This window comes from Candoia aspera, chromosome 6, assembly GCF_035149785.1.
Source record: "Candoia aspera isolate rCanAsp1 chromosome 6, rCanAsp1.hap2, whole genome shotgun sequence".
Taxonomy (NCBI): Eukaryota; Metazoa; Chordata; class Lepidosauria; order Squamata; family Boidae; genus Candoia; species Candoia aspera.
In genome coordinates this window covers 189,617-244,365 of record NC_086158.1, presented here as the reverse complement: position 1 = coordinate 244,365, position 54,749 = coordinate 189,617, and the positions used below count along the sequence as shown (strand labels likewise).

The 54,749-nt window shown below is 54.8% G+C and overlaps 3 protein-coding genes across 4 annotated transcripts; 1 reads left to right on the top strand and 2 right to left on the bottom strand.

Annotated features, from left to right (window-relative positions):
- Positions 1 to 3,516: 3,516 nt before the first annotated feature.
- On the bottom strand, positions 3,517 to 14,439 carry LOC134499785 (very long-chain specific acyl-CoA dehydrogenase, mitochondrial-like). Its single transcript, XM_063306618.1, has 19 exons — positions 14,334 to 14,439; positions 12,913 to 13,031; positions 12,207 to 12,314; positions 11,474 to 11,546; positions 11,036 to 11,268; positions 10,553 to 10,697; positions 10,079 to 10,208; positions 9,841 to 9,966; positions 9,360 to 9,558; positions 9,146 to 9,250; positions 8,841 to 8,927; positions 8,435 to 8,497; positions 8,222 to 8,323; positions 7,539 to 7,636; positions 7,301 to 7,373; positions 6,731 to 6,803; positions 5,023 to 5,095; positions 4,846 to 4,921; positions 3,517 to 3,727 (listed from the first exon to the last, which is right to left on the bottom strand). The coding sequence occupies exons 1-19, from the start codon at positions 14,437 to 14,439 to the stop codon at positions 3,590 to 3,592; spliced, it is 2,127 nt and encodes a 708-aa protein (XP_063162688.1). The 3' UTR covers positions 3,517 to 3,589.
- Positions 14,440 to 21,427: 6,988 nt separating this feature from the next.
- Positions 21,428 to 35,618, bottom strand: LOC134499782 (D-beta-hydroxybutyrate dehydrogenase, mitochondrial-like). Its single transcript, XM_063306615.1, has 5 exons — positions 35,487 to 35,618; positions 26,242 to 26,352; positions 25,605 to 25,746; positions 23,231 to 23,383; positions 21,428 to 22,340 (listed from the first exon to the last, which is right to left on the bottom strand). The coding sequence occupies exons 1-5, from the start codon at positions 35,616 to 35,618 to the stop codon at positions 21,871 to 21,873; spliced, it is 1,008 nt and encodes a 335-aa protein (XP_063162685.1). The 3' UTR covers positions 21,428 to 21,870.
- A 1,876-nt stretch (positions 35,619 to 37,494) lies between these two features.
- BDH1 (3-hydroxybutyrate dehydrogenase 1) lies at positions 37,495 to 47,900 on the top strand. 2 transcript variants are annotated; one of them, XM_063306212.1, is made up of 6 exons: positions 37,495 to 37,619; positions 39,806 to 39,878; positions 40,491 to 40,601; positions 42,663 to 42,804; positions 45,912 to 46,064; positions 46,325 to 47,900. In XM_063306212.1, exons 1-6 carry the CDS (start codon positions 37,522 to 37,524, stop codon positions 46,792 to 46,794), a joined length of 1,047 nt encoding a protein of 348 aa, XP_063162282.1. In that variant the 5' UTR covers positions 37,495 to 37,521; the 3' UTR covers positions 46,795 to 47,900. The 2 variants fall into 2 exon arrangements, with proteins under 2 accessions (XP_063162282.1, XP_063162284.1); XM_063306214.1 differs by lacking the exon at positions 40,491 to 40,601.
- Positions 47,901 to 54,749: the final 6,849 nt, after the last annotated feature.

Here is a 54,749-nt window from a genome sequence, read left to right as displayed (position 1 = left end):
GGTACAGGCAGTGATGAGCATAGTGCGGCATGCCCATATAATACCTCTGCTCTAGTTCAGTACACTTCTGGGTGTGATTCAAGATGCTGGTTTTGACCTATAAAGCCCTACATGGTATAGGGCCAGGTTATCCAAGCCACCATCTATCTCCCACAATTAAGCAAATCACCCGTGGTCATTAAGCAAGACATCACATGACCGCAACTTGTGATTTTACTGCTGGCTTTTCCATTGACTCTGCTTGTCAGTGAAGCCATTAGTGGACAGCTAGGACCACTGAATGGAGCAGAGCTTAATACAGCGAAAAGACGTGCACAGAAAAAGAATATTATCTAAAATAGTATTAATTAGCACGTTAGAAAAATATAGGTTGTTGATCTTACACACTTAACCTACCGAAGCATAAAGAATTACACACTTAGACAAAGTAGGTTCAAAAATAAGCAAAAAAAAAAAGTCTTACTCATTTATTTGGTCCAGTTACATCCATTCAGGAAAAATGATTCTTGTTCTTATTTCTTCCCCTAAACTTAATTAACCCTCAGCCCTCATTGCTGCTGAAGGCTGTATGCAGAAAGGGGGACCCTCCTGACCCTAGGCCCATGCATGGCCCCCAGATGGAAGGAGCAGCAGCAGCAGCAGCATGCTTCCTTCCCAGATGACGGAAGGAGGTAGGACTGAGGAATGTGGGAGGGGCAACAAACAGCTTCCTCCAGAAGCACGCAGAGAATTGCTTCCTAGAACCAACTCATCCGCATGCTAATGAGGCAGGCTGATTTGCTGGGGCCTCCAACAGTCAGAAACCGGCTCCGAAGCACACAAACAGAGATCATGTGACTGCAGGGTACTTTGACATTCATGAACACCTGCCAGTTGCCAAGTGTCCAAATCCTGATCATGTGACTGCAGGGATGCTGCAATGGTCATAAGCACAAGGACCAGTTGTAAAGTTAATTTTTCAGCACTGTCGTAACTTCGAACAGTCGCTAAACAGGGCAGTCATGAAGCAGGGACTGCCTGTATCTTATCTGATGGCTTTCTCCAATTTCATGAGGAATTACTGAACACTCTTTTTGAGTATGATTTTTGATTGACTTAATTGTCACTCTAACCAGCCCCATTTAATCAGCTTACTGATCAGCATGTTGTAAGGTATTTTGGCAAATGCTTTGCTATATACAATGTCCAGAGCACTTGCACAATGTCACGTTAAGTTACCCAGTTGAAAAAAATGAGGTTTTATTTCGCTATTTCTTAATTTCATCAGATTTGTTATAGCTGCCCACTCCAGTGGACTTTGGGTGGCTTACGAAATTTAATACTATATTAAAACAATTAAAAACAAAACAGCACAGACTGAAAGCAACCATTAAAACAAAGCCTGACAGCCTCCCCTAAAACACACGAGCCCCAGGCCTGGGACCAGAGCCAGGCCTTAAGGGCTTTCCAGAACCCAGGAGTGAGAGCACTGTCCAAATCTCGAGGGGATGCTGTTCTGGAGCCGGGGGGGGGGGGGGGCTGTAGCGGAGAAGGCGCGCTTCCTCAGTTCCACAGGATGGCAACATTTAATGGAAGGAACCCGGACAGGCAGAAATGATGGAAGACTGACCGGGTTTGTTCCTGCCAGATCTTTGCTGGTACTTGCTGCCTTTTTAAAAGGTCCTTACAGACCCTTATGTTTAGGATGTTCCAAGAATCAGGATCCTCTGCTACAGGATGAGGGTACCCTTTCGAGGATCCTACTTTCCTGAAGGCTCCCAATGGGAGAAGAGTCACTCCCGAGGACCTGCATCAGTCACTGCAGTGGACCTCCTTGCATCCTGACTGCACGCAATGAGAGAGGGTCAAGTGGAAATCTGCTGAATTCTCTTCTCTGTTCCAGAGACAAGTCCATCTCCTGGGTGAGGCCATATTAAGAACCCTTTTGTCTAGGGTTCCTTCATCCTCTCCTCAACTCTCCTTTAATGCGGTGACTGAGGGCAGAACTACCTGTTACACCCACCTAAAGAGTGGCTGCAAACACAGTCTGTGGGTTGCATGTAGCTTCTCACTTTGCAAAGCCTCCCTCTGAGATTCTGGCTCTGCCCAGGCTTGAGATCAAACGTCCATCTGATATACCCAACTGCACTGTACCCAACTGAGCTGGCTGGAGCAAATTCAGCCTGCAGGCAGCTAATGGCCTCCAAAGCCTTACTGGGCCTCTCCCAGCCTGGCAGCTTCTCCCTGCTTTGGGGAGTTGCTGGAGGCTGCTAGACTGGAGGAACCAGCCTCTTCTACCCCAATTCCAGCGCTCCCTGTTGGTTCCTGCCATCCATTGTTGGATGGCAATGAAGCCCAGCCAGCCATTGTTAGGCTGCTAGTGAAAGGGGGGAACTGCTACTCAGAGTAGGCAAGGAGAAGGGCTAAGCTGCTTTAAAGGGATCCAAGTCTCCAAGGCCTGAAGGAGGCAGCAGCTTGGAGGGACTCCCTGGGGAGGAGCTCAGGGCTCTGCCCTGTCCAGTGTGGAACTGGAGTGTTGGAAGGGGCCATGGAGGTCATCTCAGTGCAAGTGACCGTCTGTCTGCAGATCTCTGGCAAAGGAGAAATCACCACTTACCCCTACACTGAGAAAATGGGTACGGTATAAACATTAAAAAGTACTTATCCCAATATAGCTCTTGGTTGTTTTATTCCCTAACAAAATACTTTTTCCCTATCTCAGAACAGAATGAGATCCTTAGTAGACTGTGCTCAGAGTCTCAATCCCAAACAGCTATTAGAACAAGAGGGAGGCCACAGGCAGGCAGGGCAGGCAGGGCAGGCAGGGCAGACATTGCATGGGTGGGTGGGTAGGAGAGACCTGGAGCCCATTGTGTGGCTTGGCAAATGCCAATAGATCCTGGAGTCTGCTTCGTGGCTTTGCAAGGGTGGACAGCCATGCGTGGTCAGATCCCTGTGACACTCTATGGGACCAGAAGTTGAACTTCAAAGACGCAGGATAGGAAGAGCACGGATGCTTCTGGGTATTGGAGAAGACTCCTGAGAAGACCATGGACAGCCAAGAAAACAAACCGATGGATCATCGAACAAGTCTACCCAGAATTCACCCTTGAGGCACAAATGCCCAGGCTGAAATTATTCTGTTTTGGAAACATTATGCAAAGACCCAGCTCTCTGGAGGAGGATCTAATGCTCAGGACGGTGGAAGGAAAGAGCAGAAGCGGATGGCCAGAAGCAAGGTGGAGGGACTCAGTTACGGTGGCAGTGGGGGCGCTGTTGGAAGGACCAAGCTGGAGATAGATGCTCTGGAGGAGGTCTATCTCAACTTGAGGCACATAATCAAAAAAACATCTGGCCAAAGCTCTGGGCCTTCCCTGCAGCCTGCGCTGCTTTGCCAATCAAGGCGGGGCTGGGACTTCTTTGGTGGCCAGATTGGTCCTTGCAGGAAAGTGAGGGAACTGGCTTCATGCATCTTGAATGCCAGTCGGTCAGTTCTCCAGATTTGAAGAGTACACAACTACAAAAAACTCCAGCAAATCATGTGAAGGCGACTTTAGTAGAAAGCTAGTATAGCCATTTATCTGGCTCCAGGCAAAACACAATTCCCGTTTTAAAAGCCCAGTGGATGGGTGGCCACGGTGCTCTTGTCCCGCACCAAGGTGTCTGAGATCAGCTTCATGCTGGTGAAGACCTCTTCCCAACTGGCAGATTTGGCTTCCCGCAGAGATGCGCGCACTCGCTGGAATGCCTGCATGGAGAGGCCAACCTGGGTCAGTCACCCCAAGCAGGGGAGGAAGCCTCCACCAAGAGAAGACGCTCTGCAGTGTTTTTATGGGGCCTCCTTGCCAGCAACCAGATGTTTATGAACATGACCCCTTCAGTAACAGGAAGGAGGAGACAACTGGGGATCTCTGGCAATGCCAGGAGCTGCTCCACAACTGCTTCTCTGTGGTGCAACGCTCCTTGAGTCTTGGGGAGTAAGTCTACCCGGGAAGAGACACGCCTCAGTAATATGGTGGGGCTGTGGCAGCTGGTGCTCATCTGCCTTGCAGCTGTTCAGGTCCTCCCTCAGTGGCTGGCTGGAAGCCGTTGAGCTGGAGGGGTTGCACAGCGCCTGCCCTGGGGAGCCACCCGTGTTCCTTGGGCCATGGGGAACTGCGCCAAGAGGCAGGGGCAAGGGCGACAGCCAGGTGTGGGCGAGGCGCCCTCGGGCCCAGAAGCTCTTCTTCTCCTAGTCTTCCCAGTTCTGAGTCCTGACCTGGATGTGGACACCCTCCTGCAAGCCTCCCAGACTGCCGGCGGCCACCCATCCAAAGAGGACCTCTTGGTCCCAGCCTTGCTCCCCAAAAGGGCGTGGCCCCTCCCAGCCACCAGTCTGCGCTTCTGTCCCTGCGAAGGGGTCAGGAGAGGGAGGGTGTCTGGGTATCCGCTGGCTTAGTGCGTCCTCGGGCCAGTCAAAGAAGTTGTGATCCATCCGACAGGGGCAGGGGTGCTCCTTCAAGCCCAGCCCATGGCAAGAGTCACAGTTGTGGCTTTGGCACTGAACTGGGCTCCAGGAAGGCCCACAGGAGAGGCCGGAGGAGGCTACGGCCACTGCCAGGGGCTTTGCTGGAGGCCCAATCCCCCACAACTGCCACTGGCGGGGGAGCAGGGGCTGTTGTGCTGCATCGTGCCTGTGCTCCGTGGCTTGGGTGGAGATGGACAACAGCGGCTCTGAGTGGGAGGCGGAGGAAGGTGGAAGATCAGAGCCCAGCAGGCTTGGAGAAGGGCCCAAACAGTCTGGGGCAAGATGGGGAAGGAGCCAGCCGGGAAAGCGGCTCTGGCCGAGAACGAGTGGAGCGTGGGAGTGGCCCCTCTCCGTCCTACCTGCTGGCACCACGTCTGGCACAGGAGCTTCTCGTGTTGAGCAGTGGGCTGTCCCAGGGAGAGTGCGCGGCTGGCCCTGGAAGAGCAAGATGGGGCTCATGCGAGCGTGGAAGGCATCCACTAGAAAGGTTGAATGGGCATCCTGTGTCCTGTCCCATCCCACCTCCTCCCTCCTACCTGGACAAAGCCACGGCCATGGCGTAGGTGTCGATGGCTGCATCTGCCACACGCCTCAGGTGGAACTGCTTGTCTGGGGAGAATCCGGGAAGGGCGAGTCAGGCGCATCAGCGGCTCTCCCACGGCACCCCACACGTTTCTGGCTCTGCTTCCTCAGCAGCAGCAGCAGCAGCACCCACTTTTGCTCTGGGCTGCCAAGGTCCTGCAGAACAGCCCGTTCTGGGCTACTCAACCATCGTGCCTTCCCCCACCCCCATTTCCACATTGGTAACCACTATCTGGCTTGGCCAGGGCAGTGAATTCAGCCACCTGGAAGAATTGGGCTCACTTCTGGGAAACCACGGCAGGTGGATGCCGGTTGCATGCTGAGCTGCACCCTTGTGGGCACACCAAGGGTCCCCCTGCCATTCTGAGGCTGGGCTCAGTCAAAAGGCTCTGGGGGCAAGGGTGGCTGCATGACCGCAGCAGGAGACAGTACCCCAGAGTAGCCGTCATCAGGCGGAGGGTCCTGCAGACAGGCCATGAGGGCAGCTGCTTCTCAGACATTCACGTGGGCATGGAGACACCCACACCAACCCGGCTTCCTCCTCGGGGGCAGGTGGTCCGTTAAGCCACAGATGGGGTCAGCAGTTGGGTTACAGGAGGACTCAACTGGAATTACACATTGTGCTAAGCCATGGTGTGCCTCACCACGCTATTGACTAAACCAAGTTGGCCAGGCTCTGACACATTAAGCAGAAGTTGCGGTTTGTAGGGCATGATGGCTGCACTAATGCAACCTGATAAGCCATCAGGAGTTGTTGCCTTTGGCTTAGTGTGGTGCACGAATCAGGACAGGGGCAAAAAGGAGATGCAAAGAGCAGATCGGGAAGGAGCTGGCCAGGACTGCAGTGGGAAGGCCCCGCTGAACTAAACCCGGGCAGCTCTGGGAACCAGGAGGAAGGCCCCTGCCCACATCCCCACCGTATCACGTGATCTCCCTCCCTCCTGTGCTGGGGCTGCTGGAGCAGGACAGCCATGTTAGTCTACGGTGGCAAAAAATCAGGAGGAGCCTGGGAGCACCTTTTCTGTCCAGCCCACTTTATTCCAAGGCGGAAGCTTTGTGAGCTGCAGTTCACTTCATCAGATGCAATGGGGCAGCTCAGCCAGTGTAGGATTAAAGTGGGGTGAAGCTGGGGTGGGGGGGCAGTCAGGGAAGACAGGTTGGTGAGGTACAGGCAGTGAGATGCCAGACAGATTACCAGCACCTTAACCTGAACAAAAGGGTTTGGGCAATCTCAGAAGCTCACCAAGTGTCTAACAAATACAATGAGTTTTTAACACACTACAATGGTTAATTCTGTTCCCTTCCCCACTCCCCAACCCCTCAAATCCTACACCGGACTAGCCCCTCCATGCCCCTGAGGAAGGTAGCTGCAGCCCAGGAGAACTTCTGCCTTGGAACAGATTGCCCCTCAGAGGGGTGCCTCCACTTCAGTGCTGGGGCTTCCTGGTGCTGGGAGAGGGGGGCAGGCTGGCTTCCCCACGCCGGTGCTTCCCCCAGGCCAGCAGTTGCCTTCCCAGCTTCGGCCACCGGCAGGCTGCGCTCCCTTCGAGCGGGCTTTGCCTTGCCACCAGGAAACCGGCTGGGGAATGATCCAGAAGACCAGATGTCCTTACGATGAGTGCCAGGGTCCCCAGCAGCCCACCTCTCCCACCAGGCCTGTACCGGTCACTGCTGCGCCGTACTTCAGGAGCAGACTTTCGATGGCTTCTCCAAACATCTCGACAGCCTGGGTGACCTTGCGGAGAAGGAGCAGAGAGAGAGAGGCTGACCTGGCTCATCTCCCTGGAGCTGGCCGAAGGTGGCCCCGAGGGACCCCCCTGGCAAGGGCTGCAGCCTCCCTCGCTTCTTGCACATGAGTGGCTGGGGCCTGAGGCAGGGGTAGCTGTGGGGACAGGGCTTGGGCATCGCCTGCTTTCAGAGGAGGAGAGGGGAGGGAAGCCAACTTCGCAATGTGACTGCTCCCCTGCGGAACGGCCAGGAGCAGTGCCTGAAGGAGGAGGGGCTGCTTCTGGGAGACCCTTGGTGCAACTTCCCTTTTAACTCTGGTTCTCAGAAAGAGAGTTTGGGGAGAAAAGGCTTGAAGAAAAGCTCCAGGAGGGGCGCTGGGGTTCCTCTGTACACATCTAGGGGCAATTCAGAAAGCAAAGCTTCTTCAAAAGGCTGCTCGGCTGCCAACCTGCAGGGGCCCTCAGAGGAGTCTCCCTGCCCTGCTCGCCCTTGGTGGGGTCTCACCAGAGCAGCACAGTCGTCCAGCTCCGGGTGCACAAGGCCCTGCAGCGTCTGGCCACTGGGGATCCCGACTTTGCTGCGGGGGAAAAAGACATCAGGGGACAGAGCAGCAGCAGGACATCAGAAGTCCTGTGCGTTAGAAAAGAGGGGGGTCCTGGGCCAGGGGCCAGCAGCTCATGGGGGGTGTCCCCAAAGGGCCTCCGCAGCTCTGGATTTCCTTCCCCCAGGGAGCGCGCCTCACCGTTTCATTCGCATCACCATCTCCTTGCGGATGGTCCCAATGTTCCCCAGGGGGTCAGAAAGGTCCTTCTGCAGGCTCCTCAGGGTCCCACTGGCATACTGAGGGCAGAGAGGAGTTTCTGTCCCAGGGCAGCCTCCCAAGGGGGCTGGAATTGCCCCTCTGCACTTTCAGAGCACCGGGCATGGGAGGGGGCTCTGCTCCAGGGGGCGGGAGCTGTGGCCCAGTGGGGGGGGCAAGAATGTGCTTTGGCCTGGGCCCCCGGGCACGAGAGCCGCTCTGCCAGGGCTCCAGGGGCCAGCCGCTGCTCGACACCTCACCTGAGACAGGAGTGCCCAGGCAGGCAGCTGCGCAGGCTGAAGCGGCAAAGGAGCGGAAAGGGGTTTGCTGCTCAGGCAGCGGTGACAGCAAACAGCAGCTTCCAAAGAGAGCCGGGTTGACTCCTGAGGGCCCCCTCCTGTTACAGCCCGCCTGCCAGGAGCCACCCAGAAGTGGCTTCTCCCAAGCGGGGGGTGGGTGGGAATCCCAGCGCTTCAGGCCCCAATTGCCCCGGACCGGCTGCCCCGGGAGGAGCTCTGCTGTGATGCCAGAGGGGGCAGGATGGCCACTCAGCTAAGTGGGGAGCAGCTGAGGTCCCCTGGGAGCAGCCACCTCTCCGCCTGGCCTCCGAAGGTGGCTTGACTTGCCTCAATGCCTGACAGTGCCACGAACAACCGGAGGATGTCGTTGGTGCCCTCAAAAATGCGGAAGATCCTCAAGTCGCGCAGGACCTTCTCCACTCCTGTCTCCTGCCCAGGGAAACCAGCCAGCCTGCACGTGGTCCTGCTGGGCCAGAGCCAGCCTGGGAGGAGCCAGCCCTCTTCCTGACCTGGGAGACCCCATCCAGCCCAGGGACTTACCTTCATGTACCCCATCCCACCCAGTATCTGGATGCCCTCATCCGTCACAGTCCAGGCTGCCTCCTGGGGACACAAACGGTGAGGCTAACTGCCCAGCCATGCAGGCCAACCCCACCTGTGGCCAAGCAGTGCCCCCAGCTCAGGGTCCAAGGAGGCCCTGGGGGGCTGGAGCTGATGGCCAGCAGACCAGCGAAGGGACCTGCTTAGAGCCACGCCACCATGAGCCAGCCAGGGTGCCCCTTAGCCTGGAGGGGGCTAGTCCTTGGGCAGCAGGGTGCCAATGGCCAACTTGCCTAGCCCCACACCCCTCCACCCATTGAGGACCAAAGGTGAATCTCCATGGCTGCTCACCCTCCTGGAAACCCAGGCTCCAGCTGGCCTTCCTGCCCCCCACAGAGCCACTTACAGAAGCAAAGATCTTGCTGATGGCGGCCTCCAGCTTGTAGTCGGGCACCTTCATGTCCATGTTGGCGCTCAGCACGTAGGCCATAGCCTGCAAGGGGTAGGGGCACTGCTCGCCAGCTTCATACCATGGCCCTGCCCTCTGAAGCTGTGCCCCTCTCAAGAGGTGGGGGGGCTGCAGCAGCCGCTTGAAGCCCATCTTACAGGGGACCTGATGCTGACGAAGGACCAGGGGGAGCGCAGGAGCAAGTGGGGAGCCAGGGGTCACAGCAGTGCAGGAGGCAGAGTGGAGCTGACAGGCTGCCTCACCTCAGTCACGTACAGCAACATCGCCATGTGTGCCAGTTTCTCCTGAATGGCGCCAAATTGGCTGATGGCTCTCCCAAACTGCTGCCTGTTTGCTGCGTGGTCCACCTGCGGATGCCCAGAGTGAGGAATCCCTGGAGGGAGGGTGGGAGGGGGCCCCCTTTGCCTAGGCGAGGCACCACATCCCATGGGCATACTGGCCTCCCTGCCAGCGTACCGCCTTGAGGAGGACTCCACGCATGGTGCCGGCCAGCGCCGAAGCCATGCCAAAGCGGCCGTTGTTCAGGATGTGCATGGCCACATGGAAGCCTTTGCCGAGCCCCCCCAGCAGGTTCTCCACTGGCACCTTCACGTCCTCAAAGTAGACCTCTGCTGTGTTGGAGCACTTGATCCCCATCTTCTGCTCCGGAGGGCCACTGCAGGGCACAGGGACAGAGCTCGTGAGACCGCAGCTGCAACCTCCACCGCTGCTGCCAGAGCCAGTCCAGGACCAGCTTAGCTGGGGTACCCTCCCCCTCTCCCTCTCACGGGCACCTGACTGGCAAAGGTGGCAGCCTTCTCCAACATCGGAGGGGACGGCATGGCTGCCCAATGATGAGCATTGGAACGGAGATGGGGAGGAAGGAAGCCTGCTTGCCCAGGGAGTTCGCTCAGGGCTTTGCAGATTCCTTCTCTCCCCCAGGCCCCCCTCAAGTCACCTGCTGACACCCCCAAAGGCTCGCTCCACTATGAAGGCCGAGATCTTGTCATTTTCCTCGCCTGTGGTGACGTTCTTGATGCGAGTCTTGGCAAACACGGTGAAAATCTCAGCTGTGCCACCGTTGCTGGAAGGGAGACGAGGCAGATGAGGCTGGCTGCTGGATGGAGCCCAGCAACCAACTCAGCTTGGTAGCCCTCCTGCTGGCCTCTTCTGCTCTCCGTCTCTATCTCCCTCACCTGATCCAGATCTTGCTCCCATTGAGGGTGTAGAAGCGCCCGCAGGGACTGAGCTCTGCCGCCGTCTTGATGGAGGCCGCGTCTGAGCCACTCGACGGTTCGGTCAGGCAGAAGGCCGCATATACTTCACCTTGAACAAGAGAAGGAATCCCTGGTCTTGCTGGGGGATGGGGGCGCCTTGCCTAGTGCCCCCACCACTTCCTCCAAGGACCCCTCACAACCCTCCTGACCTTCAGAAATGATGCCAGTAGGCTAGTTCTTGCCTCCATGAATTTTTTTTTTGGGGGGGTGGGGGTGGCAAGAGTCCAGACCTAACGGATATTCACACATATGCCAGGTACAGCTTTCCCACCGCCTGGGTCTGAACTGTGTTGCCTTCGCTAAAGAGACACTTCCCCATCCTGTCCCCAAGTATCCCCTCCCCCAGTATTTGGGCCACTGGGGGGGTGTTGGGGGATCACTCACTGAGCCTACCAGATGCCAGCTTGGGGAGGTATTTCTCCTTTTGGCTCTTGGTTCCGAAGAGAAGGATGCCCTTGAAGCCAATAGACTGGTGGGCGCCAAGGGTGATGCCTACGCCTAGATCGTGCATCCCAACCACTTCCACCATGCGAGCATACTGCAACAGAGGAGGACACACACCATCAGGGAGGCTACAAGCAGCCTATCAGCCAGCCCCCACCCCCCACCCCAGATGGTCCTTCTGGTCTCCCAAAGTAGGAACAAGGCAGGATGGCACTGACTGGTCTTCCCACCCCAAGAAGGTGGACTGACTGCTCCTCCCTAGGATATTGGCCAAGGACACAGGAGCAGACAAAGAGGAGGCATCCTGCCACTGCCTCTGGACTGCCCCTTTGCCACTTCCATATCTGGTATTGGTGGAGATGCCCCAACCCTCAACAGTAGCTCTGGCCATATGGCTGGGGACAAGGGCCCAGTAGTCTCCAAGAGTCTCACCTGGGTGTTGGTCAGCCCGATGCCCCCCAGCTCCTCAGGCACCTGCAGCCCAAAGCAGCCCATCGACTTGAGCCCCTCTATGGTGTCCTGCTCAATGCTACCCAGTTCTTCGTTTGCAGCTGCGTCGTTGACTTCCTGCCCAGCATTCAAGCACAAACAGAGCGAGCACAGCCCTCCTGCCAGACTCTTTCTCGGGTGGGTCCGGTAGGAGGGAAACCTTTGCTGGGGCTTACCTCAAAGAAACGGACACAGGGATCCACCATGGCCTGCAAGGACTGGACCTCCTGCGGCGAGAGAGCTGAGGGCAACAGAGAAGCTGCCAGGACAGGAGGTTCACTGCCAGCCTCGGGCACCCAGAGGCTGGTCAGCTGCTCCTTCTGGCAGGGCTGGGTGCTCAGCACCCCTTTAAGCTCATCCTCTGAGCCCTGGCCCACCTACCTGAGGGGAAAGGAAGGAGGTTTGCAGGAGCCAGGTGTCCGTTGAATATGTTTTCCACAAACGATGTTGATTCCTGGAGGAAAAGAGGGAGATGGGCGGTAACAGAAATTTGAAAGAAAGGAAGGAAGGAAGGAAGGAAGGAAGGAAGGAAGGAAGCAAGCAAGCAAGCAAGCAAGCAAGCAAGCAAGCAAGCAAGCAAGCAAGCAAGCAAGCAAGCAAGCAAGCAAGCTTTTGTTCAGCCTGGCCTGCAGAAGGCAGTCCCCACTCCCTTTTTGTCTCCCACACACACACAAACATACACAGACACTTCTCTCTGGCTAGTGGGGAGCACGTGGCAAGGGCCCTCCTGCCAGAGCATTTGGCCTGTTCCTTCATGGACCAACTGGGAGCTGGTGGTTGTTGCCTGAATCCTCCCCTTGATTTGGTGTCATCTGCCAGCACTGTCCATGCTGGGAAAGTGGAGATGCTGGCAGGTTCCTGACCAAGCAGAGTCCTGAAGTTCTCACATCCTGCACTGCTACCAGGGGCCAGAAACACTTCACCCCCTTCTCCCAAGACAGAGCTTGCAGCTGCTTGCTTCCAACCTCTTTTCAGGTGGCATCTCCATGGTGCCCCTAGGCTAGAGGGCACAGAAGGTACCTCCTCAATTCCTCCATCCTGGCCTCCAGGGACCAAGGTGGACAGAGTCAGTTCTAGAGGAGATGTGGTAATCTTTCTGGCCAGTCCTCCTTACCTTCTTGGTTCGTCTGGAATATTTTACTTTCTGGTCAGTCACAAAATAGGAAGGAGACAGCAGCCTGCGAAAGGAGGTGCTATCAGTCTTGGAGGGCAGGAATGGGCTCTGCCACAAATAAGCCAATCACAGGTGTTGTGTGAACCAGGGCCCTTGTGTGTTTTGCAGTTTGTAGCCTTATAATATATTTCAGGGCAGAAGTTGCTGAGTTGTGACTGCTTCTCTAGACCCAGCTGTGTCTCCCTCACACATGAACATCACTACTGTTCTGGGCACTGCCTTCCCATGGTCCGTCTCGCCCAGCCTGGCCAGCCTTCAGGTGCAGTTCCCTCCTGGCCAGCTCTTTTATTCCCTGACTGGCAGGGCCTTGGGCGTCCCTCCAAGTGGCAAGGGCACACTCCTCCCCAGCTGCCCGTGTGAACCCAAAGGCTAGCCCATCGAAGCTGCTCCAGGACACAGAGGCTCCGATAGGTTTGCTGACATCGGTGCAGCAGCCTCACCCAGAACAAGGCTGCTTTGCTGGGATGTGTCTTCCCCCCTCTTCTGCTACCTGTACCAAACAGAGCTGCAGCGGGAGGGACCTTGTAGGAGGAGAGCCGTGTTAGTCAATGGGGCAAAGAATCGGGCATTAGTTAGCACCCTTCTGACTAATGAACATGCTAAATGCATCTGGCAATCGTGTCTTGGATTACTGAGCCAGAAATACCTGAGCTTGGACTTGGACAGTGACTGGCTCCACAGCTGCCTCCACCAGTCCACAGTCGTCCTGCTCCACATCAGCTGCATCATTCTTTCTACCGCTCTCGGAGAAGCCCAGGCAGGACGCTCACTGTGGGGGAAAGAATCCCAGGCGAGCCATGTCTCGTCTGCAAACCAACCTTCAGCCTCCCCTCTCTGTTATCTTCTGCAGCCCTTAAGGGGCAGCTGAGGTGACGTGACCCCTTGCCTGCCCTCTGTCTCCAACAGCAGGCCCTCACTGCGGGGGAAGGACAGCCTCCTATGAGAAGGGGACGCCACCCATCAGCCCTTCAGGGTAGACCAGATCAGGAAACTGACTCCACAGGACAATTCTATTAGAACGATACTCTATTGAGAGGATCTGCCCGTGTTTCCCATCCCTCCCTCTTATACCCCAGGGACTGGTGGGGGTGGGGTGGGGTTAGTCTGAGTCTCTCTGTGACACTCTGCAGCCTCGCTGTACAGAACATGTGGTGTTTCCCCAACAGCCTCTGGATGCCTTCTCTAAGGTCATCACCCTGGCTCCCCAGAGCAACCCTGCCTGGACTTACTCACAAGGCACCGTAGCACCGTTTGGCTCCAACGTGCGCTGTGGAACTAGGCTGCCTTCTGCAATATGACATCATTACCCCCAGATGAAGCTTTGTGACATCCCTTGGCACTTCAGGGTGAAGTTCTGTGACCTCATCCCGTGGTGTGGAATTTCCCTGGTCTGGAATGAATTTTTTTTAAAGAAGAAACATACCAGTTGGCTCACATATCTCTGAAAGTAGTTGTTGGAGGCCCTGAAGGGGAAAGGAGGTGAGGCAGCAAGGTGGACACCAGGGGCTGTGCCCCGCGTACCTCATCCTCTCTCCTGCGCTCAGCCTGGCCTACTTCTGCAATCCACTTCTTAGCCACTTCTCAAGTAAAAGAATAAACCATTCAGAATACTAGAAGCAGCTCCAATACAAAAGCAACTTTTAACAACAGCAAATGCTATTACCCCTTATAAATAAAGTCCAGGAAGAATGGAGAGATGTTTGGTACTTGCCAGAGTAGAAGGGCAGCTAGAAACAAAGAAATAGAGAAATAAGGAACCTGACTTGCAAGGAGACCTTATGAGGTAGGCGAGACAGAGGATGGAGAGCGTTGGTTGAGCACCCTGTTGCGTATGCTTCCAATAATAGTTATCTTGCTGGCAGCACAGCAAACAGATTAGATCTCCCAGCCCATAATAGTTCCATCTTGACTGGATTATCTGGATTACCCTCCCTCTCCCCTATGTGGTGCCCAGTTCATGAGTTCCAGACCCTCCTTCTGAATGTTGGGTGGGGGAGAGCAGACCAGCAACCTACTGGTGACCGCAGCCCAGACTTTCAAGGGGTGGACACGAACAAAGCTACCCACAGTCCAAAGGCTCAAGTCCCTCTGAGCCACTTTCTGAAACCACTGGTGTCACTGTAGCAGCAGGCTCTCCAACCGAACCGAGCCAGGCTCTGCTGGAGGAGACCATCGTTGGTGGCATCAAAATCACAGAGAGGTCCAGTAGAAATAAGAGGGCTGTATCCTCGACTATCCCAGGTGAGTCATCCACTAGGATGACCAAGCCTGTTTCTGCCCCCAGATCAGAGTCAAATTTGGATCAGAGTTAATTAAAATCATTATATTCTTCCAAGAAAAGCCAGATTTCGAGGGGCCCCTGCCAGATCCAGAACTTTGCTTCGGAATGGAAGGTCAGACATAGAACAATAGTTACCAGAGTCTTCTGAGTCGAGATTTGGTTTGATTGATGATTGATTTCTGATTAGGGTTTCCCTCTTGCCAGAAATGTAGCAATTTCATCCAAGCATTTGTGAGGCGGAAGCGGCTATTCACCGAGGCCAACTGGAGTCGAATGTCCTCCTGATGAGCTGAATGACTCTGTGGCCCCAGCTGCCTGAATAGTCCCAGGGTATCTAGAAGGCCCCAAACAGGCAGACATCATGCCAGCAGAGGGCTGGTCTCTTCCAGACTTCCAAGCTGGTGATGGTGCCAGCAGAAATTGATCTACCCAGGCACCCCAGAAGGGCACAGTTGTGGGACTTCTGAGAAGAGCAACCAGCTTTTCCAGGAGAGCCTCAAGGGCTTTGACCTGCCAGATGCCAGCCAAGAATTGTCCTGAGTAGAAGAGAAAAGGCTGGATATCCTTCCTTCCCAAAGGAAATCCATGTCTGGGTGCACCAAACATTCTTCAATTCCAGTTTAGTTGGCTTTAGGGCCTGAGGAGTTGCTCCATTGCTGCCACTGATTAAGAATAGGAGCCAGAATTCCTTGCTAGTCAACTGCAGATCACCCAGAGATGTAACCATAGGTTCTGATCTACCTTCTGCCAGCTCAGATAATGTCCTACTTGTGGCAAGGAGTTTCATTATGTGACCTCTTCTTTACCTTGGATAACCCCAAGTTGAGGCATTATGAACAAGGTCATGTCTCCACTTCCCCAATACCCTTCCAGATCATCCAAAATGTATAACATCTTCATATTCCTTCTTACTTGCCTTTTTTTAGAGGCAAAACCCTTCCACGTGGCAGCCACTCCTTGCATCGAGCTGACGGGGCCCCAAGATCACGCTGACATTCTTTTCCCACATCTATCCCACTGCTGGCATGGGGAGATGGGGGCCAGAGCGGAGGATGCCCTGCAACTTGAATTATGGCCTTGGCAGTTTGATCTTCATTTTCCCTCCAAATTATCCTCAACTCTGTTGGAAGTCCTGGCAAATCCAGCATGCCTCATTAGCATGTGAATTAGCATGTAAATTAAGTTGTCCCACAATGCAACTCCGAGGAAGCTGTTTGTTGCCACTCCCACTTCCTCTTTCTCTCTTTCCCCTTCTTCCACCCAGGGAGAAGCAAGCATGCTGCTCTGCTCTCCGTTCATCAGGGCCATGTGCTTGGGCCTTGATGAAGGATTCTGCCCCTTTCTTCCACACAACTGTTGGCAGCTGTAGGGCTGAGAGTTTAGGGCAAAACTAAGTATTTAGAAAGCAAAGAAGAACAAAGGAACTTCATCTTTTCCACCAAGATGGATGTAACAGAAGCAACAATAAAGTAAGAAAATCTTTTACTTATCTTAACCTAATCTGTCTAAGCATGTGATTCTTTATGCTTGGGAGGGCTGAATGTGTAAGATCAATAACCTGTATTTCTCTGGCATGCTCATTGAAGCTATTTTAAAGATAATCTTTTTCTGTGTTAGCTTCTTAGCTGTGTTACAAGCTCTGCTCCATTTCAGTGGTTCTAGCAGGCCACTAAATTGGCTTCAAACTCAGAATGTGCCTTTTCCCCAAAAATGGCCTGCTGGGTCAACATTTCAGGGTGTTACCACAGCAACCCCGCCAAGGTGATGGGAGGATGCTTTCTCCCCAGCTTCACCTTGTCCTCGCCTGCAGCATGTTTCATCTGCTCTTATAAGATACAGCTTGGAGACCTTCTTTGGCACTCATTCTTGTGGTTTTACCATCCTATGTAATAGCAGATTTAGTTATGTCACTTTCCACATCTGGCTGCAGACCATTCATGAACAAGGCATCAGTCCTCGTACAAACCTTTTGAAACCCATCTCTTTCCCTTTCCGTTATGAGAATTGCCGTTAAAAAGTTCTTATGATAGAAGGAAATGTGGAGAGTCTGATAGTGCGGCGTTACATGGGACTGTTATTGTCCCATGTAACGCCGCACCACCCAATGTACCAAGAAACTCCACCTCAACTTAGGAAATGGCCCTCGAGTGGCTCCCCCTTGGGCCATTCTACCATTCTGCTCCAGCATCAGTCAGGCCATAGACACCTCCATTGGCCCTGAATGGATTTTAAAAAACTGGGGGCTTTTACTTAAAAACATCAAAGGGAAGGCCCTGAGAAACAAAATGCCAGCCTCCTGCATTGTCTGGGCTGATGACAGCACCTTGGAGCCTCATGGAGTCCCCCGCTTAAAAAGTAGACCTGGTGGGCTGCAACAACCCATCCCTGGTTTGGAGGCAAGTTCATCCGGTCACAGAAAGGCTCCGGTGGTGGGAGCTTCGGGGGACCAAAGGAGGCAGTCTCTTGCCTTCTGGGAAACAAGGAGGTGGTGGACTGGCCATGCCCAACATAGCCTCCATTTTGTGAACTGGTAACCTCCCCAGTGGCAGACATTTTCTAAGAACAGCCCTAACATGCATTCAAAATTACAAATGGTTGGGGATCCCTTTTTTAGAATAATTGCCAAAGGAAATAATTTTTTCTGAGTTTCCCTATTTTTTGTTTTGACTCTCTAAAACTCTGAAATCTTCCTATTACTAATTGTATACCAGTTATCTGGAGTAATTTCCTGATTTCTTTCGCACTCTTTTGCTGTCTTCAGACAAGCCACCATACAGAATAAGGTACTTAAGTCATGTTATTCCCTTTGAACATGAAACAGAAATGTAATTTCAACTGACTGGTATTTATTTATTTTCACATTTCTATCACCACAGTCCAAAGAAACTTGGTGGCTTACATAGTCTATAGAAACCAGGGAAAACATCCATGGTAAAACATTCATAAAAAGCACCACCCAAACGTAAAAATACAAACAATAAAAACAGAAGTTAAGGATGGCTTAATATAGTTAGGGGAAGCTTCTTTGAAAAGACTCCATCTTTAAAAGCTCTGCTTCCTTGAATGCTTTGGCTGGAAGGTTCAGATGAGGGCCAATCGACCTGCTCCAGTAGGATGTCTCTTTCTAAACCTTGCTTTCATATTTCTTTGATTTTGGCTGGCTTCCTGCAACACACTTAACTTGGTGTAGAATTAGCTGGTTTTCTGGATTTGCACAATACACTGAACTCTAGCCAGACAGGCTGGGTTTGCACAATATGCAGAGGGCCTTTCCCCACTATCAAGTTAAAATGTCATCCACCCGTCCTTAAGGAGGCAGGGAGCCACACCAGCATTAAAAGTGCTGCTGTCCTTGCCCATTCCTCTCCTGCCTCTGCTTTGGCTTGTTGCAAATGGTGCTGCTGGGACCTCGCAGGGCAGGGCTGGTTAAGCAAGAGACCTGGTGAAAAAAATACACAAATATTGCATCCTCCCCCCTCCCCCGCCTGCATGGTGGTTTTTGATCTGTATTTTTCTCTAGGTCAATGTTTTTAACATTCTTGTAAGCCTCCCCGAGGTGCAGAGGGTGGTCTGAGAAATCCAATTAATAAAATGCTGAACAAATGAATGTATTAACATCAGCAGCCGATGGGAAACCACCTGCCAAGGGGGGGTGAACGTGGGCAGATGGCTGACCCCCCTTCCTGTGCCTCGGAGCCGGGCCCCTCAAGGCAAGGGCAGCGACCCAGGCAGCTGGCTCTGCTCGCTGGGGCCCAGCAGCGGCTCTTCCTCCTCCCCACCCACCCCCCAGGGCCGCCACGCAGCTGCTGGGAAGCTCTGAAAGAGCACCAGACCCGGGTGCAAAGCGGGCAGGCGGAGCCGTGAGCAAAGCAGAATCTGGTCACGCTGCCCGAAACCAACTCCGAAGCCCGAGCAGTGGGCGGGGGGCAGGCCGTGGGAGCCGCTCTCCCTGCTGCAGAGAGAAAGGCGGGAGGTGGGAGGACCGGTGAGGAGGGACTGCCCCCCGTCCCCCCTCACCCGGCTCTCGCGGACCCTAACCCTAACCCTTCAGGCACCCGGTGGAACAGAGAGGGAGGCTGACAGGCCGAGACCAGCCTGAGCCGCGGGGGCAGGAAAGGGGTCCCAGGCCCAAGCCCTGGCCTGCCCCGCCCCACCGAAAGAGGCTTCAGAGAGGCGAGCCCTCTCGTTCCAGGCTCTCCTCCACAGCCGACCCTCCACGCTCTTCTTTTATCCTAAAGCCTTTGCCTCTGGGAGCTTCAGTGCTGCAGCTTCCACCACCTCTGCCTCGCAGATTTGAGGACCCACTACTTTGCCACTGAACAGGACGGTGTGTGACTAGACTGCCAGGAGGAGCAAGCAATGCCTTACTGTCCCTGAGCTATAATGGGTGTGTTGTAGGAATAACCTGGTTCCCTCTGCATCCAGGTAACACGTAGCCTGGCCACGAATGAATGTTGAATTCCAGCTCCCCCAGATTGCTTTATAAGTCTCTGGTAGAGCAACCCCCGTTAAATAAACCTAAATAAATGGTGAATCTTAACTCAATTTTGTCTCCCCTCCACCCAGCTTGGGTCTTGTCCAGGCAATCTGACTCTTCCCCAGGAGCCTTTAGCAGTCCTTCTCTACCTGCGCAGCGCCCATCATCCACTGTCCTTGGAGGGGCCTGATTGCCTTTTCCTGGCCTCCCCACAAATTAACTCAGCCTTTTCCAGTTCTGATGCCTCTCCTGCTATCCATCCCCAAAATCAGTGTAAAAGCCAGAGTGGAGCTGGCTGATGGATGCCAGGAACACTGGGTTGGGGCAGAAATAAACGAGAACCATGACTGTTGATCAACTCCTTTAATGCACAAAGGTCTAGAACAAAACCAAAGTGGGTTTGACAGATGGCTGTACCCACCAGTCCAGCCATCGACCAACATTCATCTTCTGCCCCTCCCATCTTGAGGAGGTTGATGGCTGGTGACACTTGGGAGGATGGGAGGGCAACGAAGCCAGGGAAATTCACCAGTCTGCCCTTCATACTCCCTGCCTGTGGCAAAGAAGACCACTGCTATTTGGCACCCTCTTTCCCGTGGCAGGGTAGGGATGGGCACTAAGCAGCAAATGTTCTGCCAAGATAGATCAAGGCCTGGGGGAGCACTTTAACCAGGGTGTGAAAAAGAGCCCTGTGTCAAGGCTAGGAACTGGCAGTCGCAGACTGAAACTGGTTGGGTTCTGCTTTGAGGTCCTGGTGAAGTCTTGGGCAAAAGCGGCAGCTGCAGAGAGCGGGGCGGGGCAGGGTGTGGCTGGGAGACTGCCCTCCAACCCCATCCTTTCTAAAATAGTTCCTGTCAACAAGTAGGGACTTCATGTAAACTGCACTGCGACTTCTAGGCCTGCCTTAGGCACAAGGCTGGGAGAGGGACTTTAGGCCAGCCCCTTCCTCACAACTTCAGGAAGGAGGAGGTGAGGGCAAACCTCTTCTGAAAACCTTGCCAAGAAAACTGCAGGGGCTGGTCCAGGCAGCTCTCTGGGCTGGGGAAGTGGGCCCCTTTCTAGGCTGGGTCTGCACACACCTGGCTGACAACCGCCGCTGGTCCCGCTTGCCTGTGCACACTTTCACACAAAAAATGGCCTCCCTGCCCGCCGGCTGCCTCCGGAAGTGGCATCTTGAGATGCAGCCCTGGGCGCCCCCAACCAGCACCGCCTGTCTGTCTGGGCCTAGTGGGAGGATCTGCAAGGCTTTTAGGTCAGACCAGGCCTGGGAGGTTCCCCAGGACCACTGCCTGGGAGAGGCCCCTCCCCTCCGCCTCCCCATGCAAGATGGCAGGTGGGGGCACTGCCACGGGTGACCTGTTTCTGTGCCTGAAGGAGGCAGACTTTGGCCTTGGGGGATTTATGGCTGTCCCTTGGCAGCAACCTTGCCAGGGTCTCCTAGCAACGGCAGGGCTGGGGGGGTGCTTCGTGGGGGATGCAGACCCCAGGGCAGCCTTTGTGGAGGGGAGGGGCGGGGCCTTGTCCGCCCCAGCTCGGTCCCGCTTCCCTTTGGTTCACTGGAGCCCATGCCCCCCCGAGCTTGCCAGGGAAGCCCAGTCTGGGCGTGACTTTGGTGGCCGTGGAACTTTGCGAGGACTGACCGCACGTGCTGAGAGAGTCACACCGGACACAGGGGTTATGAGGATTCCACACAGGGAGTGATACTGAGCTATGAGGCGGCATTCACACAACACGCTTCACCAGTTACTGGAGGAACCCTTCTTCCATACCCAGCCAAGGTGCTCCGTCGATGCTGAGCCCACAATGGTGCCTGGACTCTTCTAACCATTAGACTGCTCTGGTTGCCACCTGCAGCAGCGAGACTCACCAGGTGGATGGCTGCCTGGTGGGAGGTCTTGGGAGGCCTCCCCCTGGTGAAAATGGGCAGTTGGGTTTCATCCTAAAGCAGGTTTGGGCCTTTCTCAGATCTCATCTTTGCCCAGCAGGCTTGGCCAGGCCAATGTGCCAAGCTCAGGTAGTGTCAATCCTGGTTAGTTCATGGTTTAGCGTATTGTGTGAACCAAGGAACTGAGTTAATCAGCAACCTTGTGGGGACGCAGCCAGAATGTGGAGTACAGACTCGCTCACATTTTTCACCCGTGACAGAGAATCTCTAATCAGCAACGCGTCTGTCTGACATAAGGGAACTTTAGAAAGGGAAGAGGCATCAGAGCATGGGCAGAGCGCTCCCTGATCCAAGAAAGCTGTTGAAATAGGTGCTGTGTTGGAGTTGGAGCAAGCCAAACACTCTTTTTGGGAGAGATGGGCGGTGATAGAAATTTGAAAAATAAAATTTGAAAAATAAATCAATAAAATAAAGCCAAATGTAATTGAATCTAAAAATTTAATTCAATAAGTCAGTTGAAATTAAGTACAGTTTGGACCGCATACGAAACCCTCATCCATTCTACAAGGTATATTGTCTGCATGTGACTCGGATCCCACCAAGGCTTTCCACACAGGGCCTCTCCCGGCCTGTGGACTCCACACTGTTAGGCTAGGTGGTCTTTGAGTTTCAAGGAGCACCAGGCAGGTAAGGGTTGGCACCATCTTCCAACGTGCGGGGTTCCCCCCTCCCATCTAAGCGTCGTGCCCAATGGAGAGTTCTGGGAAAGTCAAAACTCGCAACCATTTTGTGAACCCTTCAGCTGTGCTAATAAAGGCATTGTCTCAGTAGATTTTGGATTTTTCCTCACATGGCTAACTCAGCTATTATTGCTCTTGATTCCACCTGGATGTGACTTTTCTCCCCTGGGGGAGACAGCAAGTGAAAGCTGGCCGTCTTCTCCAGCCTGCCCAGAGGCCACCTAACGGACGTAGAGCCAGTCGGCCAGGGCGGTGGGCAGGTGGGTCACGGCCTGCAGACGGAGCCACCAGGAGGACTCCATGGGGGTGTAGCGGGTGTAGGGGTACCTGGCGGTGAGCGCCTCAGTCAGGTCATCTAGAACCAGGGACATATCCTGCAGGCCGCTGTGGGCGAAGCCCTTCATCCGGCAGACCTTTGCCTGGAAGTCAGCCTCTCCATAATCGGCCCGGGTGGTCTCGCTGGCCCCGTGCCACATGTGCCCAGCCTCAGCTTCGATGCCCTCCGGGGTCAGGATCCCCGTGGCTGCAATGAAGTTGCTCGGCTCAATGGCCACCACCGTGACACCCCAGCGATACATCTCCTGCCGCAGGCAGTCCGTGAAGGCCTCCACCCCAAACTTGGAGATGCAGTAGGAAGAGCGCAGTGGGCTGGCCATCCGGCCCAGCATGCTGCTCACATTAACGATCCGCCCTGGAGGGGAGCAGAGACCAAGAGCTGCTCTAGAAAGGATGCTGACTTAGCTGAAAAAGGGGCCCACCGGGCAGCAGCAGGGAGGGGAGGAGCTGGAACTGGCCACGGCCACCCCAGGTGCAGCCCTGCCCTCTTCTGGAAGGGCCTGCCCTCCGGGAGAACTCTCCAAAGCAGTGTTTCTCAATCTTGGCTACTTTAAGATGGGTGGACTTCAACTCCCAGCATGTAGAGTCGAGAGGGTGCCAGTGGGAAGGGGACCCTAAGGAGAGCAATTGGTGGGGCCTCTGGAGCAGTGTTTCTCAACCACGGCCACTTCAAGGGGGTAGACTTCAACTCCCAGAATTCCCCAGCCAGCAAAGCTCGACTCTACATGCTGGGTGAGGAGCCAGGCAGCCATGGCCCTACCACATCCAGAGCTCCGCCTGGGACCTGAGCTGGGCAGCTTCTCGGTCGCTAAAGTCCCTTCTTAGATATTATTATTCCAGAATGGGAGATCTGCATGGGGCTGACTTCCTGGCAGAGGCCGCACATCTCTGCAGGCCCCTGCTTCCCCCTCCCTCCTCCTTCATGCCTGGAGATCTTAAATTTCTTCTGCCCAACCCATTCTTGCAAAAGGCATTCCAGATACACATCTGATGAATGCCAGCGTTACACAGGGGAAGCAACAGTTGGAAACGTGCTGTGTAATTTTGCTGCTGGCCTCTCAGCATTGGCAGTCTGTCTGCACATGTGAACAGAGGACACCCAACCGGCCCCTGCTGGGCACCCAGGTGCAGGCAGAACTCTGCTGCCCATCCACTCCACGTTCCCTTCTGTGCAAGATCTTTTGCTGAGAGGCCTCCTGAAGTGCATCCTGGTGGCCCCCAGCCCCCATAGGCCCTCTTTCATACCTCTGGCTCTGCGGATCAGGGGCAGAAAAGCCTTTGTTACACGGATGGTCCCCCATAAGTTGATGTCAGCCACCCTCTTGTACTTCTCCATGCTGGTGAATTCCACGTCCCCAAAGGAGGCGATTCCAGCATTATTCACCAAGCCCCACAGACCTGCCAAAGGAGAGAGTGACCCATTCTGAGGATCCACTGGGGCTGAGCAGCCTCCTCCCAAGGGGCCCACATCTTGCCCACCCCCCACCCCCCTGAATGGGCCTGTTCAGGAAGGCAAGAGACCCACCTTCATGGGCAGCCAACTGGCATCTCTTCTCCATGGGCACAATGGAGCTCCTGGGAGAAGATCCATGGAGGGGAAGGCATAACGTCCAAGGAAGTGTTAGGACTTCCCTCCCCAGTACTTTCCAGAGATACCAAGTGTGCTCTGTTCACATACTTGGATGCCACTCAATGAGCTGAGTTCACACAACATGCAAAGAGCTCTTCTGTTGCTTTATTCTGAATTCATGTGCAGAAAATTGGGCAGACTCAACTGAACTTCCACAGCAACAAATGAGGGTGGGGAGAAGTGCTTAAGATTCAAGGTGGGGCAAGCGAAAGAACATCAGTGGTTCCCCGTTGAATTAACCCTGCCACTCTGCAGGAAAGGTCCCCACCAAGCGCTGTCCCTCACATGGGTGAGGCTGGTGCTGGGGGAGGGGGGGGTGACATCGAAATTGCTTCTGATTTTGCACGTTCTGCACAGGGGTTTTGGTCAGGAGTTTAGTACTCTGAAATAGCACTACATCAGTGTTGAGAAATAGCCCAAAAAACAACTGGGAGAACTGGGGGGGGCGCCTTAGAAAAGTGAAATAGGCAGTTCCCCCTCCCCATCAGCTGTTTTTTGAGTGGTACATCAGTGCTCGGAACAACATTTTGAGAGGGGGAGATACAAAAAGGGGAGGATTCAGAAGGAAACAGAATCTGTGGTCGTTCCTAGTGCCCGGCTGTGGTCCTTCTCCCTCCCATCAATTAAAGTTCTCTTGATGCCACATGGAACATTTCTGAGAGCCCCCGAACGGCAGGGAAGAGAAGCGGCATCTCTGGAGGTCAGTAGCAGCCCACCCGAGGACGGGGAAGGTTATCTGCAGCCCCTCCTGTCAGCCGACTCGGTTAGGGTGGGGCAAGAAGCCGACAGCAGCACGCCCCCCTGCCCCCCAGGCTGAGGGCCGAAGAGGAGGCTGGTCCGGCTTTCAAGGGGAGCTCCTCTGCTCTTTCCCAAGGGGTCTAGCCTTCGGGGAAGGGAGCCGGGAGTTGCAGGGCAGCAGTACTGCTCTGCAGAAGCCCAGCATCCGGCATCCGCTACGGCCAAGCCCCAAAGGCCATGGACAGCCACCTGGGCAGGGCACGTGCCCATGGCAGCTTCCAGCCAGGCAGGCCCCATGCCTGGCTCTGTTCCCATCCCACAATCAGGGAAAGAGGCTGGATCCTGCTGGGCGAGAAGGGGAGAGGGGAGCATCCACGTCAGCTGCTGTGGGCCAGGCTGAAGGCAGCGCCGGTTACAGTCCTCTTGAAACAGTGAGTGGGACGTGAGGAGGAGGCAGGAGCAGAAGCTGCAGCCCAGACCACAGCCAGATAAAAGAAACCTGAGCCCAAACCAGGGATGTAATTGGAGGAAGTGTCTTTGAAGGGACCCTCCCTATTCTCTGGAAGCCAGGGTGGGGGGAGCATATTCAGACTCGCAAGAACCTGTTACCGCGACCTTACAGTGAAGGTACTCATTGTACTCCTGTACAACATGTTTGTTTGTTTGTGGAGTCCTGGGTGCTCTCTGAGCCTTGTTGTTTCCTTGCAGACGTTTCATTGCCAGACTAGGCAACATCTTCAGTGAAGCTGTTGCCTAGTCTGGCAATGAAACGTCTGCAAGGAAACAACCAGGCTCAGAGAGCACCCAGGACTCCACAGTTCAACCATGAGATACAAATATTTGCTTCATTTGTTTATTTATTTTATTTATTTTTCTATCCTGCCTTTATTATTTTTATAAAGAACTCAAGGCGGTGAACATACCTAATACTCCTTCCTCCTCCTATTTTCCCCACAACAACAACTCTGTAACGTGGGTTGGGCTGAGAGAGAGGGACTGGCCCAAGGTCCCCCAGCTGGCTTTCGTGCCTAAGGCGGGACTAGAACTCACTGCCTCCTGCTTTCTAGCCCACTGCCTTAACCACTAGGCCAGACTGGCTCTGGGTAGTACCAGGGAAAACCAAGCCCCACCCCTGGGTGGGGCCCGGCCCAGCCCCCACCCCTGCCAGGGGGAGCCCGGCAACCCGCCCATCTTCCCCCAGGAGCGGCTGGCCCAAGGGGAGGCGGGCAGGCCAATGCTGTGGTCAGCTACCTTGGGCAGGTTCCTCCAGGTGCTCCTTCACAAATTGGACGGCCTGTGCCACCTCCTCTTCGCAGCACACGTCCAGCTGGAGGACATGCATTCGCTCGGAGCCCAGGCTGCGCAGCTCTCGGGCACCATCTCCTCCTCGGTCCTGCCAACAGACGGGGAGGGAGAGAAACCCGTGTGGTAATCAGCGGGCCCCCGACAGCACAGCTGGGTCAAGGGAGGGCAGGCACCCCCAACCTCAGGGCTGCACAGGGAGGCTCCAACAGCCGCTCTCTGGGGATGGGGCCTGGCGTCTGCAGCTGCCGGCACAGGGCGATCGCTCCATTAACGGGGGGGAGGGGGGGAGCTACTGAGGGGGCAGGAGTGACACGCAAGCACGGCCCCTCTCATTTTTCCTCTGGTTTTCTTCCTCAGCTAGGCACCTTCTGCTGGGCCAAACCACCAGCCACTGGCACTCCCCGGCCAGCAAGGCCAACAGCACTGGCAGCTGGGGCTGATAGGGCTTGTAGTGCAGCCTCCCCCACCTCCTCCTGTGGACCCAGAACTGAGGAGGAAGCATGAGGTGAGCCCCCCGACTCCCGGAGAAAACCTGAGAGCCTTTCCAGGAGGTGCTCCCCGAGGGACGGGATCAACCGCTCACCAGGAACAAACAGCCGGCAAAGACCGTGAATCCCTGCCCGTGAAGATGCCTGGCCAAGGCGTGGCCAAACCCTTTGTCGCAGCCCGTGATCAGCACTGCTTTTCCATCGGCCTGAGAAGCAGGGGGGAGGGAGAAAGAATGTCAGAATGGCCCGGATCAGGCGCAAGGCTGCCCTGAAAACGGGGGAGGCCAAAAGCAGCCGAGGATCAGTGGAGCTTCTCCAGCCTGGGCGGTCCGGCGTTCACTTGCTGGAGGATTTCAGGGCTGTGGAGCCTACCTGACCCCGAGACTCACCCCTGCAGCCTCTGAGCCAAAGAAACACCCTGGAATTTAGGAGCTCTTTGGAATGAAGCCACCGATCTGAGCGGGCCCACCCCACCCCATCCGCATGTGCACGCGGACGGGCCCAGGGGCACATGCTTGCAAAGCCCACGCTGTCTGAGCTTTCTTCCTTTCGGCAGAACCGCCTGGGGAGCTGTGCTGGCAGGGAACCTTTTCGCTGGGTGACTGGGACCACCCTCAGCAAAGAAACTCCTGGTAGATTTTCAGAGAACTCATGCCTGGCTAACCCGAGGGCACGTCCGGCAGCCAGTTGAGGGGCTCTCCCTGGTCTGTGATCTGCTCCATCCCAGCCGCCAGCATCGGTCCTGCCTGGGAAAACGCCCCCCACCTCCCGAGGGGACTTTGCTGGGGGAAGAAGAGGCGAGTTTTGAGGCACGGCTAGAGCAAAGGATTGGCCGTCTGACAAGACTCGCTGTGCAGGCTGGAGGGGGGGCGGCTTTCCCTGGAAGCCCCAGAAGCCCCATTCACCCTGCAGATCTGGGACTGTAGCCCCCTTCCCCCCACAGCCATAGATTCTCCCTCCCTCTCTCTTGCACTCCTGTTCACTCGATCTCTCTCCCCGTCACTCACTGTCTCCCCCTTTTGGTCTCTTTACATTTTGCGTGTTCACGCTCACGCTTGCTCCCTCTGCCTCAAGTGTGCCCCCCCCACATACTTTCCTGCTTGGTCAGACTCGCTCTAAAAACGGGGGCTGTTCACAGGGGCAGGTGGGTGGCTCCCCTTTCCCCCCGCCCCGCATTCAAAAGTTGCAGCACCAGCTGGTCTCTCTGCCAAGAGGAGCAGGTACGGGCGGGTCTCAGTTCGAGGGTCCAGCCTATAAAGAGCACAGGTTCTCTTTGATGGGATCGCTCAAGCAATGGAAAGAGGAGTTTTGTGCAGGAGGCATGCTTTCTTTTTGGAAATCAGACCCCCAGTCAGCTGCCAGAGCCAAAGGTGTGGGTGTGTCTGGGCAGCCAAAATAGGCCATGGTTGCCCCCAGTGTCCCAAACAGTGCACATGGCAAGACTTGTGTTGGGAGAAGTGGAAACCCCCCCTTGAACTGCGGATCAGGGCATGGGCAGCTGGGTGCCCTCGGCAATGGGCTCAGGGTGTAGCAAAGGCTGCACCAGGAAGGTGTCCTGAAGAACAGCAAGGCATCCCTGGTCCCGTTTGGGAGTGTGGACAGAGCCCAAGAAGGGAACGCTGAGGAAATGAACGCCTGTCGCTGATGTGCCAGAAGATGCTGAGGTGAAGGTGGGCAGATGGGACCTGCAGCTGTAATTGGAGATGCCTGTGGTGGGTTTGCCTTCCTGGCCCAAATCCTGCTGTACGTTTGCCAGAAGCGAAGGCTTGCAGCGGTCCTTGACGAAGAAGTCGAAGGATGGAGGTGTGAACGGCTACACTTTGGCTGATTTCTCAAAGATTTAGCAGCTCAAAAGAGGCACTTCTATAGGAGAAACTGAGAGGGAAGAAATTCCACGGGGAAGCCCAGTGAACAAAGCAAAGAGCTGAAGATATTGTGCAGTGCCGGAACACGAGAGAGGGTTTTGGGCCCTTGTGGATCAAACAGGCTCTGAGAGTTCAGGGGGAAAAAAGGATGGGGTGAACAGGAGGCAGGACAGTGGATCCCTCAAAACAGGAGATGCAGCTATGCCTGGTGAGAAAAGAGGTGGTGATCAGCTCCCCAAGGAATTGAAATACATATATGCAAGAAGACCACCAGCTTGTAAAGTCTGTGAGAGCAACGGCCAAGGACGTGATAGAACAACTTCTCAGACTTATCAACTCCCCTATTCTGATCTTCGGAGGAATCTCATTTATCAGGCAGCATTACACTGCTATTACTCCAAGAATTTCTTGATACCCAGGCGAAGCCTCCCTGAGTTCTAGGGAAGACAAATGGGAGGGGATCTGACCCTCAGCACAGTAGAAAGGCAAATCTTCTCAGTCACAAAAGCCATGGGTTGCTTCAGAGGAGCAGGCAGCCCAATGGCAAGAAGCGGCACAGAGAAACCAAGGCAAGGGTTGGCAGGCGCAGTGGCCTATCACCCAGAAAGCGGCCTTGTCACTGCACCTGCCCCCTGGATCCATGTGCCCCACCCTGGCCCAGTTTCAAGGAGCCCTTCAGACCAGCTCTTCCCCTGCAGTGGGAGATTTGTTGCGGTGGTGTTTTCGCAGGTGCTTGTTTTGTATGGTCTCCGTATTACTTTATTTTTAATCCTTACTTATTGTGCACTGCCCAGAGCTGGGATGGGGCCGGGCAACCCATACATTAAAATAAAATAAATAAAATCACATCTCCTGGTTTACCAAATAACTGACAGAAGCTAACAACTGAATAGACGCCTTGAGGGACGCTGGCGCAAGATATAATCAAGGGCTAGCGTGAGCTTGCGTTCAGCCCACCCGGGGGGAGGAAGAGCAGAGAAACGTCTCTTCTTCTCTGCATCAATGGCAGCCAGCGGTCCAGCCCAGAGCGACCAGGACTTTTCCAGGAAAAATGGCCAGAGTAAGGGACCCACAGGCCGACCAGGTGAAATCAGTTTCTTCTAAATCAAGTTGCTCACGTCCACCCTGGTTTGGACACCAGCTGGGCAGAGCCGAGTGGCATCTTGTCTTTCAGCCTGGGATTCCTCTGAGCTCGCGAAGCCTGAGGAAGTGGAGAAGGTTCTGTGCGGCATGAGCTCAGCCACCTCGGGGTTAGATCCACACCCCCCCCAGACAAGTTCCTGATTTTAAGGGGAATTAAAATCGAGCATATTTAGAGAAGAGAGGAGGCGGCTGCCACGAAACTAACAAGAAAAGGAGCTCAGAATGGAGAAAGTTTTCTTAAAGGAAAAAATAAAGGACATTTGGACACAAAGCAAGAAAGCTGCTTCACACGGGCTGTGGTTGTGCTTGGTGCCCTGCTGGCCCTTCTTGTAGAAGCTGGGATTCTTCCTGGGCAGCAAAGAAGCTGCACAGTCCCAGGAAAACACCATCTACACTGCCAGGGCTCGAAGAGGGGCAAGAGAAGGTGGGGCGGGGGGGGAGAGGCAGACAGCAGAAAACCACCAGGGGTCTGCCAAGTGCTGCCAATACCCCAAGGGGTGGGTGGGGCTCTAGGGCAGCCTTGCCCGTCCTGTAGATCAGGGCTAAACCCACTCCTCTACCCATCAGTCAAATCCTGCTTCCCTGCCCAGTCCCAGCCCCGCAACACCAGGGAGAATAGTTATTTTTTCACCGAATTGTTAAAATATTACAGTTACATTTTCTTAAAAGACTTTACATATTAATAACAGTAGCCAATATACATGTGAACCAGACATATCCGCTACCTGCTTAAAAATCTAAATTATAAATAAATGCCCCTAAACTAAAAAACTAACAAACCAAAGAAGGAAAAAAATACAAAGAAAGAAACCAAAAGGGGGAAAAAACCAACCCTGGACAAAAAGGTTGGGGTGACCAATCAAGGAGTTGTTGCTTATTCGTTTAGTCGCTTCCGACTCTTCATGACTTCATGGACCAGTCCACGCCAGAGCTTCCTGTCGGTCGTCAACACCCCCAGCTCCCCCAGGGACGAATCCGTCACCTCTAGAATATCATCCATCCACCTTGCCCTTGGTCGGCCCCTCTTCCTTTTGCCCTCCACTCTCCCCAGCATCAGCATCTTCTCCAGGGTGTCCTGTCTTCTCATTATGTGGCCAAAGTATTTCAGTTTTGCCTTTAATATCATTCCCTCAAGTGAGCAGTCTGGCTTGATTTCCTGGAGTAGGGACTGGTTTGATCTTCTTGCAGTCCAAGGCACTCTCAGAATTTTCCTCCAACACCACAGTTCAAAAGCATCGATCTTCCTTCTCTCAGCCTTCCTTATGGTCCAGCTCTCGCAGCCATAGGTTACTACGGGGAACACCATTGCTTTAACTACGCGGACCTTTGTTGTCAGTGTGATGTCTCTGCTCTTAACTATTTTATCAAGATTTGTCATTGCTCTTCTCCCAAGGATTAAGCGTCTTCTGATTTCCTGACTGCAGTCAGCATCTGCAGTAATCTTCACACCTAGAAATACAAAGTCTTTCACTGCTTCTACATTTTCTCCCTCTATTTGCCAGTTATCAATCAAGCTGGTTGCCATAATCCTGGTTTTTTTGAGGTTTAGCTGCAAGCCAGCTTTTGCACTTTCTTCTTTCACCTTCATCATCATAAGGCTCCTCAGTTCCTCTTTGCTTTCAGCCATCAAAGTGGTATCATCTGCATATCTGAGACTGTTAATGTTTCTTCCAGCGATTTTAACTCCAGCCTTGGATTCCTCAAGCCCAGCATGTTGTATGATGTGTTCTGCGTACAAGTTGAATAGGTAGGGTGAGAGTATACAGCCCTGCTGTACTCCTTTCCCAATCTTAAACCAGTCCGTTGTTCCGTGGTCTGTTCTTACTGTTGCTACTTGGTCGTTATACAGATTCTTCAGGAGGCAGACAAGATGACTTGGTATCCCCATACCCCAATCAAGGAGACCAACTGGAAAAGACGCCCTGGAGGATGGGAGGGACAATCTCCATTTCATCCACTTTTGAGCTTCAGGTGACAAGAGGACAGCCAAGCAGAAACACTAATAAGGCATCTGGCCATGGCAGATCAAGCATTGTCATGAAGGGCCACAGCAGACCAATCAACATCTGTGTGAGGTAAAAGAGCTGCCACCCAGAACATGGTCCCATGTGTGGCAGATGTGTCGCACCACCACCCTTTTGGAATTGAAACCTAGCCAGGCAAGCTGGGCCCTGAGCGGGTGAGCAGGCGCGGTCCGTGTCTGTGAGTAAAGCTGTTAATGCTGGAATCTGTAATTCTGCGTTTGTTTCCACCTGCCTGGGTCCATGGATAAAAGGTGCTGTGGGTGTTTTCCAGCCTTAGGGTGACCTTTCTACCGTGGTGTTATCTTCCTAGATTGGTGCCTAACAGGGAGACGTTTGTGGTCCTGGAGAAGCCTTGGACCAAAATTTGACCTGGTTCTCAACTCAAGGTGGGCAGCTGGCCAACTGCACAGGCAGGCAGGGCGCAAGCAGGATGTCTGGGCTCTGAGCAAGAGGGAGAGCTTTGCACATCCTGATCTTTAGAAGAAGCCTTTCCCTCCAAAGAGCCCGTTTCCTTCTTTTTGCAGAAGTGCAAAATATTTTGGGTGTGCAGGTAAAAGGGGAATGAAAGATCCCCAACCAGATCTCTCCAAATTATGTAATGGTCAATAGGTAGATCCAGGAATGGCCCAAAGAGGTCCAGGGAAGCAAAGGAAGATGGACTGGGGCAACCCCTTGAGCCCCTCCTCACGGTGAGGATGAGACGATGGCAGGCCGATTCCTGTCTCCGCCCCTGAAAAATGGACCTTGAAGAAAGGGAGAGGAAAAGGCAGCTGAAATGGCCAAGAATTTCACCCAGCCTAACAGTTGGAAAAGAACTCCTTGGCTTAAGGAAGAGGCTGAAGATGCTTGGCAGCAGGTTTCTCTGGGCAGATGAAGACCCCAGGCGGGTCCCTGCTAGGCATGTAGCTGACTTGATGGGCACTCTTGGGCCAGCCTGGACGCAGCTGCACAGACCCATCTCCACAGCAAGGCACCTGCCCTACGACTCCCACCCTGGCCAATTTCCTCTTTCCTCTTTGTGGGGGAGGGGAATCTGGCTTTAGCTGGCATTCAGGCTGAAAAGCCGGTTCTGTGAGAGCCGAGCGTGCCAAGCCCTCGGCAGGCCCCAACCTGCCACCTCTCAAGGACAAACAGAGGGGGAACATGTGCCAAGAGCAGGGGACTCAGGCGAGGGAAAAAGTGACTCAACAGGGAAAGTCCTCCCAGGAGACCCTCAAGCCCTCCTCTCAGGGACACTACCCCTTGGACAGCCCCCAGACCCAGACCCAGCCAGGCCAGGAGTGGGCTCTCCCCTTCCAGCGATCCAGGGAAGGGACAATGGGGACCTTGGGGAGGGGTTATCGCTCCTTGTCCTCTCCTGCCATTGGCAGACTAACAGGCCAGCTTGGCAGAGGAAGGGGCACAGCTGGGTGTCTGTCTGGCCCTCGATCACCCGGCCCCACCCTGAGAAGCACAGCTAGATGAGAAGCTGTCTCAGCGGATGGGCCAGGTGCTTGCTGTGCAGCAAGGCCGTGGCGAGATCGGGCTCTGCAAAGATGGGGCCAAGTCCCCAATGCCTTTACGTCAAAGCCAGTCCTTTGGGCAGCAGAAAGGGGGGAATGGGAGACTGGTGCATTTGGCCCAAGAGCCTTTGGGTGCCCTGCAGGTTTACCCGTTGCTCTGAGCAGCAATGCTCACATCCACGCAACCTTCTCTTTGCTAAACGGCAAGAGCCTTCTTTCTGCTCGAGAACAGTGTAAGGCCAGGGGTGGGGGAGGACCCACGTTCTTCACTTTCCTGGCTCTACCTCTGGTGGGTCCTGAATTTACCCACTTTGAAGTTTTGCACAACAGGCTGCATCACAACCTAGCCACTTATCTGTGCTGGGTACAGATTGGACACTAAGTCATAAAAAACCACACTGGCCCAAACTTTCTCCTCCCCTTGGATCTTCCTGACCTTGCACTTTCCTCTTGCCTCAAATAAGCTGTACGTGTGACCTCTGTTTCCTTTCCAACATGACGTTCTGTCAAGAGGTGTGTGTGCCAGCCATCATCTCAAGCCACCATGACCGAGGATTGAGGGCACAATCCACAGCTTTCTCAGGGGGGAAACCAAGCCGGGATCCACCCCACCCTGCAAAGCAAGGTGACATCAGTGCACAATCCAGCAGGGCTGCCCAGCCGTTGTTTACTAACACAAGTATTTCTGTGCTGCGAGCTGATCAGCCAGCGTGTCTCCTTGCCATTACGTGCAAGTCGAGGTTAACCCTAACCTAGCTTGGTGTATTACGTGAATACATCTGCTGAATTGCGTCATGTAAGTCAGCTATTAGGTATTCCAACCACTTTTTATGAAATGGGCCTTCAAATTGTTTGGGATGCCAGTCTCCATCAGATCAGGCTGACCTACACCTAACGGGCCCTTCGTGCTGCAACACCATGCTATGGATGTGTTTTTAGGGCAAGAGGGCAATGAGGGAGGGGCCTTCTTGGGCCACAGGCATCTCCCAATGCACCGGTCGTATGCGATCCCTGCTGCCATCAAGCCTGATTCGGCTGGCGTGGCCTTGTGTGTCTGGAGGGAGTCGACCCCCATTGTGCCCTGGGTGGGCTTGAGGACTCCCAGACACCAACACTCAAACCTTCAGTGGCCAACCCACCTCGTGGCTTTTCTTCCTGCCAGTGAGGGAACAAGAAGCCATCTCTTTGACTGGCTGGCTGGAAACCCCTGTGTGGAGGAGGTGTGGGGCTGTTTTCCTGGCGGGGGGGAACAAACAGGGCTTGTAGCTCCCTGCTCCACTAATGGCTCCTTTTCAGCTCTGACCCATGGATATTAAGTAAAACTGCAAATGCGTTTGAGATCAGCCAGGAATTCTTGGCCGCACCTGTTTGGGCCTCAATTAGCACCTGCGCTACATTCCAGGCATGCTTCGAAGTGCAGGACTCTTCTCCTCCACATCACAGCAAACATTCATGCAGATGACTAGGTTCACACATCACCATGAGCCAGTACTTTAACCATAATTTGTCATCTAAACTGCTATGGCTAAGCCACAAAACATGGTTTACAACCTGCAATGTTACACCAAGCCAGAATCAAAGAAGCCACATTATACTTTCACACGATGGTTCGACAGCTGCCAGAACCAAGAGGGCCCGCTGCACCGGCAAATGAGCCTACAGGCGGGGCGAGGGAAGAGCTTTTCCCTGGGCCCCTCCTTTGCGCCAGGGAGGGGAGCACGCAGGAGTCTCGTTTTGTCCCAGGACCTGGAGACCATAAGAGTCTGGATGGGAGAACCTGGCTGAGACACAGCTCGGGCAAGAACTCACCGACCAACTGTGCTGTCAAGCACACTGACAGTGCAGCAGCTGCGCTGACTGTCAGTTCTCCTCCAGGTGCCGGTGGCCACCTTTCAAGCCCGGCCACAAAGGCTGAGGTGCCTTGTCTCTACCGGTGGCAGTCACCAGCCCCAAGTGGGCCCACTGGCATCACTGAAGGCTCCACAGACACCCAGCCCCCTCCCCGAAAATCTACCACCTGATCTGCTGGCTTGTCCATGCAATAACGCAATTCAATCTGGGGAGGCAGGAGGGCAGGGTTGAAGGTTTATTAACATTTCCACCGTGAATGATGGCTTGCGATCTCCCCTCCAGCAGCTCCATGCTTCTTTCTCGGGAGCAGAGCCGCTGGGCAATGCTTTATGCTCCCCCACCGAAGGGTCTGTCTCAAGAGGATTCCAGCACCCCCAACGATAAAAACGAATGCTTACCGCAGGCGCAATCCCTTCACTTCCAGTCTTATTCCTCACCGCCCGCTTGCACCCACCGCAGCCCTGGCGGAGGGGATCGCGTCTTCCACTACCCACCCCTCGAGCCTGGTTCGTCTTGCTTAGCAATCACGACAAGGCAGGACAGGAAGCGAGTCGAGAAGAAATTGAATTGGCTTCGCGGCTAAATTTCGTTAATCGTACAAGGTGAATGAAACCCACTGCCTCGGTTTTCAGGGCTGGACTGCTCCTTGCTCCAGACCCCGTTTTCCTCCGGGGGGAAATGCATCCTCCTGCAGCCCCCCATCCCAGAACCGCCACGGGGAGGGCCCATTCCTCCGAACAGGGACAGCGCGCAGCAGCAGGCAAAGGTTCGCGGGGGGCTCTGAGCGGACCAGGCGAAGCCCCCCGTCCGCTCCGCCAGGGCAGCTGCAGCCGAGCGGCGCCGCCGCCGCTCCCGCGCGCTCCTTCTGCCCCGGGGCGCCGGGAGCCTGGGCGGGGGGCCGAGCCGGAGGCGCCCTGGGGGCCCCGGGGGCCTGGGCGGCGGCAGCGCTACTCACGGGCAGGGGCGCCCCGCGGCGGGGCGGGCGCCGGCAGCCCCGCAGCAGCAGCGCCAGCAGCGCCAGCGGCAGCAGCAGCGCCAGCAGCGGGCCCGGCGGCCCGGACAGGCGGAGGAGCGGGGCCGGCCACATGGCTGCGGGCGGCTGGGGGAGGGCGCGGCGCCGGAACCGGAATGACGTCACTTCCTCGGCCGGCGCGGAGGGGACGCGCGGCGGTCAGGCGACGGTCAGCCGGACGGAACGCCGGTAAGCCCTCGCCGCGCGTCGCGGCCTGGCCCGGAGTCGGAGGCCCGCTTCCCGCCCGCCGCCGCCGCCGCCGCCGCCGCCCCCGGAAGGCCTGGGCTCCGCTCGCGGCGGGGGGGAGAGGCGGGAGCGCGTGGCCCGGCCGGCGGCAGCGCGCCGAACGGCTCCGGTTGGCCTCGGCCTCCCGAAGAGGCGGCGCCCCGCGGGGAGAAGGGGGGCGCGAGAGTCCCTGCCTGCCGGCCCGTCCGCGCGGCTGGGGCGGAGGAGGGAGGGGGGCTCGGGGGGGCCTGCTGCGCCGCCGCCCTCTGGGGTCGGCCTGGGGGGCAGAGGCTCAGTCCCTTCTGTTGGCCCCTGACAGCGGGTCAGCCCGGCAGAGACCCTTCCTCGCGTCCCAGGGATGCCCAGGTCCGCCTGTGGCCGTTGCTCCGCAGCTCAGCTCGGGCAGGGAAGGGGCTGGGGTCTCCTCCCTGCTTGGGAGCCCCGGCCGCCCCCCCTTAGGGTCTCTGGGGAAGGAGCCGGGCTGCGGGCTCTGCCCCTCCCTCCGTCCCCGGCCCTCAGTGAAGAGGGCTCCCAAAGGGGCTCTGCAGGTCAGTCCAGACACATTCGCTGACATCCTCCAGGGTTGGACGCCAAATGTCTGAAAGGGTCTGGGGAGAACCAGGCGCCCTCCAAGCTTCCCCTTTTGCCATGCAGTTCTTCTCTTTCCCCCCACCATGACAGACAGTCTTGTATGAAAAGCCCTGATCCACTTTGTTACTGAAAATTCGTGTTTACCGAACGTGGTTGACCCAGCCACCTCCTCCCACACGTGCTCATCCGTGGACTGCACTTGGCTGCTATGCCCTCCCCCCTCCAGAGTTCCTAGAGTGCCCTGGGCTGGGCTCTGTTCCTTCCCTCCCGCAGGGGTGGGCTGCCTGGAGAGGCCTCCCTTTCACCCCTCTGGTCCACATGGAGGTAGCTCCTGGCAGGCTGTAGGCACATGGCAGGCTGGGAATCAGCGCCAGGGCAAACAGCAGCCCCCTTGTGGGCAGCTGGTGACACCCCTTCAAATGACCAGCAAAGGTGGCCAAGGGAGAGTTGGCCATAATGGCTGACTGGTGGGGTTTGCAACCCCCCCCAGCGGCTCTGGCATGTGAAGGGCGAAGAGAAGCTGCGGAGGACCAGCTGGTGGATCTGAGCAGCTCTGTGGCTGAACCTCCGTCACATGCTTGTCTGCTTCCTGAATTAATCCGTTTTCTGAATTCAGAGAATACCATACAAACCATACAAACTGGAGAGCTGGTCTCGCCTAGTGGTGAAGGCAACAGGCTAGAAACCAGGAGACTGAGAGTTCTAGTCCCGCCTTAGGCCTGAAAGCCGGCTGGGTGACCTTGGGCCAGTCACTCCCTCTCAGCCCAACTCACCTCACAGGGTTGTGGTGGTGGGGAAAATAGGAGGAGGAAGGAGTATTAGATATGTGCGCTGCCTTGAGTTATTTATAAAAATAATACAGGCGGGATTGAATGAATGAATAAATAAGTAAATACATCAGTAAAGCGTGCTGGGTAAACACAACCTATTAAGCTGCAAAAAAGCCAAATCCAGGTTAATAGGTTTGCAAATGCACCTGGCCTGTATTGTGTCTGCATAGCCTGGGCAGTGAGTGAGTGTCCGGCTGTCTCTGGCGGGGGGAGCCTCCACCGAACCTGCTTTAGGGCTTAGCTGTCAACAAGGCCATAAAAGCTGGGAGCAGATAAAGCAGAGCTGCTCCTCTTCCATTTCGCAGAGTCCAGCAGCAGCAAAGACACCCCTCATGGCAATCATCTTGGCTGCCGCCCGCATCGCCCAGCCTCTTGCCCGGTTGGCCCTGAAAGCTCCGCATTGCAGGGATGGCGCTACCACTGGCCTGCGGTAAGTACGGAGAGCAGGCAACAGACTGCAGGTCCCAGTTCTGTTCTCCAGACAATCTACTCGCTCGAAGGCCTTCAGTGCTCCCGCAGGCTTTGCTCACACACACCTTCAGGAAAAGTTTGTGTCTCTCAAGACTCAGAACTTGCTTGGAAAGAACAGAAAGAAGCTGCTGCTGCAGCCACGCGGGTTGTAGGGGGATCCAAGTGAGCAGAATCAGCCCCCCCGCGAACCTCTTAGGTGCTTTTTGACCCCCCACAGTGCTGCAGGCCAGAGTCCAAAAGGACCTCCTTGTTCCAAAGTCCCTCTAGATAACGGCGAAGGGGGCTGTGTTCCCCTGAGCCCCCTCCATCCCTGGACCGGCTGTCACTAAGGATTCTGGTGGGGGTGGCTGAACGCCCCCAACAGGAAAGCTTTGGGTGCAAAGGTGAAGCCTTTAATTCCCCTTTCTGGAGTGGGTTGGAGTGTGAGTGTGTAAAGGGGAAGGGGAAGGGTCCAGCCCAGCATATGGCATGCTCAGCACATTCTTGCTGGTTCTCAAGAAGCCCCAAAGGGCAGCAGCCTTGGGAGGCCTTGGCAGTTCTTCTCTCTCTGGATCCTGGAAGACGTCACGCTGACTGTAGGCCTCACTGCAAGGCCTCATGAGGTCTAGCTTCGCTTTGGTTGTTTGTGGCCAGCTGAGGATTAATCTGGTAGCCAGGGATTCCCCAGGCAGGCCCACAAGCCCACAGAGCCCTTATGGCTGTGCTTCTTGCAGATTGGGGGGTGAGAATGGAAAGGGAGGAAGGGCTTCGGACAAGAGGCCCCTCGTGCTCCCCAGAGCTACAGGGGCTGCCCTTGCTTCCCCCCCTACCCCATTCACCCAAGCAGCTTTTGGGCAAGGCGTGCGGAAGTGCCGGATTGCCAGGGGCATACCGTGTGGTTGGTGGGCCAGATGTGTTCCAGTCGCAGGTTTTTTGTGCAGGGAAAGGAGGGAAGCCTTTTGCAGATGGACTGCAGCCCCTTCTGGCAGCCAAGGAAAGGGGCTTGAACCGGGACCTGGGAGAAACGAGCCCTGGGAGTTCAGCCAGAGCCCTGCCCTAGGGGCGCTGAGAAGCTTCCTGGGGCTCAGGGGCCTTCAAATTGGAACACCCACCCCCACCCAGCAACCACAGTGGCTTTCTGTGTCACCTCGACTGGGATCGAGGGAGTTCAGGACCTGCCAACGTGGGTGCTGGGTTGGAAACGCCTGTTTTCTCGATGCCCCAAGATGCCCTGCCCCAGATTCCTCCCAATCACCCTCTCAGTTGCCCTTGCTTGGCGCTGGCACCCAGACTGCAGCTGCCCTGGCACAAGACCCCTCTGAGGCTCTTTGCCTTGGGGTGATGTTGCTCCTGGGGCCCAGGGGAGAGGTTGCTGGGACCCCCACTGTGGCAAAGGAAATCCGAACCTGCCCCCCCCCCCCCGGTCTGACTGGGCCAAGGAGACCCCTTAGCTATGAGATTGCTGATCTTTTCCCTAAAATACACAACTATTTGTCTTCTGTCCCTGAGGAAGGAAAAGCAGCCAGTCTGTGCCCAGTTTTTAAAAAGGGATGGAGGGTCAGGGAGGGAGCCTGCAGAGCAAACAGCCCGACTTCTCTCGTGGGCTGAAGAAACAACCCAGAGAAAACGGGCACGGAGAAGACTGGGCCTTGCTGGAAAGGAAGCGACAGGGCTCCTCCAGGGACGTCTTGTACCCTGAGCCTCTGGGCTCGTTCAGGCTGACAACAGGAGCATGGACAAGGGAGGGTGACCTCCCAGACCCTGCACACCTGGCACGCTCAAAGCCTCTGACAAAGGCCTTCCCCAAAGAGGGATTCTCTCAGAGACCAGCCGCTGGTTAGCAGGCAGGAGGCTGCAGCGGTGGAAGACCTGGCAGTTCTCACCCTGGCAAACACGAGGATCTTCCGGGATGGGAGCTGGGCCGCTGCTTTTGAACTTGGGGGTCAGGGTCCTGGAGGTGGGGCTGAGCAGGCAGGTGGCCATGTTGGCTCGTGATGCCAGACGGTTCAGGAGGGGCCTGAAGAGCTCCATGTCAACAGAAGCAAGTAGAAATGCCTCCCGGGGGGCCCAGAAGGCCTGACTCAGTGGGTCTCCTTGGGTGCGGGCTTGGTTCCCCAAGGGTCCCCCCTTTCCTCATCTGCGTGGCAGCTGTGTCCTCTCTTGCAGCCTGCTTCCTGAGCTCCAGGTCGTGGCCTCTGCCTGGAGGAGCCAGCGCTGCTACGGAACAGAAGTAGAAGAGGTGAGGGGGGGGGTGTGACTCACTGGCCTCTCAAGAGGGGCAACCTTCAAAGGCAGGCGAGGCAGAGCCGTGGCAGAGGAGAGGACAGCCCTGCTTGGAATGCCACCTGCCTGCAGTGGGCCTCCTTGTTCTTTGTGGGGCCGGCAGTCCTGGCTTGCTGCCTCTGTGCGTGGGCCCCCCGCCAAGGTTCAGCGCTGGTGCTGATGTGCCGGGGCTGCACTGTGAAGATGGCGGTCCTTAGTGACTCTCCTCTCTTGCTGTTCCTTCTTGAGGGCCATGTTCAAAGGCCTTGAGGTCTCACCAGCTGCCGGGGCTTCCCTCTCAGGGTTGGGACATTCCCCCAGCCCTTCCCTCAGCTCCACACAGCGCCTGAGGCCAGCATCTGTGTGAGTGAACAGGGAGGAGCCCGAGGGGCCCAGCCAGGCAGGAGGACAGAGGACCCTAGATAAGAACGTTCCCCTGAGGTGGGTTGCTAGAATGGCTTTGGCCTTGCTGAGCCCAGGGAGGAGCTGGTCGGGTGCACCAGCACGGAGGCTCCTGCGTCCCTGGGAGAAATCTCCCCCTGTAGTTCCTCTCGGCCTTCAGCGCCCCCCCCTTCTGTGCCTTCTTTAGATCAGCCAGCGACCTGTCATCATCACTGGCTGCGACTCGGGCTTTGGCTTTGCCTTGGCTAAATTCCTCCATGACAAGGGGTTCATTATCTACGCTGGTTGCCTACTCAAGGTAAGATCAGGTGTGGCAAAGCAGGAGCCAGCTGAGTGGGTGCAATCACAGTTTGCGGCTGCTGGTTTTCCCTTCTCCTCCCCTCCCCTCCTGAGAGGATTAAGGACACTCTAAACGGTGTAGCTGGCTGGGGTTGTTCCGATGCCGCGTGGGCCAGGAAGTGGTTTGTCCTGCTGCTCCCACTGCCGTGCGCCTCTGGCCTTGCTCCTTGTTTCCACTGGCACTGCTCAGGGAATCTCCCTCCCTCTTCACTTCCCAGCCTCCTCAGAAGACCCAGGGGCTGTCTGGGTTTGGCACGCTGGAGGCATTGCTCAAGAGAAGTCTGCCAAGCGCCTCAGCTGCCTCAGCGTTCCCCAAAGCCGCCCTCCTGATCGCAAGCAGAGGCTAAAAGCCTCCTGGATCCGTCAGACACGGTGGGGGGGTGGTCTTCTTCCGTATGGAGGTGGGTGGCTCCAGTTAGCCCAGCCCTCCAAGGAAGTGACCTGTCCCTGCAGGGGGATGGTGGAAAAGTCCTCCAGGATCAGATGACGCCTCCCCTGCTCCAATGCTCCCTGCTACAGCTGATGGATCCCCCAGGGAACAGTTGCTGGGGAGCAGCCCCAGGACCCCTCGGCAATGATTCTACCAAACCACAGGCCTCTGGGGAGGGCCTGTGGAGAGTCCCCCTCCTGACCAGACAGATGGGGCGTGGACCAGATGGCCGGCCTGCTCGAGCCCCCCCCCCCCATTTCACAGGAGAGTTGGCCAAATCATGGCCAAACCATGCCAATGTGCTTTTCACTCTGGGCAGGATTGGGGCTCGCCAGCTGGCGCATTTTGAGTTGTGTCCCACACTTCCAGTAGTCCCCATGGGTGGGACAGGCTATATGTTTTGTTGATAAGTTCTATTAACGATGGGTGAAGGGAATGTTTGTTGTATTTGCGGATGATGTAATATTGAATGAATAGTTAATACCCTCTAAAATTAGAATAAAGTTCAAAATCACCTAGACAGCTTGGGGAAATGGGCCAAAGGGAGTAGAGTGAAGTTCAACAGATGCAGACTGCCCCACTCAGGAAGCAGAAATCTGATGCACAAATACTGGAATCCTGGATGATCTGGTTGCAAAAAAGCAAATGCAGTTTTAGGTTTCCGCAACAGAAGTTTGATTCCCAGGTCGCGGGAAGTCATTGTTCTGCATGGTCTGCTTCGGCCAGGCCCCGTCTCAGGAACTCTGAAGTTCTGGGCCCGCAGTTTAAGCAGGATTTGAAGAAACGAAGAGGAGGTTGGAGAAGGATTGGTGGACTCGATAGATTTTACTTTGAGAAAAAGTGGTGGGGCAGGAAAAACAACCCCTCCTTGAAATGATGTCACATAGAAAAGTCAAAACTTGTTTGCCCTCATTCCAGGGTGCAAGACACAGAAAAACAGATTTAAGTTCAGGAAGCCGGGTTTCCTTTAGTCTTCCCGGCTCCTTTAGTCTGGATGCCTGCTCGGGCTACTCCGTGGCCTCGCTTGGCCAAAGGGAGCGGGTTTTGCTTCCAGGTCCAGGTCCCGCGTGCCCCCTGCTGGCCATGTCTGGAAAGCACCACACCAGAGGGCCGTTCTCTGCGCTGTAATTTCAGTTTATGGTTACCCAGCCCGGGATGATAGAAAGCCCAGATTCAGCTGATGGGTCCTGGGAGCGGCATTTTTTTATTGCACGCATGGCACGTGAGACTTCAGAGTGGTAAAGAGCAAATTCCCACCCCCTGATTTGCTGTAGTAAGACTTGCATCTCACGCTCATGGAAAAAAACATAGGAAGTCCTTTCCAAAAGTGGGTGGAGAAATTGCTGGGGTCAGAAAGGCTGGGGAAGGAGGTTTACAGGGAGCTGCTGCATCCTGCTGATGGGCGTTGCAAGCCAGAGCCCCCACAGAGACGGGCCCTTCATGGTTGCATGGCCTCCTTCCAGAGGGGGTGCTGTGGGGACAGGAGGGGTGGGCTGATGGACACGGCTGTCTTTAGTTGGGGGACAGCCCATGGAGGGGTGGAAGGAGCAGGGGCATCCAGCTTCTCCCGCCGCTCGTTCCCTTTGCCAGGAGCAAGGCCGGGGAGGCTCCAAGGACTTGGACAACATGAAGAGTGACCGAATGAGGACCATCCAGCTCAACGTCTGCGACAGTGAGGAAGTGGCACGTGCTGTGGACCACGTGAGCAGCACCCTGAAGGACCCCCAGACCGGTAGGTGAAAGAGAAAACCAGGGGGCCGAGAGCACCGGCACATGAGAGGGAGGCAGGAGGGTCTTCATTGGAGGAGAAGACCTGGCCAGCCTTCTGCCTCCCCTCTCAGGCGGGCACAGTGACCACCGAAGGTGAGAGGTCGCGAGCTGCGCCACAGCTGGGGTATAGCTGCCCCTTTCGTTCATTCCTCAGTTCCAGCACACCTAATTAGTCACTGACCAATGTAAGCAGGGAGGTGGTCTAAATTAGTAATTAGGTAGTTAATAGAAGTTATATCATGGCTCCTTGATTCCAGAATGGCTGCCTAGTATAGAACAGATAGCGAGGGAAGTACTTGCAGAAAGCAGCAAATAAACTAGCACGCTATAGACTGGAGACCCTTTTATGCTCTACATGCACCCAGGTGCACAGAGCTTTTCGCCTCCTATTTCACAGTCCAACACGTTAGACTCTGGCCAGCTGGTTTTCCTCAGTCTTGTTTGGGAATGGGGTTACGGTTTGGAAGACTGTTGGGGGAGGAGTCTCGCTGTCTTTGGGTAGGTTTGGATGCCCTCGTTGGCTTTTGTTGCTTTTATCCATCGGTCATCCCTCGATCTTCTCCTAGTCTTTGGCACGTGATTGTTTTAGTACCGCCTAACACGCTGTAGCGTTCCCCTGCACCCGTGCATTCAGCAGGACCGTGTGCGTTAGGCTGAGTATTCCTCATCTCATTCGTTAAGCTCAGTAGCATTTTAGGTCACCAGAAAAGGTCGCATTCCATTTCTCTCTGCTTCCCCTGGCCCGGGTCCTGCAGGCCCAAAGCCCCCTTCCACCTGAAGGGGCCTGGTCTCCATAGTGCCCTTTCAAGAGCCAGGGCGGCCCTGAGTATTGGGGAGCATCACGGTCTAGCTTGAAGCAGAGGGAGAAACGTGGCCAAAGACCAGCCCAGCTGCTTCTGACTCTCAGCCCTTCTGCAGTGAAGAATAAGCAAACCTTGCTGGCTGCCACATTTACTGTAGCAAACTGTTGGAAATATGCTTTTATTGAATTAAGGGTATACACAAAATGGAAAATACGTGTGGCTTTGAACCCCAAATGAGCGGGAAGTTGGAGGAAAGGCTGGCCGGGGGAGAGGCCACGCTGGGCCTCCTGAGGGGAAATCAGCACATTCCCCAGGCTGCCTCTACTCATCCTGTCCAGATTTTGTTTTCTTCAAAAGCCACCACAAGCAAAGCGTGAGCAATTTGGTTTCACCTGACCCAGAACACTTTAGTGGAACCTCTGGAATGCAGTGGTTTGTTCCGGGCTCAAAAGAAAACATTTTTTCTTTTTCATGCCCGCTCTGCCTAATCAGCATGTCATTAGGAACTTTATCAAATGTTTTGCTGAAGTCAGAATATATCATGTCTGCAGCCTTCCTGCAATCTATTAAGGAAATTAACTGATCAGACAATGAGATAAAACCAGTCTGGTAAGATTTACTCTTGATAGATCTGTGTTGACTTCTGCAAATTATGGCATTGTTTTCCAACTGTTTAGAAGTCAATCTTCTACAATCTTTCCAGCTATTAACATCAGACTGATTGGTATTTTGGTGGATTTTCCTTTTTTAAAACTATTCAGTTATTTCCAGGACTCATATACCACCAACTTATTGAATTCTTGTTGGTAAACAGTAATAAATAACATAAAGCAATAAAAATAAATTGGATATAAAAACACCATTAATATCAACTTATTCAATAACATTGACACTTTAAAATGCTATAAAATCGAAAAGTTCCTCTTGGAATCCTTCCCTGCTTGCCCCAGGATAGCAAGGGTGGGGAAATCCAGATCTCAGGGGCAGGAGATTTCAGAGGTAGGATGGCTTCTGGCTCTCGCCCCCCCACCCACCCCAGAGGCAAGGATAACCCTGGCGTCCCCCCCAGGCCAGATCAATGGAACAGGCTGATTCTGTTTGGAGGAGTCTGTCCTGAAAGTGTCTTTATAGTGCCAGAAACCTTTTGCAAGCAATGCGGCGCCTGCAGTGTGGGAGTCATCCTGCCCAACCAGTTTTTCCTTCCCAATCAGCACGCAAGCCGCTGCGTTTTGCGCCTGTTGCAGTTTCTGCTACTCCTGGGGGTGGTCCCAAGAAGAGCACCTTGTAATACTGTAGTCCGGCCTAGTGGTGATAAGGGCAGGAACCCCAGAAGAGCTGCTCCTGGTGTGTCTTGGGTTAGGCACCCACGACGCCCATCTCCACCTGCTGCTCCACTTGAAGCCATGAATCCAGGAGGCTCCCAGGCTATGCACCTACTCCTCTGGGAGAGCTAGCGGCCCAAGGCTTCCTCAAATCTCACGTTGGATCTTCAGCCCTCTAGATGTCTGTCGGCTTCCTGGGCCGCCTCGACCCCATGCTCCAGACTGAGCTTCGCTGGTAGGGCAGGAAGGAAGGAAGGAAGGAAGAAAAGGGGCCCAGGGCCACTTCCTGGGTCTCTTCTGTGGCTTCCAGCTCTGCAGGATGGTAGCTGTGGCTGGCACTGAAGGTGTTGCCCTCCACACTGTCTGATGGCCTCCCCTGGGCAGTGGCATTGTATAGAAGCTAAATAACATGGGGGAGAAGCTCTTCAGCAGTATCATTGCTGATGGGAGCCCTCCCTTCAGGAAAAAGCAGAACCACTGCAGAACAGGGCCTCCGACACCAGGCTGCCACAGTGGGGCCAGGAGAATACCGTGGCCAGTGGCTTCCAGTGCTGTTGAAAGCCAGACGGTCCTGGACAGCTGTCCTCCTCCTCCTCCCTCCAGTCCCTCAGATTCATCCAACACAGGAGCAACCAATACGGTTTCCACTGGGTCTGAAACTGCACCCCCCCCAGGAATCCAGCTAATCCACCATCCCAGGCTCCTGCAACTGTTCTGGAGAACTGGAAGAACCTTCCCTAACAAATGAAAGATTGAAGTTTGGGCACAAGTTGCTTCTTTTTAAGAAGAGAAAGGCCAGTCTATCTCTTCTCTGTAGGGTTAAATCTAAGGATAGGTTTACTGAGATTTGGCCTTCCTAGAGCTGGTCTGTAGAAATGTCTTTTCAGAAAGAAATGCTGATGGTGGATAGTTAAGACAATGGCTTCTTTTGCTTGACTTTCCAGGGGTCTGGGGACTGGTCAACAATGCTGGGATCTCCACCTTTGGGGAGGTGGAATTCACTAGCATGGACACCTACAAAGAGGTGGCAGAAGTGAACCTCTGGGGGACCATCCGGACCACCAAGGCCTTCCTGCCCCTTATCCGGAGAGCCAAAGGTGAGTGAGGGTTCAGCCTGTGGCCCTCGAGGGCTTCCTCCACCCTGGGAGGTGGGGCCACAGGGCTCCGTCATGGCTCTTCCCAGCTGCCAGCAAAGGGACGGGTGGGGGAGGTTGCGGAAGGAGGGATGCCCGGGCTTTCTTCTTCCAGCCCCAGCAAGGCTGCATCCTCTGAGCGAGGCTGGGCAGGGCTGCCTTGAGTTTTGCCATGGGCTGTGCCCCCTGTGCCCTGCTTCCCTCCCTGTGTCTTCACCCCACAGGCCGTGTCGTTAACATCAGCAGCATGATGGGCCGGATGGCCAACCCTGCCCGTTCCCCGTACTGCATCACCAAGTTTGGGGTGGAGGCCTTCTCTGATTGCCTGCGCTATGAGATGCGCCCACATGATGTGAAGGTTTGCATCGTGGAACCGGGGAACTTCATTGCCGGCACCAGCCTCTACAGCCCCGAGCGCATCAAGTCCATCGCCGACAAGATGTGGGACGAGCTGCCCGAAATCGTCCGCCGCGACTATGGGCGGAAGTACTTTGACGAGCAGATTGCCAAGATGGAGTCATATTGCAACAGCGGCGCCACAGACACATCTCCCGTCGTTGAGAGCATTGCCCACGCCCTCATCTCCACCACGCCCTACACCCGTTACCACCCCATGGACTACTACTGGTGGCTGCGCATGCAGGTCATGACCCACATGCCCGCTGCCATTTCCGACCGCCTCTACATTTATTGATGGGGGGCGGGTGTCCTGCTGGAGCCAAACCAGGAAGGGAAATTCACTCTAAAGGTTACACTGTACCATTTCCCAGTAGTCACTTGGTTAGTTGATTTTAAAGTCTGTATTTTAGGCTTGGGTTTAATTTAATCCCTTGCATGGTGTGTCTGGTAAGCAGGACTATCTCGTGTCTTTCAGAGGGACCCAGATGAGTACTACTTATTTCAGGTATTCCCCGTTCCCTCCTTCACCTGGCTTGCGTTAGCCTCAGGGGAGCCTGGTCATCTCCTCCCCTTTGGCGTTGGGTTCCTCCTCCTGGGAAAAGGCTGCCCACCCAGTCCTGGGGGGCACGGGCCTCACTCCTGCTGGGTGGCAGCTGGTCTTCAGTCCTTTTGTTTTAGCCACGGGGGCGGGGGAGGTTGGGTCTCAGCCGCTGCCAGGGGCCAGTTGTCTGCACCTGTCTTGCACACTCCTTTCCAAAGGTGCTACGGACCAAGCCCTGCCAAGTTCCTCTGCCTCCAGGAGGAGCTGTGCCCACCAGCTCAAACCTTTTGGAGTTCTGCTGGTGAGCAGAGTTCTTCCTGCAAATGAGGGGGCAGCCCAGGCCCCTGTCAGTTGCTCTTGAAGAGGGCTCCAGGTTGAGTTATTTGCACTAGGGTCCCTGTGCTGATGGGTGGGGAATCGCAGGGACAGGAGGAAGGCCGCCTTCTGTTGTGCGCCAGTCCTTCTCTGCAGCAGCAACGTTAGCCACCCACGGCTCACTCCATCTTGACCATGAAGGTCATTTTTCGTCATGGCACTTAAAAAGTTGATCCTCCGGCAGGCCAGGTTGAGCATGGTGCCTACCCCAACCCAACCCATGAAGCCTTGCTGCATTGCTCGTGGTCCCAAATCCGAGGCCACAGCCATTGTCTCTCCGAGGCCACCTTGCCAGGGAAGGATGGCAGAGCTCTGACATGCTCTCTGTCCCAAGAGGGGTGGCGGTGCATTGTAGGGAACAGGCCTGTTGCTGGCGGCAGAGGAAGGTGAGGGAGCATCACACGCCTGTAGCAAACTAACAAGTGGAAGAGTGTGTGATCAGATGTTCTCTGCTTTGATTAACATTAAACAATGTGACAAACCTGCCCGCATCTGTGGCCCTTTTTCCTTGACCGGAAACCAGATCCCCTTGAGCTGCTGTTCAGGAGGGTTGGGGTTAGGGTGGGTGTACTTTGAGAGCCCTCGGGCCAGGCAAGAGGCACCCTCCTGCTTGTCCTTAGAGGCCACGGCAGGAGCTGAAAAGCTAAGCAGGAAGGTGGCGGGGCAGGCTGGACCCAGCGGCACAACGCTTGGGCGTGTGTCTGTCCTGAAACCAGGCGGGCATGGAGTCCGGCCATGGTGTCTTTTGCACAGCGGACACAAATCGTGTGAGGCAGACTTTCTTCCTCCTGACAGCACTTTCCAGGGGCAAAAGCTGGTGGCAATCTTGGCATGTTAACATCAGAAAGGATGTTAGCCCAGTGGCAGCAGTTAGCTGCTAGCCTCCCTCCCGAAATGTCCTCTCTCTCCAGCTTTGCCTGTGGTCCCAACTCTTCAAGGTGGTGCAGTTCTGTCTCATGAGAAGGCATCCCATGGTGGGGGGACACACTCAGCAAGCCCCCTCTAGAGGGATACCTTGGGTGGGCAGATTCTCTCTGAGCAAGAGGTGTCAAAGTTAGCAGGTCTCCAGCCATGTAGGACTTCAAAGATGCTGGACCACCTGGCAGCCAGGGCAGCTCCTGCAGTATTGATACTCCATGACAATAGTGAGTTGTCCTGGTTAATGTGGCCTGCAGCACTTGGCATTAGCTGCAGTTTCTGGTTGCAATCATCCACCCATCCAGAGCTCAGGTTGGTGACATCCTGGATTCAGTCAAGTTCTCAACCAACAGCTACTCTGTGTTGCTTGGGTTAAGCCTCAACTCATTTCTCCCCATCCAGACTTTTGCAGTCTCCAGGCGCTGGGCAAGACTTCCACTGGTCCAGGGAGAGATGGCCAAGTGGTGTTCCCAACTGCCCCAGGACCTCCCCAGCAGGTTTGTGTAGAAGTTAAATAGAATAAGGAAAAGGATTGGGCCTTGGAGCACCCCATATTGGAGTGCCCAGAAGTTTCTCCTCTCCTCCCCCAGGTCCACTGACCATAATGGCCCACTCAGAAGGAGCAGAACTATTGAATGACGGTGGTTCCTCTGCTCCCAACCCTCACGGGGTCAGAAGGACACCACAAGTGGCAGAGTCTAAAGGCCACTGAAAGATGTAGTCAGACTACTAGGGTCCCTCAACTGTCTTGCCATGGGTCGAGCGTGGTTTCTGCCCCATGCCTGGACTTGAACTCTGCCTATAAAGACTGCAGATAACCCATTTCTTCCAGAGCTCTGGTGACCCAATGCCTTTTCAAGAACCTTTCCTAGAAAGAGAGTGTGGATTGTTAGGGTTAGGGTTAGCCCAGACCTAGTGCCCCCCCCGGCACATCCTAGCAAGGCCATAAGATGTTTTCCTTTAGCTTTTTGGTTGTGCCCCTCACTCTGTGGAAGAATCCCCCCGAAAAACGGTCTGTGCAGCATCAGATTTAGGATCTGATGAAAACATTCACTTGGCCTTGGGCACTTGGCCCCTGATTATATATCAGTCCCTTTATTTGATCACGTTTATGTTTTACTGCATTTTAACATTGCACTGCTACAGGAAGAGTGCTGCATGTGAGGGGGATACACAAACTGGTGGAGGGCCATGGAGTTCTCCCTTCTGTGCCAACTCCAGGCACTTCTGCAGCCACCCGGGTCCTTTCAAAAATAAAAAGTGCAGAGTTACAAGCTGGTACTTTGTTATAATTAAAAGACATTTCCTGAAATTAAGTTAGGTGAGGCTAGAGAGCTTTGCAGGCCTTTCTCTTAGCAGAAAGGGCAGCATTCCTCCACTCAACCCCCCACCCAGCAGATTTCTGTCTCTTGCAAATTCTGCAGAATGGCTTTTCCCTAAGGGTCTTGCAATCTCCAAGCGCCATGCCCACCCCCCCAGGCAAGGCTGGAGTAGGAGTGGGGTGGGGGGTGTCAGAGAGAGAGAGAATCAGCTTCAGTAATGAGTGGTCACACTGTGCCTTTTCTCTATGGCTCGCCAGGACGCTCCCTTAAGTAGGTCGATGAAGATTCTCAGTCATCCAGGTGGAATTGTCTGTAGGTTGAGTCATGGCAGCTGGATTTCTTTCTTTCTTTTTGGTAGAAACGCTTCGCTGCTTGTCCAGGCAGCTTCTTCAGTCTGGGCAAAGGTTGGTGAGGCACCCCATGTCTTCCAGGGTGGCTGCATTGTCCCTACACCTGAATGGCTGTTGATTGTGCCATGGAGGTGTGGATTGCCTTTGGGATGTCTTACTCATAGATCCTTTGTTCCTCCCCAAGTGGATCGTTAAGAGCGGCCTTCCTGGTGGTCTTAATCTTCCTGGGGACTGATGGAAGAGCAGCATGAAAAATGCTGCTTCCTCAAGTCTTTTCTCAGGGAAACGATCCTTTCCTATCTCCTTTCTGGGAAAAGAGTCTGCAGGAAACAGCATCCTGGAGCAGCTTCCAGGCAGGAAGTCATTTTGCCTGGGCAAGCCAATAATCCACTTCCTGCCCAAACAAGGAAGAGAAACCTAGGCTAGAAGCGGCTCCTTTGGCTGGGGTGGCCGTCCCTCTCCTCCAGATGGTTTCTCTTTCAGGGTCTGCACAGGAGGTGGAGAGATGCTCCAGGCAGATGCAGGCTGCCTGGCCCAGAGCGCTTCTCCCCGCTGGGGCTCTGGCTTGAGACTTGAGGTAGGAACAAGGAAGCCCCCCCCCACCTTGTTTTCCAGAAAGGACCCATAATATGCTGCATGGCAAACACGGGTGGCTGAGGAGGAGCGAGCCTCAAGGACTGTTTGGCACTGGGATTTCCTCCCCTCCTTAGAGGGCTCTGTTGGCAGATTGCTAGGAAAGTCTTTGGCCCAGGAGAGATCAGAAAAGACACACACCAGGCATTTCTATAAAAATAATTTTATTTACAGAAAGCAAAACATATTTAAAAGCTTCTGCATTCTTACAGGCTCTCAGTGAGAGCTGCTTAACTCTCTACATGCCTACACAGAAGGGAAACTGAAACAAGTCCAGGCAAGTTCTTCCCCCCAGGTGCAAAAATTAACAATTGAAAAGGGGACAATTAAATTCAACATCTTCACCCAAATGATTAGTTACCATAGTAACCTTAATCTGTAGTAGAAAACATATTAACAGGCTCCCTTAGGAAAGCTGGGCCAATCGTGAGCCCTGCCACTTCCTGGGGGCTTCTGTGCTGAATAGGACCAGCCTCCCAGGTTTGTCCTGCTGAAGGGCCCTTCTTTTAGGGCCGCATTTGAGTGCCAGCAGAGCCGCAGGAAGACCTCCTCCTTTCCACATGGAGCCCCTGGGGGCACCTCTGGAACCTCATGGTCTGCAACACAGGAGCCTCATCTGGCCATGCCCAGGGCTGGCACCAGCTGCCCTGGCAGACAGAGGGTAGATTGTCTTGGGCCCTGCAAGGCACAGGCAGGCCCTGGGCTGGCAAGTGGGGGAGGGGTGTCCCTCAGGGCCTTTCCCACTCCCCCAGGTCACATGGCTGCTGGGGGTCCCCTTCAGAGCTTCACTGGCTAAAAGTGAAAAATTCTTTTTTTTTTTTGGCCAGGGGTGACTTTAAAAAAAAAAAGTATAGAAATGCTGTTCTTATTGCCACCGCTCAGAAGGGAACCTGCCCTTGCCTCACTGGCAGCAGGATGCCAGGCTGTCATAAATCTTAGAAACAGAATTGTGGATCAGGAAAGGACCACGAGGATCAGCCTGCTTCAATATGGGAGGAAACCAATTAAGCCATCCATGAGAGGTGCCTGTCCAGCCTTGTCTGAAAAACCTTGGGAGATGGAGAACCCACAGAGTACAGGAAGTTTTTCCTCATATTTAAATGAAGTCTAGGTACTCCAACTTAAGACCTGTTATTTCTGCTCCTGGAAAATAGTTCCCTCCATCTTCCCGATGGCCCCTTTTATATGCCTGAACACGGCCATCCTGGCTCTCCTAAGTCATTTCTCCAGACTGAATATCCCAAGTTCCTTCACCTGCCCTCAAGCCCCACATCATCTTCATCCTCCTCGTAGCCTGTTCTAGCCAGCCAATCTCCTCTGGAAATGTGGTGCCCAGGACTGTACGCAGGACTCCAGGTGTGACCTTTCCAGTGAGAGAGCGATTGTTCCTTTGCTGCTTCTACACAATGCTCCTGCTAATGCAGCCCAGAACTGGGTTAGCCCTTCTAGTGGCTGTCTCACCCTGCTGGCTCCTATTCAGCTTGTGGCCAGGGACCACACACAAGTCCTTCTCAGATGCAGTGTTCCCAAGCCATGAGTCCCCCATTTTGGACATGGGTCCTGTATTTTCCTTCCCTAGATACCATTTCCTCCTCCTCAAGCACCTTGTTCCTCTCAGCCCAGTCTCTCGACTGATCCGGATTCTATCTCCTTCTGGCTCAAAGCGTAGCGGGGAAAGGCAATTGCACTGCCCAGTGAGAAGCGAACTGGCCCAGCTAGGAGACACTAGTGCTGCTTGCAATCCCCTTTTCTGCCCCCTCTCACTGCGGTACAAGGGGATCCTGGCCAATGGGGGACAGTTCCACCCACTCCTTTGCCCTCCTTGCCCTCTCCCGTGTGGCTGCCCTGCATCTGTGCACCAAGCAGGACCACAGTGCCTGAGCCTCTCCGTGCTGCAGGTGCTTTTTGCTGGGGGAGGGGTAAGAAAGGAGGGGGAGAGGAAAGGCAGGCAGGGGGAACTGCACGGGCCACTCGCGGGCCCAGCCCCGTCTGCACCCCCTTCTCTCTCTCTCTCCTGATCCAGGGAGGGGGCGGCAGCAGCAGCCCATGCAAGTGCCAATGAGGCTGGGCTGCGGGCTGCTTTCCAATGTACCAACCCCCAACTTGATGGTAGAATACCTGCCTGGGCTAGTGAGTAGGGCATCACTGAAGGGTCAGGCTAGAGGTCGGTCTTTCTTGCTCCCCTGGATCAGCGTGTCCGAGATTGCCCTAGAAAACACTGCACCCTCTCTGGGAAAGAAGAGCTCCACCTGGGTGGGAAAGACACCTGACTGCCGAAGCAAGCGATGTCATGCTGTTGAGAAAGGTCACTTTCTACCCAGGTTAAGACACGGGTTCCCTATCTGGGAATGCCCCAGGCTCTAAGTCTCAGTTTTTCTCCCATTCTTTGGCGTAACAAGCTGCTTCGCCTAGCAGCTGCACTCAGTTGACATGCTAATCCTGATTAGTGTTGATCTCCCTTAGACTTGATTCACTTAGTAAAAATTGCGCACATCCTAACTTTTTGTTTATGGTTTATGGATTGTGAAACCCCAGAAAATGGATTGAGAACAACAACTTCTGATGTTCACTTTTCTAGGGTTGTAAATTGGGGGTAGAATCAAGGTGGCTTTCCCCCATCTCTGGAACCTTCAGACCGAAGGTCTACTCTACTCTACGTAGAGCTAAGAGGACAATTGACCTTGCCCACCAAGGCCTGGGAAAGGGGCTGAGACCAGAAGCACACGGGGCCAGCTCAAGCTCCCCTCACACTAAAGATTGTGGGGAGGACCGTGGCTGGTGCAGAGCTGTGGGCATGCACTGAGTATAGAAAGTTGCAAACAAACAGCTTCCCCACAGTGGAATTGGAAGGAAAACTGCCTCTGATGGAGCAGCAGGACTGAGAGCGAGTGGGTACAAGGCGGAGGAGGGGGCTATGAACCAATGTAGAACAAACAGCAGAATTGAACCCCTGATGGACTTTTGCAGAAAACAGAAGAAAATGAACTTACGATTTATGGATTTGATGATTAGTCAGCATAGGTTATAGAAAGAAGAGAGTCATGTTGTAACTTTAGAGAAAGAGGTAAATTTATGATCGTACTGATAACTGCTGTAAAGATCAGAAACCACTTCTTTGTAACCCAATCTGTTACCTGTTTGGAGACTGGGGAAAATGGCACCGTCTCCATTTTTCTTTGATCGACCCCACCAAATCTCGCTACAGAAATCCCACCCTGGCAACTTCCAGCTTAAATTATTGCACTGCTTTATCTATGGGGCTGCCCTTCAAGAGTTTGGACACTTCAGTTGTATTGTTTATCTTATTGTTCATTTTATCTCTTATATACTGTTTAGCCTGAATGGAGGTTTTCTTCCCCGTGTTCCCCTTCCGTTGAAGGATCGGCTTTATTCTAAGGTGCTTCAGGATTTTTGATGGGAAATGGGACATCAAGTGTGGCTCACGGGGTTCCTTGGAGGCAGTCAGCCTTTTCCCACCAGAAGCCAGACACACCACCAAGGAAGGAGCAGAAGAGCAGCTGCAGCGTTGCCGGCTGTCGTTGATCTCAGAGCGGCGAAGAGGCTAGCAGGCCTTGGAGTCAGCAGCTGTCCTGGCCTGCGCCCTCCTGGACAGAGGGGGCCGAGTCGCTACAGGGCAGAGCGGCTCTGGTGGGCCACCTGGCTGCAGCTGGGAGGAGCAAGCCTTGGCAATGGGCTGCTGCTCTGCTCTCAGGAAAGTCCTGCCACCACGGCAGGGCAAAGGCTGGACAGAGCATCTCCATGCCCTGAGCACACAGGGGCCGAGACCTCCCGTACAAAGGCAGCTTGTCTCTGGTGCCATCAGGACCACGTGGCGGAGCCTGGGGCCTCCAAGCCCTGAGGACACTGCCGGATGAATTGGGCTTTGTGAGACGCTGGTGATCCGATCATGGCCGGGAGGCACTGTCACCAGGGCCAGCCTGGGAGCTGGCCAGGTTGCCCTTCCTGCCCACCAACACTGGAGAGCCAGCAAAGCAGGGCTAGGAGCCGCCCTCTGGACCATCAGCCTGTGGCTTCTGGTGTCAGATGGCCTGAATGCTGAGAGACTAGTGACTGATGCCCCTTGGCTGGAGTCTCTCTGCTGCTACGGGTT

What these genes read in the sequence shown, in the direction of transcription:
- LOC134499782 (XM_063306615.1), bottom strand. Translation starts at nt 35,618, where the DNA reads ATGTGGCCGGCCCCGCTCCTCCGCCTGTCCGGGCCGCCGGGCCCGCTG. An exon ending in TTGCCGGCTGTTTGTTCCTG is followed by an intron (nt 25,747 to 26,241) that starts GTGAGCGGTTGA and finishes GTCTGTTGGCAG; the next exon opens with GACCGAGGAGGAGATGGTGC. An exon ending in CCTGATCCGCAGAGCCAGAG is followed by an intron (nt 22,341 to 23,230) that starts GTATGAAAGAGG and finishes GCTCCCCTCCAG; the next exon opens with GGCGGATCGTTAATGTGAGC.
- BDH1 (XM_063306212.1), top strand. Translation starts at nt 37,522, where the DNA reads ATGGCAATCATCTTGGCTGCCGCCCGCATCGCCCAGCCTCTTGCCCGG. An exon ending in ACGGAACAGAAGTAGAAGAG is followed by an intron (nt 39,879 to 40,490) that starts GTGAGGGGGGGG and finishes TGCCTTCTTTAG; the next exon opens with ATCAGCCAGCGACCTGTCAT. An exon ending in ACGCTGGTTGCCTACTCAAG is followed by an intron (nt 40,602 to 42,662) that starts GTAAGATCAGGT and finishes TCCCTTTGCCAG; the next exon opens with GAGCAAGGCCGGGGAGGCTC.
- LOC134499785 (XM_063306618.1), bottom strand. Translation starts at nt 14,439, where the DNA reads ATGGTCTCCTCCAGCAGAGCCTGGCTCGGTTCGGTTGGAGAGCCTGCT. An exon ending in CTGTCCAAGTCCAAGCTCAG is followed by an intron (nt 12,315 to 12,912) that starts GTATTTCTGGCT and finishes TATTTGTGGCAG; the next exon opens with AGCCCATTCCTGCCCTCCAA. An exon ending in GGGAGCAAGATCTGGATCAG is followed by an intron (nt 9,967 to 10,078) that starts GTGAGGGAGATA and finishes TCTCCCTTCCAG; the next exon opens with CAACGGTGGCACAGCTGAGA.